Source organism: Megachile rotundata, chromosome 3, assembly GCF_050947335.1.
Source record: "Megachile rotundata isolate GNS110a chromosome 3, iyMegRotu1, whole genome shotgun sequence".
In the NCBI taxonomy this organism is placed as follows: domain Eukaryota; kingdom Metazoa; phylum Arthropoda; class Insecta; order Hymenoptera; family Megachilidae; genus Megachile; species Megachile rotundata.
In genome coordinates, this window is record NC_134985.1 from 2786159 (window position 1) to 2858247 (window position 72089).

Genomic DNA, 72089 nt, shown 5'->3' on the forward strand with positions numbered 1-72089 from the left:
TATTCTTTTGGTATGCACACGGTTGTGTTCATTATAAGACATTTCATAAGTATCCTTTATGTCCTATTTTTAAGTAGTTCGGATGAAACAATCATAGTTTCTATTATACAGTGGTAGTACAAATAATACGCTCATAATAGACACCTCATGATTATACCCTAGAAGTCTTTTATCAGATGTCAGTAAGTAAAAAGCTTTGCAATTATAAATTATAAAATTAAATGTGTAATAAATCTCTTATTTTCGTATATCACAAATGTTGTTTCACAATATTAATTTCGTATTCACAACTCGTGTAACTCCTTGAAAGAGATGCTAGAGGACGTGATGCAGAACAAAATTTCGCTTTTTAAAAATGGGGTTCGAAGCTTCGTTTTTGAATTTTCAAGCAAAAACACGAACCAAATACAGCGCGGGATTACGCGCGCCGAGAAGCGGGAGCGACAGCTTCGAGCCTGGCGACGGAGTGTGAGCGCGATCAAGTGCCTTTTCCTCGCGATAATCTAAACGTCTAATAACAAGTCTTCACATCGAAACTCAGTTAAATAACGAACAGAACAATTACAAGTAATGCTCGCTTATTCATTTTTTGTGAACACGCGATAAATAAATTTGAATCAGACTCACTTATTGTTTAAAAATAATCTCGTTCCAGTAAGATTGCATTTTCGCGACTTCATCGATCCTAATCCTTCGTAAAAAGACATACTGCACAATATCTAATTGTTAGGTGAGCGTTGAAAACCTTCCCTAATAAACAAAGGAAACTCGCGAATAGCGCGTGAACTTATGTAACGGTAGTGGGACGAACTGGCGAGTAGGTCATGAGCCGTGAGAGAATAAAGACGCATTATTTGTTACACGTGTTCTCTGATTATTTATTATACGGCACAAAGTTAACAACTGGCGACGAGGATCGGATTTTTCGGTTCGGAAGTTAGTGTTCTTCAAGTACAACTAAGATTCAGTAAAAGTGAGAAAAAAAAATAAAGAAAAGAACGATTAATTCGCACGTGCTCGCGGCGTAATTACGATATCAACGTACAATGGCGTTTAACAGAACAAGTACGAGTGCACAAGGATTGCTCCCCGGTACAGAGCAAGTGATCTCTGGAACATTTAAAATCGAGTTTTATGATCCAGCGAGTTATAAGTGGTCTACGTGGTTCCAAAGGCTAGAAGGAACATTTACGGTATTCCAAATACAAGACGATCAAAGGAAATTGACGTACCTATTGCAAAACATTGGAATGGACAATTACGCAAAGTTAGTTTGTTTAATGAACAACTAAAACCCGTACGAATCTACGCACACACAGGTATGTGCTAAATTGAAAGCTTTTTACGACCGAGAACCGTTAGAAACGGCGGAAGCCTTCACCTTCCAAAGTTACAAACAAAAGGAAGGGGAATCTATTTCGGATTATGCCGCTCAATTGCAAAAATTAAGTGTAAATTGCAGTTTTGGGAATTTTCTACAAAATGCGTTACGTAATCAGTTCGTTTTCGGCCTGCGTGATTCAAATGTTCAAATGAGGTTACTAGAAACGCAACGGTTGACCTTCGAGAAGGCAGTCAACATAGCACAAACAATGGAATTAGCGGGTCTCAGCACCTCACGAATTCGTGATTTACCGTCAGCCGAAATAGACCTGATACGTACGTCAACAAACCGAAAAAAAAATACTAATCCTACAAATATTCAGCGGTCGAACCGGCCGGACGCACAACACAGGAGAGTTCAACATAAAGGAAAAGGCCCACCGCAGGAAAATACACGAAAATTACCTGTAACATGTTTTCGTTGCGGAAGGGGACATCTTGCTACAGCATGCACATTGGACCGCCACATTACATGCAACAGTTGCGGCAAGCGAGGACACCTACAGAAAGTCTGCCTCGGTGCCCCAAAACAGATGAATACACTGGAGACAATACTGAATCTGCACAGCGTTTATGGGGACATGAGACGAGAGAAATTGACAGCCGAATTACAAGTGGACGGAAGAAGAATCAAATTCGAGGTGGGCAGCGGCGCCGCGGTCACCTTGATCAGCGCGAGTCAAGCGAAAAGACTCTACCCTAACAAGGAAACATATCGAACCGCGACATACCGATTTTAATGAAACTTATGTGAAAGATAGTTCTCAACAAAATATTTGACACGTATTTTTTTTTATCGGCAATCGTTCACATTGAAGGGGTGAAAATAGCCCTCGAAGTTGGGGGTTGAAAGCATGTTTTTGGGAATATCTCCGGAACAAAAGAAGATAATTGAATTCTTTTTTTTGTAAATTGTTCGTCTTTAGATAGGAAATTTTTGTGCGTAAAAAAATTTCAATAAACTTTATTTGTTTAAATAATATTTAAAAAATTCATCATTTTTATTTAAATTTTTGCACTAAATGTTGATCTACTTTTTTGCAACTTCGTGTACGTAAACTATCGACAAAAATAGAGGATACGTGTTTTTGGAATTTGTTGTTTGTTGCAATGTTTATTAGATATATAATTTAACATCACCTCCTGTGAAGAGGGGCAATCATCATTTTTATTAAAAATATCATTATTTTTACAATCTTTTACATTATTTTAGCGATTTTATACCTCTTCATATGCCGTTAATTGATTTCTGAACAATTATTGTAAGCGTCACAATTACGTTAAATAAAAATATTGTAATAGATCAGCATCCACTCCCGACATTCGATGAGCTGGTGTTGAGTATGTCGGGTATAAGATATTTTTCAAAAATCGATTTAAAGAATACGTATTTGCAGCTACAGGTTGTGCCGGAGGATCAATATTTGCTCACGATTTCGACTCATTACGGCCTGTTCAAGGTGACGCGCTTAATGTGCGGCATTGCGTCTGCCGCAGCGATTTGGCAACGCACGATTGAGACTATCTTGCAGGGAATCGAGAATTTGTCGATATTTTTGGACGACATTAAGATTGCAAGTAAGACTAGGGAAAGTCACGTGAGTAAACTCGAGGAAGTCTTCAAAAGATTACATGACGCAAACGTAAAAATCAATTTAGAAAAATGCGAATTTTTTAAATCTCATATACAGTACTGCGGTTATATTATCGATGCAAACGGTATACATAAAGATCCTGCTAAGATGGACGCGATCGTAAAAATGCCTAAACCTAAAAATGTTTCAGAAGTACGTGCCTTCGTGGGATTCGTTAACTACTACGGACGTTTCATAAAAAATTTGAGTACGATTTTGTATCCCTTGAATAACCTACTGAAGAAAACTGTAGAATTCCGCTGGACAAAGGACTGTGATCGGGCGTTTACACGCGCAATTCAAGAATTTAAAGATAATAAAATCGTAGCGCATTACGATCCAAAATTACCCCTCATGCTGGCAGCAGATGCAAGTCAGTACGGGGTGGGAGCAGTACTTTCACACAAATTACCGGACGGTACAGAAAAAATTATCCAATGTGCTTCGCAAACTTTCTGTGATACGCAACGTAAATATGCCCAAATAGATAAAGAGGCATACGCGATAATTTACGGAATAAAAAAATTTCCCCAGTATTTATACGGTGCAAAATTTACACTGGTGACTGATCACCGTCCTTTGACTCAAATACTAGCACTTAGCAAAAGTTTACCAACGTTTACGACACTGCGTATGCAGCATTACGCGCTGTTTTTGGGAGCTTACAATTACGAAATACAGTACAAGAAATCCATTGAGCATGCGAACGTAGATGGGCTATCCAGATTGCCACTACATGAAAAATCCAGCGAACATGACGTTATAGATATACTACATTTAGATACGATACATACATTGCCAGTTACAACTAAAGAAATCGCCGCAAGTACACAAAAAGATGCTACTCTGCATGAATTACTCAATACAGTTATATCAGGTACACCGAACAAGAAATTCGAAAATATAAGTATTCAAGAATTTTCAATACACAATAACGTTCTACTACGTAATGATAGAGTTGTTATTCCTAACGAATTGCGTACTAAAATATTAAAGGAATTGCATTCCGGGCACCTTGGGGCTACTAAAATGAAAAGTTTGACTAGGAAATTAATGTGGTGGCAGCATATGGATAGAGACATCGAGAATTGGGCGAAATCATGTACAGTTTGTAATATGCATAGGAACGACCCACCAAAGGTTTCCAACCACATCTGGGAGGAACCTTCGAAACCATTCGATAGGGTACACGCAGATTTTGCAAGTCCTTTCCTAGGAAAAAATTTCCTAATCCTAGTGGACGCATTTTAACTACGTGCAGTACGATTAAAATTTGCCGAGAAATATTCAGTGAGTTTGGGTTTTCTAAAGTATTCGTTACAGATAACGGTAGAACTTTTATTGGAAACGAATTCAAGCAATTTTTGAAGGAAATAGGATGCACACATAAATTAACTGCACCCTACCATCCAGCCACAAACGGCCAGGCAGAAAGAATGGTGCAGACAATAAAAATGGGATTAAAGAAATTACACACAGAAAGTAACAATATTCACACCAACTTACAAACATTATTGTTACAATATAGAACATTCGAACATGCGCTCACAGGAAAGTCCTCTGCGGAACTTACGTTCGGTCGAAAAATTAATTGTACACTAGACCTAGTCCATCCTAAGTACTTTGCGGATAATGAACGTACCCGACAAAATGAGTGTTCGAGAGAATTTCAGCGAGGAGAGAGAGTGAGCGCGCGAAACTACATAGGTAGTAAAAAATGGGTATTCGGTAGAATTGTAAGTCGTTTAGGTTTGTTACATTATAGTATAGAGTTAGATAATAAAAAAACCATCAAACGCCATGTGAATCAAATACGAAGAATCGCCGATACATCCCCAATGCCACTGACGGCAATTTTTACACAATATCGTCCTCCACCTCCAAGTATAGACGATACACAGGAATCTACGGCGCGCAACGATGTTCCGACGACAGTTGAAGAGCGGGTACAAGCTCAAGCTCTAGAAACCGAGACATCACGCAATTGCGAAACTTCGCCAGGAACCACTCGACGCGAGCTGCCTTTCCGAGATAGAAGACCGCCGATTTGTTTTGGCCAACCTTACTGTCATTAAACATCTATGTACCCAAATTAATATGTATTCGAATCGTTTACCAGGGGGAGTGTTAGGTGAGCGTCGAAAACCTGCCCTAATAAACAAAGGAAACTCGCGAATAGCACGCGAAGTTAGGTAACGGTGGTGGGACGAACTGGCGAGTAGGCCATGAGCCGTGAGAGAATAAAAACGCATTACAGTACTGATTCGTAACAAGCAACAGTTTTGTGATTCGTAACAAGCAAATTTCTATCCCCTCTTCTTTGTTTGAAGTCGGCCGCTGAGTGAGAGATCCGAGAAAGAGTGAGAGGTCCGCGAAACCGAAGAAGTCATAAATTTTCACGGTCGACCGAACAGTTTAGTGGAAAGAGGACAGAACATATACAGGGTGTTCGGCTACTGGTGGGCATAATTTCAGGGGGTGGTAGCTGGGGTGATTCTGAACAACTTTTTCCTTTACCAAAATGCTGGCTAAAGCTTAGTTTTTGAATTATTAATGAAAAACACTGACCAATCAGAGCGCGAGAATAGCGCGCGCTCAGATGCGAGAGCGACGGATGCAAGCGTGACGGTTGACCCTGGTCGTGAACAAACAAATCGCGCGATATCGGTAACATAGTTACCATCATCGGTAATATGTCAGCCGGTAAGTAGTTATAAAATTCGTAACTATTAATAAGTATAAATTTATTAACGAAACTAATTGTATGGATTAAGCGAAAATAAAGGTAAAGATAAAGCGCAGTTTTTTTAGGTAATTAAAAAAAATGACTATTTGTTTAACGACATAAAATTAAAGAATACTTGGACGCTTACCTCATGAGTGAATTTACGATGCGAAAATTCTTCATTAATTTTGAAGTATATCGTCGTATGACAAGAAACCTATTTACTCGCTAAAATCCACAAGAGCATATCAATACCCGCTCTATGGGATTGTCAAGTAAAAAGGGTGACTGTCATATTTGATGTCTTCCGTATAATAATAGTACAATTTCCGAAATCCACACTAAACAAACACACAATCACATAAGCACCACGATTGTCCAGTCCTTAGTATCGAAACGTTAAAAATATCCACCTTTTTTACACATCAATTCGTTTACGAAAGTTCCTCGCCATGTACACATTACACATTATGCGCGATGAGTAAAGAATCAGTTATTGCAAGATGTATTATTGCGATCGCACAACACATATTACCGATAATATTTAATTTACTTTAATATTTGAAATGTGCACCATTCTCTTCTAAGCACTCTCGTTCGATTATCGACAACCAACTGACGTTTTGTACAGAATTTTAGAAACAAAAAACTGGCATTGGTATTGTCTTCCCACTATACCCCTCCTCAGGCTGATCAGGTTACATTTCTCGACGAGCGAGCTTCTTAGGTTATTGTGGAATCTTTTTCCCGTTGAGAGAGAGAGTCACTGTTTCGCTCTTCTTTTGTGATGTTTGTTTATTTTGAAACTTTATAGTAAAACGTTCTGTGCAGATACGCATCTGTGCATATTCGTTAAAAGTAATTCGTGTCATAAAAATAAATTTTTCGACTCATCAAAACAAATAAATAAATAAATTTAATATTGTCGGTAATACGAGTTGTGCGATCGCAATAATACATCTTGCAATAACTGATTCTTTACTCATCGCGCATAATGTGTAATGTGTACATGGCGAGGAACTTTCGTAAACGAATTGATGTGTAAAAAAGGTGGATATTTTTAACGTTTCGATACTAAGGACTGGACAATCGTGGTGCTTATGTGATTGTGTGTTTGTTTAGTGTGGATTTCGGAAATTGTACTATTATTATACGGAAGACATCAAATATGACAGTCACCCTTTTTACTTGACAATCCCATTGTCATACGACGTTATACTTCAAAATTAATGAAGAATTTTCGCATCGTAAATTCACTCATGAGGTAAGCGTCCAAGTATTCTTTAATTTTATGTCGTTAAACAAATAGTCATTTTTTTTAATTACCTAAAAAAACTGCGCTTTATCTTTACCTTTATTTTCGCTTAATCCATACAATTAGTTTCGTTAATAAATTTATACTTATTAATAGTTGTGAATTTTATAACTACTTACCGGCTGACATATTACCGATGATGGTAACTATGTTACCGATATCGCGCGATTTGTTTGTTCACGACCAGGGTCAACCGTCACGCTTGCATCCGTCGCTCTCGCATCTGAGCGCGCGCTATTCTCGCGCTCTGATTGGTCAGTGTTTTTCATTAATAATTCAAAAACTAAGCTTTAGCCAGCATTTTGGTAAAGGAAAAAGTTGTTCAGAATCACCCCAGCTACCACCCCCTGAAATTATGCCCACCAGTAGCTGAACACCCTGTATTAGTAACAATAGTTTTTCGCTAATAACTCAAAAACTAAAGCTTCCCCTTAATTGCGGATAAGGAAAAAGTTGTTCAGAATCGTGCCCCTGATAACATATTAAAAGGACATTAAAATCGTCCAAAGTTGATTTCGAAAATTTTCAACAATTTTTCACTAGTATCTCGAAAACTAAAGCTTTCCGCGAAATTTGTATATGAACAAAATTGTTCAGAATCATGTCCGTGATGAGATATTAAAAGCGCACTAAAATCAAGAAAAGTTTATTTCAAAAGTTGCCGTTTTTTTTGCAATAACAACACTTTGCAATTAAAAAATGAAAAATTTTTTGATAACAGTACCAATGGGGAGTCAGAACCTAGCAGATGCAAAAGGTTTCGTTCCGATCGGTGCATCCAGCTAGGCGCAATCGGCGGGCACACATAGAAAATATTAATAAAAAAAAAATATACTGATCGAATTGAGTAACCTCCTCCTTTTTCGAAGTCGGTTAAAAAATATTGAGAATTTTATGAGAGTTGTGGAAGTGTAAAAACCAAAGGGGGGAAGTGTGAGGTTGGTTTTTACAATAGGTTGGTACGAGTGGTGTATGAATGAGGTTGGTAAGAGTGTAGAGTGAGTGAAATTGGTGAGAGATATTTTTTGGGTTGGCTGAAGTGGAAAAGAAAAGGGGATGAACCGGTGTGTGAAAGATGTCCGTGGAGTGTGTCGTTTGTAAGCATTAAACTTTAAAATTCAAATTACGTTTATTAAATATATATATAAATATAAATATGCGTATAAAGTCGTCAACAACATTATTTCCCCCACAATTATTTGCGGTTTAATGGGTGAGTTACATTTAAATTTGTTAATTATTCAATTCACATTTTTATTTGTTGAATAGAAAAGTTATTCAATTTTTTAAAAATGAGAATTTATTCTTTTTCGTCATTACAATATCTAACGAAAATGATTTTCCATATTTTATCTATTATTTCTTTGCCATAACGAATAAACGTATCGAATAAATTCGATTTATTCTGATTACGTGAGTAGGGACTACTTTTCCTATTTCTTATTCGTGAATGAATGATAATTCAACAATAATCCAGACCTTTTTATTCATTATTCAATGTAACTTTCATCTAATAGCTTTCTATTATACCGACGTTATACCGACAGTATCGATACATTTGTTCACGACGACGCGCGACCGGCCTATACGCGCTCTCATTGGTCAGTATTTTTCATTAATAATTCAAAAACTAAGTTTTAACCAGCATTTTGGTAAAGGAAAAAGTTGTTCAGAATCACTCCAGCTACCACCCCCTAAAATTATCCACCAGTAGCCGAACACCCTATATAATACAATATCGGTTCTTCAATTCGGATACTTTGTAATGAGAAGGTAGAGTACCGTTTAACATACATATCTATGCTTAATTGTTCACACGTTTTCATTCGATCCGTTTACCGGTCGTGCTTATGTTGTGCAATTATTAGAAAGAGTCAGTGAAATAAATTGACAGGATATTGGCCCTGCCAAGCTGTTGGTGCTGTTATCGATGTATGAACCCGATGACACAAATATTTTTCATTAAAACTGATTTTCTCGTGGATCAATGGGTAAGTTTTATGTAAGTTGTTTCTACATTTTTAAAATTAAACGAACGCAGGAATTGATTTATATCACTTCAGCGAGTTACTGCATTAGACATTCCATTTCAGTCCTATCTCATTTTATAGATACGGTACTCATTCGTTTTGAAACGTGAATTTATTCATTTGCTTCATTAGAATAGTTGACAAAATTAATTTTCATGATTAATTTTATTCTTTATTCCTTTTCGAAGGCATTAAATAAATACAATATACGTGGTCTGGGTAAACAACAACTAATTGGTCTTTCTCCTATTTGAGAATAATGAAGAACTATATATTATTCTTAACTTTTCAGTTCATTATTCGATTTAACTTTCAGCTAATAGCGTTATATCGACGCAATATCGATAGCCTTGTATACAACCACAATCGGTCGTTGCACTGGAAGCTGTTACTCATGCTGTCGACCTCTTAGTTTATACACGTTCTCATTAGTCAGTTTCTTTGCTAGTAATTCGAAAATGAAGCCTTAACCAATATTTTGGCCAAGGAAAATATTTTTCAGAACCGTCTCGCCTACTACTTTCTTTCGGCTCTTACACTAATTCCAGGGGCACTCACAAGGGACATTACCCAATCGACACACGCCGATTTTGATGCGTTTTATTCCGTGCGGCGCGGTGGTGATTAAAACCGCGTCACGCTCATACCTGCTACACGTACAATAAATATTAAGAAATCAATTAACGGCATATGGAGAGCTATAAAATGTCAAAAATATTGTAAAAGATTGTAAAAATAATGATATTATTAATAAATATGTTGATTGCCCTTCTTCACAGGGAGTGATTTTAAATTATATATCTAATAAACATTGCTACAAATACCAAATTCTAAAAACATGTATCCTCTATTTTAGTCCATACTTTACATACACAAAGTTGCAACAAAATAGATCAACATTTAGTACCAAAATTTAAACAAAAATTATTAATTTCCAAAATATTATTTAAACGAATAAAGTTTATTAACATTTTTTTACGTACTAAAATTTTCCATTTAAAGTCCATCGATTTAAAAAAAAAAGCTTCCAATTATCTCCATTAATTCCAGAGATATTCCCAAAAGTATGATTTCAGCCCTTAACTTTGAGGGGTATTTTCACCGCTTCAGTGTGAACGATTGCCGTTAAAAAAGTATGTATCAAATATTTTTTTGCGTTCTATATCATAATCAAAGCGCATCAAAATCGACGTGTGTCGACTGGGTAATGTCCCTTGTCAATATACTGCATATTAAAAATTTGTCCGTACTGCAATTTTTTTCAAAAACGTACTCCCTAGTAAAACTTTGATTGATTTTTTATATCGTATATGTAGAATACCTTGAGAAATAATGATTACCATAAAAAAAGATTCATATGCAGCGTCAGTGGGGTATGTTTTTGTCCTAAAGGTGGCAAACGGGCGTATCAAAAATTTAGCCGCTCTTAATAAAAATTTATTTTCTCACCGGTCAAACGGCATAAACAAGATAACGCGTGGTCCAAACGTCGCAAACAAGATAAGCCAAAAACAGCAACGCAATCAAGAGATAAAGAAAGTATAAAAGGAGAAGCAGTTCGGCGCGCGTGACATTATTAATACGACATTATTAATAACCAGACGACATTATTTGGAGCTCGGGTTACGCATCACGATACACCGCGGAGTCGGATATCGAGATCGTTCTATCAATACCATTGTAACATTAATAGCTCGTACATTGTAATATTGTGTGGTTAAGAAATAAAGTTTTTTAAAACATAAACTGGGCGACTTCCGGCGTAACAATTTATATGGTGTACATCCACCGAAACACTGTATAGTTAAGAAAAGTCTGTTTGGCATATTTGCAATTAAATTTTGTATAGTTTCAAGCTTGATTCTCGCCCATGGTATTATAATGCCATATTTCAGGTGAGTAACTGTATTGTATTGACGGCAATTACTGTAGATATTATAAGAAGAATTCCCCATAAATTCTCTATTGGATTTAGATCCGGTAAACGAGATGGTCAGTCCATAATCTTTAAATTCTGATCCTTAACCTACTTCAACATTATCGTATTGGAAGGTACATTTAATGCTTGGAAAGTCAAATATATGAATATAGCAAGAATTGCTGCATTTGCCTTATTGGCATAAAATCTAGGAGAAGATCCGTCGTCTCTTTAATTGTTATAATGAAAAACAGCTATTAATACAATAATATGTTCATTCTTAATTTATCAAGACCCATACTTTAGAAACTACTTTCAAAAGATTTTAATAGCTATTTTGTACATTTTCAGTACATAATTATATTATACATATTTAATAATTTGAAATTTCACTTACGCAAATTGTAATACTTTTTCAGTAATAGGTTAAAACACTCACCGATAAATTCCTCTTTTACAAACCGTTATGGTATATTCACGTATTTTTCGTAGTTTATATCGATGAATGTATTTTGTTGAAAGAAAAAGGAAAGTCGCGCGTAAACACAAAGCTACATAAAAATTACTCGTAATTATCACTTCAGTTTGCTACAAAAAGGAACTATCCGAATTTTACAGAGAGATGTGAACAGATGAACCCAACGACATGCACCTTGTGATTTTGTATCGAAATGTGACTTCTCCGTCATGCTAGCAAGGTCCTCCGGGTCCTTTCGAAGACAATCCTGTGGTGGGGGAACTGGTGCCGATAAATTATAGTGCGAGATAGAGACGATGGAATCCATAATTAATTATTTTAATCGTGTATGTCATTTTGTTTCTTCCTTCACAGCTTTTTCCTGTTTGGCATGTTTCTCTCTTGCACGTACCTACGTCTGAATATTTCTCGACGCAAAATCAAATGTTTCTGAATTCGTTACCGAATTCCTCGTAAATTGTCTATGCCACAAAATATTGAATTCTTCGGTTCTTTTGTGAAAGTGCCTTACTGATGTCTCTGGTGCACGTAAGTTCCGCTGCTGTAACTTGGCTAGAATTTCTGCCCCCTACGGGTCTTCTGCTTGCTCTTTTATACCCCGAAAATTCGGAATTTGCCTTTTACTTTTCAAGTCCACGCAAGCTATCCCTATGATAAATGCGTACAATTTTTACATATTATTTTTAATTGATTATGTAGACATTAATTAATAAAGCAAATATTTTTATTAATTCGTTAGTAATATATTCTGACTAATATTGAATAATTTTAACAAAAAAATGATAATTTAATAATAATTTAATTCGAAATACATTCTCTGTCTTTTTCTACTTGCTGTACGCGTATCGTACAAAGACATAGGCTAGCGAAGGGCGTGATCTTTGTTTAAAATATTACGTCCGATTTGTATTTCTTTAGACTGATGAAAGAATGCATTTATTGGATTACTAATCATTTATTTTGATTCTTAATTCATCAATTCAATATATTTTAATATATAAATAATAATTATTAATAACCTAAATAGTTTATGTTTTATTGACTGATTAAATAATTCATATGGTTATTCTTTCGACACATGGCGCAATCGGTAAAAAAAGAAACAGTCAATAATAAAAGTACTGAAGAATAATCAAAATGATGAATTTACAATAAAGAAACTAAATATACATCGAGATCCCTCAGAGTTGAATCTTCTGGGATGTTACAACTTCCTCCTTATACCGTCTCTTATCCTCAAGACACATGTTTCCAGTTTTTGGGAAACGCTGAATAATGCATTTGCAGCAACGGCAGGTTTTTTCCGTTATTCCTTGAAGATGCTGTGCCTTCTTCAAATAACACATCTTCCAGTGCTTACGCCTTGCGTCACGGGTGGGTGGTCTTAATATTTCGATATAATTCCAGAGGGGGGGGGGGGGGGGATATAAAAAATTTCTTAAGCTTCCATTCTCTTTTAGAACATTTCTCGGGATGAGGAATATTGTTCAGATTATTATTGTGTATTTAATGATTGTTCATATGATTTCTTCTTTCTTTCTTTCTCTATCTATATATATGTGTGTGTGTATATTTTTACCTCGGACTTAAGTTTACTTATTAAAATTAGAAAAATATATTATTAAATTTTTTTTCTTTATAAATATATACGTTTGTAGGATTGGATCAGACGAAGTTGTCGAAATAAAAGGCCCGTAACACTTTGGTTTTTAAAGATATTCAATATACAGTAAAGACTGGATAACTGCAACAAAATCGGGACCCAAGCGTTGCAGTTATCGAGTCGACGTGTCGATTCTTTGTTTACATTTGTGTAACGACTCTGGAACCTAGGTTCAGATAGTTACTAGCGCTAGGAAGGTAAAGAGCAGCTTTTACCAACTGAACGACTCGTTGTGGAAAATAACTAAAGATTGTGGGATTCGTGTGGTGTGCGGTTAAGGAGTGAAATCCACAGGTCAATGTCTTTCAACAATTCGGTTTATTCAAACAAAATACTGAAGATAATGAATTTAACAAATAACAAGTAATAAATAACAACAAAATATGAAAAGTATACTAGTTTGATCAAAAGGAACTAAACAGAGTTTGATATAATAATAACAGAAATAATAGAACTTGGTAAATTAAACAGTACGTAATAGATAATTGTAAATTTAACTAAATCTGATTTTGGACAAAGCTAACTTCGCTTTTATGTATTTAACTGAATTCGGTATTCTATATTATTTGGTTCTCGTCCTAAACGCTGTCGCAATTACAAAAGTTAACTTGATCAATACGTTTATAATTTATATAATGAATATTCTTTACGGAATTATTAATATTAGCGCGTTATAGTCTACCGCAGCGAGGAACACGACCTAAGTGTGATTCTCTACGTGTACCTAAATACTCTTTCGCAAAGTTAGATAGATTAACAATTTTATCTGATATCTAACGCGGTGTAGTCGACTACTGAGATTACGCTGATGACAGAACAATATTCTTTTACTAATTCAAGTTCAAAATTTGTTTGAATCTAAATGAATTACTTACTCGGAACAGTTACTCTTTTAATCTGACTCGACAACTGATTGTCCATGACCCTTTTTGTCAAAACGAACACTGACAGCCAAAACCAGATCGCTTAATTGGGGAGCCTGTTGTTCACTGGCTACTAGAACGACCTAACGATACAGGAAAAGGGTGAACAGTGTAAGTTCAACAGGGTAGCAAATCAATTGATTCTAATTATAAAATTGTGATTACTGAACTGCCACCCAAAAGACACGGGCTTCAGAGACCAAGCCGCTCAAATGGGGAGCCTGCGTTAGCTAGCTACGAAACGATCCAGAGCGAGCTCCGAGAATCTGATAGCGCGTTAGCAATCCGATGTAAAATCAAATGTGAGTAGCTGAGAGCTATCGTTTCGATATCTTAGCCTTTCTTGGCGCCAAGTATAGCACTCTCCTAGCGGAGTTTCAGATACGAGACCGTTTGAATGGGGAGCCTGCGTTAGCTAGCTACTAGAACGACCCACGATCAAGTATGCAAATGGCGTATACCCGCTTTACCAGTCAAGTATTAAGAATCGTTGCGGCTCTTGACAGCGAAAACTGTTCCGGTTATACTTATCCAGGAGACTTCTAGCTTGCTCGACTTCGAAAACTGTTCTGCGATTTTGGCGAGTTTCGCTCGGCCTTTTATACTCGCCAGCCTGGCAAATTCTCGGAAAACCCCCATAATGTCGAAATATAATATTGTCGTATAAATTCGTAATTAGACATTAATTGTGCAAACGAACGATTTAATTACATTATTAATATCGCATTCTACATAATGGTTTATATTCCTGATATAAAAATAGTAATTAAATAGTGTTTTAATGAAAATTGTATTTTCTATCTCCTTCTATACACTGCGCACGACTTCTATACGAATCGGAGCTAAGTGTATAAGCATACGATGCTTCTAGAATATTCCATTGAATAATATTATAATTTACAATATATACTGCAATAAACTAACATCTGACTCTAGTTCCGGATAACATAATACAATTAGTACGCTCGATATGTATTGACTAATTTGTTTAACTGATAGTTTTTAATAACTAATAACGTCCTAATTGTAAAATATATTCCTATCCTTCTCTAAGTAACGCAAGAATTCCAGGAAATTCGAAGCGAGCATCGCGGCACGTAAACACATAGCATTGCGGAATTTTCCTTACAAAACCATACATTTATTCGAATAGTTATAAAATAATACATTAATTTTGTTTTAAATAAATTAACTTAACATGATTGTCTTTGTAAACTAAACATAAAATAATTATAAAATAATTATTGAAAATTAAAAATATAAATATATATATACAGGGTGTCCCGCAATTAGTGTAGGACCCGAAAAGGGGTGGTAGGTGGGGCGATTCTGAACAACTTTTTCCTTTGCCAAAATATTGGTTGAGGCTCCATTTTCGAGTTATTAGCAAAAAACACTGACCAATGAGAGCGCGAATAGACCGGGTGCGCGAAAGCGTGAGCAAAAGCTTCGAATATGACGGCCGATCGTCATCGTGAACAAATGTATCGATACTGTCGGTATAACGTCGGTATAACGTCGGAATAACGTCGGTATAATAGAAAGCTGTTAGATGAAAGTTACGTTGAATAATGAATAAAAAAATCTGGATTATTGTTGAATTATCATTTATTCATGAATAAGAAATAACAAAATTAGTCTCTACTCACGTAATCAAAGTAAATCGAATTTATTCGATACGTTTATTCGTTATGGCAAAGAAATAATGTATAAAATATGGAAAATTATTTTCGTTCGATATTGTGATGATGAAAAAGAACAAATTCTCATTTTTTAAAAATTAAATAACTTTTCTATTCAACAAATAAAAATTTGAATTGAATAATTAATAAATTTAAATGTAACTCACCCATCGAACCGCAAATAATCACGATGAAAATGCATCTCTGTCACTAGGCCAATCCACCGATCCCTACTGTTCTCATAAATAATAGAAACTGAAAAAGCTCTCAAGAAACTTCACTGTCACCTATCACTGTCACCCTTCATTATTAGTTTTCATTATCACTTTTTTCTGTAATTTTCCCTAATTTTCACTAATTTTCACTGTGAGTTCAACACATAAATACGACGAATGAAAACACATAAACAAATATTCATAAATAATTTAAACTATATTATCTTGAAAGCAAGAAAACAGAATTTTTGATTAAAAACAACGATACATTTTATTTCAACACGTATCTTTCGACAATAAACGATGACTGTCGATCGACGCCGCAGTCGTTCAACAGATCATCGTTGCATGGCAACCGTTCGCGACGTATGCCTCGCGATCGAGAACGAAACCGCGATCCGTGGCCAGTCTAACAATGTCTTCTAATAAAATACAATATAATATCGATTCCTCAATTCGGATTTCTTATAATGAGAATATAGCGTATCGTTAAACATCATATCTATGAATGATCGTTCACGCGTTTTCATTCGGTCCGTTTACCGGTCGTGCTTATGTTGTGCAATTATTAGAAAGAGACAGTGAAATAAATTGAGAGTTCATTGACCCTGCCAGGATATCAGCTGTTGATGCTCTGATCGGTGGATCTACCCGGTGACACAAATATTTTTTATCGAAGCTAGTTTTTTCATGAATCAATGGGTAAGTTTTATTTAAGTTGTTTCCGTATTTTTAAAATTATACGTACGCAGCAATTGATTTATTTCACTTCAATGAGGTACTGCATTAGATATTTTATTCCAATTTTATCCCATTTCATAGGGAAGGTACACATTCGTTTTGAAACGTGAATTTATTCGTTTGCTTCATTAGAATAATCGACAGAATGAATTTTCGTGAATTTATTCTTTTTCCTTTTTGAAGGCGTAAAATAAATACAAGATACTTGGTCTGGGTAAACAACAACTAATTGGTTTATCTCCCATTCACGAATTACGAAGAATTTAATATTATTCTTAACTTCTTAATTCATTATTCGATTTAATTTTCACCTAATAGCTTCCTGTTATACCGACGTTATACCGACATTATACCGACGTGGTATCAATACGTTTGTTCACGACGACGATCGGCCGTCATATTCGAAGCTGTCGCTCACGCTTTCGCGCGCCCGGTCTATGCACGCTCTCATTGGTCAGTGTTTTTTGCTAATAACTTGAAAATGGAGCCTCAACTAATATTTTGGCAAAGGAAAAAGTTGTTCAGAATCGCCCCACCTACCACCCCTTTTCGGGTCCTACACTAATTGCGGGACACCCTGTATATATATATACCGACCGTTCAACTAAATACATAAGATAATTGATAATAATCTAGCGTCGGTAACAGTCTATTACTGTCGGTAACAAAACTATTGGTAAGTGATTGTTCTGAACTGTTACGTACGCCAATGATTTTTTACTCCTCGAAGATGAATATTCAGAAATAGCCTGAGACCACCGCGAAGCGAGAGTCTAGTCTTGCCTAGGTTTTCCAGTTACCAGGGTTTCCTTATTAGGCTTCGCTCGAGAACATCTAACGTCTTCGGACCAACGCGATGAAAATTCGTTAGACGAAAACGTCGCGTTGATTCGTTCCCACCGTCTCCACCACTACTCGTTTTCTACCCATTTTTGAGTATAAAAAGGGTTGTGGAGAAGACGCCTAGGACCCATTTAATTCGTGAACGTCGTCTAATACGGAACCTCTGTCCGTGGACCCAGTAGATTATTAAACGTCGTCTAATACGGAACCTCTGTCCGTGGACCCAGTTAATTCTCGAACGTGGACTAACGAGGAACCTTTGTCAGAGTTTAGTTAGAGTCTTTCACGTTGAATTAAAACTAAGTCACTTTTGAGCAAGATCGGGTTAGAGTCCCCTTCGAGCAACATTGATAACCATACAGTACGTATAGTTTACTGTTAGGCATTTTTTCTAAAGTATTTTCGGGTCCCCGTTTCGCTTGTTTTTCGTTAAAACTGGGCAGGATTAGATTCTCGCTTTGTCGGAGTCGAAACATATTAAACTCAAGTAAAATCAAGTCAAGAACATTTCTTGTAAAAATCACCTTAACCGGCAAATACACATAACCATTTGTAATTCCGGTTTTGGGAAAAGAATATATTTTCAACTTTTATCTTTAAACTTAATTATTGCCTTTGTCAATTTATAACCAAAGTCCTAACAAACCCACCAGTCGGTATATCTTAACCGCTCGAGGTATACTGGCATATCTTTGTTACGAGCACAACTACTAACATTTCCTGTGACACCCGGCGTTAGCCATACGTCGGCTAGTTCACATATCATTTTCCTGGGGCACCCGGCGTTAGCCATACGTCGGTACATCCCCGCGTCTTGACCAATCCTGTGACCCCCGGCGTTAGCCATACGTCGGCTAGTTCACGATAACCAACCTCCTGGGGCACCCGGCGTTAGCCATACGTCGGCTCATCCCCGCGTCTATTTTCCTTTGGCGCTCAGGTTAAGTAACAAACCTAAGTTAGCCTAGTAACACTACCTTGACCAAAATACAGCCCCCAGCCACGCGGCTGTGACCCCTCCGGCTCGTAACAGAACATAAGACTGCCATGTTGGAATAACTCTTCCCGGGACGTTACACATTTTCGAGGAAAACGCTGGCTAGTAAATCGCTGAACACCCTGTATATATACATTAACGTTTCGATATTAAGAACTGGACAATCGTGATGCTTGTGTGATTATGTGTTTGTTTACTGTGGGTTCCGAAAATTGTACTATTATTATACGGAAAACATCAAATATGACAGTCATCCTTTTTACTTGACAATCCCATTGAGCGGGTATTGATATGCTCTTGTCGATTTTAGCGAGTAAATAGGTTTCTTGTCATACGACGATATACTTCAAAATTAATGAAGAATTTTCGCATCGTAAATTCACTCATGAGATAAGCGTCCAAGTATTCTTTAATTTTATGTTGTTAAACAAATAGTCATTTTTTTTAATTATCTAAAAAAACTGCGCTTTATCTTTACCTTTATTTTCGCTTAATCCATACTATTAGTTTCGTTAATAAATTTATACTTATTAATAGTTGTGAATTTTATAATTACTTACCGGCTGACATATTACCGATGATGGTAACTATGTTACCGATATCGCGCGATTTGTTTGTTCACGACCAGGGTCAACCGTCACGCTTGCACCCGTCGCTCACGCATCTGAGCGCGCGCTATTCTCTCGCTCTGATTGGTCAGTGTTTTTCATTAATAATTCAAAAACTAAGCTTTAACCAGCATTTTGGTAAAGGAAAAAGTTGTTCAGAATTACCCCAGCTACCACCCCCTAAAATTATGCCCACCAGTAGCCGAACACCTTGTATATTGTTTTCTCACTCTGATGCATAGCGATTCTGTCGTTCATTCATTTAATTCTACATTGATTCGTAATAAGCCACTCGCTCGGATCTGGCCAGTTGCTTGTTACGAATCCGGTACATTATATTGTTTTCTCATTCTGATACATAGCGATTCTGTCGTAATATGACATTTTTTTTTAAATCTAATGGTTGACAGTGAACAATAATTTGAGGTACATTTTTATCTATAATTTTAATTAATTTTTTTAACAAAAATAAAAAAAAGTTGAAGGAAAAATTATGTAAGTATAATACACTATATACAATATATAATACTATATGAACTATGTACAATGAAATGGTCATAAAACTAGCTGCTCGTTCAACCATAATTTTTTCCGAATTGCTTTATTGTCGCAGTAATGGCGATGACCTACTATTTTTTGACATCAATATTTCTTAAACTGCTATGTAGATATATGTTTATATTCACATAATTGTAAAAAGATAAGGCAAAGTGTGACAAATTAGGAATTGCAACGTATTCGATTCATCTGATTCTACATCGATTCGAAATAAGCCACTCGTAATAAGCCACTGGCTTGGGTTTGGGCAGTTGCTTGTTACGAATCCGGTATATTTTTCCATTCATGAAATTTTACTACTATTAAAAAGGGAAAGCATGCTATGTTCTGTCCTTGTCTAAAGAATAACATCGCCGCGCGATCGATTACTTTATAGTATACCGCTACACCCAACCCCCTGTTTTTTCTACGCCGTCACCGTCATCGCGCTCGGGAACAAAGGCAAGCCGAAAATATACCTGATTCGTAACAAGCAACTCGCCAGACCCGAGCGAGTTGCTTATTACGAATCAGTACTGTATTTGTCACACGTGTTCTCTGATTATTTATTATACGGCACAAAGTTAACACTAATGTTACATTCTGGTCAGAGAACTCATTTCACTTCGCTGTCACTTCTAATTGGAATTTTTAACTATATTATTCTGTAACCACTGTACACTAATCTGCTAATAAAACAACCACAGATAAAGAACGCGAATGAATACGCGTAAACGATTATTCATAAATAGTTCCACCTACTTTTTATTGTCTCTTTGAAGTTGAACACTCATCGATCTGTCCTAAACTGCGGAATAGGGTGGCCCTTAGTTATAGAGCTCGATTTCTTTTTTCGATTTTCTCGTCGTCTCACCCCCCTAAAATTTTGACACTTGATGAAAAAATGATAACGTCAAAGTTTCAGCATGATTGGATAACAGGAACCCGTGCCGCAATCAAGTTGAAATTTTGAAACTTGTACGATTTCAGGTTATCATCGAATATGTTAGTGACCTTTTATTTTAAAAGTTTCGGTGAATATTTTATAATGAAAATATAATTTTTTACACGTGTAATACTAGCATTTACATACAATTACAACACATAAATATTTACATATTTACATACAATACATTTACACACAAATGTAACGTAGCTTTTAAGTTACCGCAGAATGTGGCGGTTGGGCAACTCAGAGCTGCATATAATTCGTACAAAATTTGATAAATTTTTCAATAATCTCGATTATATTAGCACTTATAAACCAATTTTTTAAAAATATTTATAAGCAAAATATTCTTTAATGGAATTTCAGTTGTCTTATAAATTAGCTTATTATTAAATTGTACGTAGCGTTTAATATACAGGGTGTCCCACAACTCGTGTAGGTCCCTGAAATGGGGGGTAGCTGACGTGATTCTAAGCAAGATTACCCTTTGCAAAAATCGGGTTTGAAGCGTAGTTTTTGAGTTATTAACGAAAAACACTGACCAATCAGAGCGCCGGGATTCTGGTATAGCACGTACCAGCAGCCGTTTTACAAAACAACGTTCGGAGCCGTAAAACAGTCCATTTCTCGTACCGACTGCTTTGTATTTTCGTGCTATCTGGCCAGGTATTGACGAACGGTATGTGACCAGTGGACAGAAAACCGTGTGTGTTAGGAATCGCTATTATCGACTACATAGCTCCGATCGGCCGTCGTGGCGCTATGTAGATCACTGAACCCCCTCTCCTCTTGGTTTTAGCTATAAAGCGAGCGGCGAGAACGGAATTGTAACTACCTTTGTAGCAGAGCTAAATATAAGCAAAAATATTAAAAGGGAGCGAGTCTTGAGTTCAATAAAAATCATTCTGGTGTCTGAAGTTCCAATTCCTTTATTCACGGGAGAAGAACAAGAAATAATTTCTGCCTCAATATATACACGGTTCGCCTACGACCAAGAAACACACGGTTCGCCTACAACCATCACCGGCGTCAATTACATCATTCTCTTTTTACCATCAAAAAACAGTGTGCAATACCAAAATGTTTAATGTCTAGTAAAAAGGGTCATTGAAAGTAATTAGCTTTTCGTTAGTTCACCTTCGCACAATTTATTGCACGGTCAAGCCTAAACGGGACAATAGGCAATCCAGGTGAATTCGAGTCTCGCAGCTATCAGCTGTCGTATAATTGATTGTTTCGAAAAACACGTGCGGACGTTCAGAAATGGCAATCAGACTCGGGAAGTCGTTCAAACAATATGCACACTTTTGTTAAAATATCTAGCCATAGGGTGGGAAAAGGCAGAGTGGTTTTTGGAAAGAAAACTATGTTTGACCCATGAGCTTTTTCGTGAGAGCTGCCGGACAGTAACCATCGAAATGTCTCTGGAAAGGACTAACGCAGAATTTTATATTTTTTATATTTTTACGTCGAGTGCAAGAGGAACGCGAGGTAGTCGAAAAAAAAAAATCGGAAGTCGGAAAATAAGGACCAACCTACTGCGAAATGCAACGCGAAGAACATCTTCGACGGAGAATTTAGTCGAAATTTAGACGTCCCTTGCAAAAAGGACGTTTGACACTCTAACAAAAACGAGAGTATGCCTTTCTTTAAAAAAAGACGAGAACCGTTTTTTAACCGACTTCGAAAAAGGAGGAGGTTACTCAATTCGATCAGTATATTTTTTTTTATTTTTTTTTTTTTTTTTTTTTTTTTTATTATTATTTTTATTTTCTATGTGTGCCCGCCTATTACGCCTAGCTGGATGCACCGATCGGAACGAAACCTTTTGCATCTGGTAGGTTCTGACTCCCCATTGGTACCATTATCAAAAAATTTTTCATTTTTCAGTTGCAAAGTGTTGTTATTGCAAAAAAACCGGCAACTTTTGAAATAAACTTTTCTCGATTTTAGTGCGCTTTTAATATCTTATCACGGACATGATTCTGAACAATTTTGTTCATATAAAAATTTCGCGGAAAGCTTTAGTTTTCGAGATATTAGCGAAAAATTGTTGAAAAGTTTTGAAATCAACTTTGGACGATTTTAATGTCCTTTTAATATGTTATCAGGGGCACGATTCTGAACAACTTTTTCCTTATCCACAATTAAGGGGAAGCTTTAGTTTTCGAGTTATTAGCGAAAAACTATTGTTACTAATCTATTGAATTCTACGTATGCCTCCGTGTCTCTGGTGGTGTATGAGTCAACATGCAGTCGCCGATTTTCTACTGTTTCTACAAACACGTCTTGCCGGCCGATAAAAAGTGTGAAATAAAATAATTTTTAGAAAAAAAAATACGCCGACTTCGAAACGCACTAAAAAGTATAAAATAATTTCTATTTCCTAATGAAGTAATTTCTATTTCATTCAATCATACAATTACGTAACAGATATGAATGAAACCTATTTACTCGTTAGGTATTATATTAAATACATTTCAACCTTTTCGGAGGCGGCGCAAAATTAAATAACATATTCAAAATAATCTTTTAATTTTTCGCCGCCTCCGAAAAGGTTGAAATGTATTTAATATAATACCTAACGAGTAAATAGGTTTCATTCATATCTGTTACGTAATTGTATGATTGAATGAAATAGAAATTACTTCATTAGGAAATAGAAATTATTTTATACTTTTTAGTGCATTTCGAAGTCGGCGTATTTTTTTTTCTAAAAATTATTTTATTGCCTTTTAGAAAGGGAAAGGGACAACGGTTTTCTCGGATACCTATGTAGCGACCGTTCAGCGAGCAAAACGTAGCGGTTCAATTGTTTTATGATTCTTTGACCCGACGAACCGAACGACCGAAGATGTTGTCCAGAACTCTCGCTTCCTCTAGCCTCGAAACATTTGGAGTCACAACCGGCTGTTTAGGAGAGTACGTTGGAAGCGAAACATTAAAGAGAAAAATCATAGAAATTATTTTCGGATAATCGTTCACGCGTCTCTGCTTATTTATCCATCGTTATTATGTTAGGAAATTAGTGAAAACTCGCAAAAAAATATTACAGTGAAAAGAGATAATGAAAAATGATAGTGAAAAATGATAGTGAAGTAAAGTTGCGCATTATTTTTACGAATAGTTACGATCGATAGAACGAGCTAGTTACAAGAATCCATACTCAATGGAGCAGGATTATTTTTAAACAATCGATGAGTCTTATTCTAATGGTTTATAAGTTTTATATAAATCTAAAGTTATAGAAATTTCATTTTTTCGACTTCTGCTAATTACACGTAACTAATTCTCTTTCTTATTCTTGACAAACGAATAAATGAACATTATTTGCAAATGTTCTGTTCATTAATTAACTAAGATTTATCATGAAGGCTTTTTATTAAACGTTTACACTGTTCCGGCGCATTGGTACTTGATCATGATCGTGCTCAGCTGCTAGGCTCGAACCTTTTGCTCTTGTTTCTGGACGCGCGTAATCCTCGTGCTCTGATTGGTCCGTGTTTTTGCCTAATAAGCAAAATTAATCAAACTCTTTTTAATGTTTTAATGTTTAATTAATGAAACCCTGCTTTTGCAAAAAGAAATCTTATTCAGAATCATGTTAGATACCCCTCCCTCCATTTAAGGGACCTACACTAATTGTAAGTCGATTCTTCAGAATATTGTACACGAAAAGAGTATTGAGGTACAATCTTAAAAAAGTCAACAGTTCATGACATATTTTAAACTGAATATTCAATTAATTCAATAACTGTATATTCTATTCAGAATATTTCGAACACAGATTTAAGATATCTCATAAGCTGTTGATTTTTTAAACGACGAATCCCAATATTTTTTTTTCGCAAAATGTCCCATAAAATCGAATTATACAGAAAACAGTGTGCATATTTGCTTAAAAAAAGTACAAACACACTTTTTTCAAATTTTTTGTTTACACAAATTTCAATGTTTTAGAAAATTTTACATGGATAAATACTAACTGTGGCGGTTTCACTCCCACGCTCATCGCCACTAGACGGCACATAGAATCGAGACCTAGACTTTCTCGCTAGTACTCAAAGATCCTATTCATATAATAGTTCCTGTCCATCCCTTCCTTACATTCCCGCGTCTAAGGCAAGGGCCTGCTAGGACGCGTTACTGATAAGTCCACTAGCAGGCCCCGGACGAAACGTTCTCCATCTCCTTTACTTTCTCTAGCTCCCTATTATAGCTACCTGAACCGCCAAACTAACATACAGTAACAAAATAAAAACAACAATTCTTGAAATCTTTCAAACTTTTATATGAACCATCCCACTTTCTTAATAATTTTCTCTGATTTTTTTTAAGCTTATACCCTTATATTTTTGTATATGCAGAATGTTGTAAAAAATAGACTTAATATACATAAATGCGGTGTATAGTTTCTTTTGAAAAAACATATTTGGTCTTTAAGCCACGTATAGAAATAACGATCATAGAAAAAACGTTTCTATCGTTACATGTATCCTATGAAGTAGTATAATTTTATTTAGAGAAGATTGCACCTGCAATAACAAATAAAGTAAATATTTAGATGAAACCATTTAACTACTGATGCGATCGTTGCAGTATCGGATAATATGCAATTATATGTGGAAAAAAACTATGGTTTCTTTAACAGTCTGTATAATTGCGCAATTTGTATTATCTCTGATCCATATACTGTATTTTTAATTTTATCCCGCGTATGAAAATATTATAATATACATAATATTATTTAGCAAATATTTAAGTGTTCTTAATCATCACTCCACAATTATATAATATGAATTAGTTTTAATCGTTAACGCATTTAAAGTAAATTTACATGTTTTATTAAATTTATTTAATAGTGAGTGTAACGTATTCGTCGGGCGTAGCAGAAATTCTCACTAATTGTAAAGTCGAAGAAGAACAGATTAAGAAGCGCTAAGAAATATACAGAAAAGAAGTATGAAACGATCGTACTGATAGAAAAATGAGCCAGGAAGGCGATGTAAAAGGGTTGTCGGAAGCGGCAGGTGGGATTTCAGGTGTGGGGGTTGGAAGAAGGTGTAAGCGCTAGGAAAAAGGGCGATCATGTGGTGTACGGAGGGGGAGTAGGAAAATGCTGTCAGCTGACGCGCGGATCAAGAGGGAGGTTCAGCGGAACACGATAGGGAACCGTGGCTCAGTTTGCTTTCGTTCGTTTCCACGGAAGATACGTCAGTTTATTCGCGTAGTGTAGTTTTAAAGAACGTTGATCGTTTGGTGTTTCGTGTCATTCGTAACCGATTATTTTTGTAAATTGAAGCGAAACAATTTACGCTTCAATTTACGCTTTGCACGTACGTGCAATGGTCGTAAATTGATCTATATCTTAGATGTTATCGTGGTACAAATGCAGATCAATTGGTGACGGAGAAGCGAATGTATTTTGCTAGGAGTAAAGTATCAAGTGTAACATCCCGGGAAGAGTTTTTTTTTAAAGTGGCAGTCCTATGTTCAATTTCATTACCCGCTGATAGAAATAGTTTAGTTACCGACGATAATAGACTATTACCGACAGTACATTATATACCAATTACCTTATGTATTCAGTTCAGCGGTCGGTAACCAATACATATATATTTATTTTATTTTCAATAATTATTTTATATTTTCAATTTAGAAAGGATAATGTAATTTACAAAGACAATCAAGTTAAGTTAGAACAATTAAAAACAAAATTAATGTATTATTTTATAGTCATTCGAATAAATGTATAATTCTATATGGAAAATTCCGTAATGCTATGTGCCTACGTGCCGCGAAGCTAGCCCCGAATTTCCTGGAATTCTCGCGTAGTCTTAGAGAAGGATAGAAATACATTTTACAATTGCGATATTATTAATTATTAAAAACTATTAGTTAAACAAATCAATCAATACAGATCGAGCGTACTAATATTATGTTATTCGGAACTGAAGTCAAACGTTAGTTTATTGCACTGAATATTGTAAATTATAATATTATTCAATGGAATGTTCTAGAAGCATCCTATGCTTATACATCTAGCTCCGAACCGTATAGAAGTCGTGCGTAGTACATAGAAAAGGATAGAAAATGCAATTTCATTAAAACACTATTAAATTACTATTTTTATATCAAGAATATAAATCATTATGTAGAATGCTATATTAATAATGTAATTAAACCGTTCGTTTGTACAATTAATGTCTAATTACGAATTTATAAGACAATATTATATTTCGACGTTATGGGGATTTTCCGAGAAATTGCCAGACTGGCGAGTATAAAAGGCCGAGCGAAACTCGCCTAAATCGCAGAACAGTTTTCGAAGTCGAGCGAACTAGAAGTCTACAGATAAGTATAACCGGAACAGTTTTCGCTGTGAAGAGCCGCAACGATTCTTAATACTTGACTGGTAAAGCGGGTATACGCCATTTGGATACTTGGTCGTGGGTCGTTCTAGTAGCCAGTGAACAACAGGCTCCCCATTCAAACGGTCTCGTATCTGAAACTCCTTTAGGAGAGTGCTATACTTAGCGCCAAGAAAGGCTAAGATATCGAAACGATAGCTCTCAGCTACTCAAATTTGATTTTTCGTCGGATTGCTAACGCGCCGTCAGATTCTCGGAGTTCGCTCTGGGTAGTTTCGTAGCCAGCTAACGCAGGCTCCCCATTTGAGCGGCTTGGTCTCTGAAGCCCGTGTCTTTTGGGTGGCAGTTCAGCAATTACGATTTTATGTTAGAATCAATTGATTTGCTACCCTGTTGAACTTATACTGTTCACCCTTTTCCTGTATCGTTGGGTCGTTCTAGTAGCCAGTGAACAACAGGCTCCCCAATTAAGCGATCTGGTTTTGGCTGTCAGTGTTCGTTTTGACAAAAAGGGTCATGGACAATTAGTTGTCGAGACAAATTAAGAAAGAGTAACTGTTCCGAGTAAAGTTCATTAGAATCAAACAAATCTTGGAATTTTGAATTAGTAAAAGAATATTGTTCTGTCATCAGCGTAATTTCCGTAGTCGACTACACCGCGTTAGATATCAGATAAAATCATTAATCTGTCTAACTTTGCGAAAGCGTATTTAGGTACACTTAGAGAATCACACTTAGGTCGTGTTCCTCGCCGCGGTAGACTATCACGCGCTAGTATTAATAATTTCGTAAAAGATTTTTCATTATATAAATTATAAACGTATTAATCAATATAAACTTTGTAATTGCGATAGCGTTCGAGACGAGAACTGAATAATATAGAGTATCGAATTCAATTAATTATATAAAAGCGAAGTTAGCTTTATCCGAAAACAGACTTAGGTACGATCTAATATAAAGTATTACCTAGCGAGAGTCATTTAGTTAGATTCATAATTATCTATTACGTATTGCTCAATTTGCCAAGTTCTGTTATTTCTATTATTAATATTATGTCAAATCTATTCTAGTTTCTTTAATCAAACCAGTATACTTTTCATATTTTGTTATTTGTTACTTGTTATTTGTTAAATTCATCATCTTCGTTATTTTATTGAATAAACCCTTATTGTTGAAAGATATTGACCTGTGGATTTCACTCCTTAACCGCATACCACACGAATCCCACAATCTTTAGATTTAGTTATTTTCCAAAACGAGTCGTTTAATTGGTAAAAGCCGCTCTTTACCTTCTTAGCGCTAGTAACTATCTGAACTTAGGTTCCAGAGTCGTTACACGTTTTAATAACAGAAAAAATAAATTTTTTGGTGACAGCGGTGGGATACGCAGGAATAGGTCATTGAACGTAGCTGCAGATACGTGTCACTGATCTCCTGTGTGGTAAGAGAACTTTTCTCTGCGGAGGTCAAGATCATTCATATCTAGAATAAAGCATAGACGATTGAAAAGTATATACGTAGAGAGAAAAATATAAAAAAAAATATATATAATAAATAATACATATATATTAATTAATTATAATAGAATAGATTATGTCACTCAAAATGGATAACGAATTAGAAGCTCAGGAAGGAAGTTTAGGAATTCAGTCAGAGAGCATTACTCTCCCCGTTCCTCAGATTAGTATACGGGATGCTGCAGATATTGTGCCTGCATTTGACGGTCATAATATTCCGTTGTATCAATTTACGAAGAATTGTCTAAATGCGAAGAGTATTATTTCACCTCACGCCGAATACGGTTTAGTTCAATTAATTAAAAATAAATTATTCGGGCAAGCATCTAGGGTCATTTCCAGTGGCGATTATAATACTATCGAAGAATTACTTACTGTCCTAAAATCACGCTTTGCACCATTATACACTTCATATCAATTATACGGCGATCTCTCTAAAATGGCGCAAATGCCAAATGAAGCAGTAGTAGATTATAGTAGCCGTGTTTCGAGCCTTTTATTACAAATAAAAAATTGTAACGAAATAGAGCAACCACAGCTAGCGCCGCAATACAACAAAACCGCCGAGACAAACGCGATTAGGACATTTCTAACAGGCTTAAGGCCAGAGATTTATGGTAGGCTACGAAGTCATGAATATATATTCTTAGATGACGCGATTAGCGCAACGATTCTCGCCGAAGCAGAATTTAGGGAAAATCAGGTTCGCTTAAAAATGGCAGAAAACTACTCTCGCGCTAGTAATTATAGGCGTCCAAATTATATATCAGGGTCTCAGCAGACTGCTAGGGTACAATGGCAGCAAAAATTCTGTCTGCACTGCCAAAGGTTAGGGCATAGAACGCAGGACTGTCGAAACATAAGTCAACCAAGAAGACCATGGACAGAAACTAACCAGAGACAACCAGGGCCACAACATACAGCCCCAAGTCCGAACAGTCAGATAGCTAGCCAAAGTATTCTTAGAAGGCCTCCAGTAGCCAAGCCTCCTCCTCCTACTTGCTCGTTTTGTAAAAATATTGGACATACGATAGAACAATGCAGGAAAAAAGCATATCAGGATAAGAAAACAGAACAGGTGCGTAGTAGAACAAATTTTATAGTACCCACTAAAGTCATTAAGAAACCTCCTAGCATCGCAGTAAAGAATAGAATTTTTCAAAACGGGTCAGCCTTGCTTATGATTGATACGGGATCTGATTTAAATCTAATTAAAGAATCATCATTAACACACCCTACTCAGATTTATACCGATGTCTGTTTGCAATTAAGTGGCATTACTAAAGGAAAAATTTCTACAACAGGGTACATCAAAATGAAGATATTAAACCACGAAACGATATTACACATTGCCGAAAATTTGCCAATAGAACAAGACGGAATTCTTGGAAATGAATTTTTTCAAAACACCGAAGCAGTCATTAATTATCCAAAATCCATTGTAATTACCAAAGACTTCACAATACCATTTGAAGATCCAATAATTCATATAAAACCTAGGGAAAGAGACGTGATTCCAATTAGAGTTTTAAATACTAATGTCAGCACCGGATACGTTCCAAAATTAAACATAAATTCAAATTTACATCTCGGTAACGCTATTGTCACTAACAGAAACGGAGTAGCATTCATTTACGCAATTAACGTTTCCTCTGAGGAAATTAAAATTCCTATGCCAGAAATAGAACCTTACCTTCACCAGATACACCTAGGGTACAAAAATTATTTAACCTATTACGATTAGACCATTTAAATTCTGAAGAAAAATCTAGTGTTGAAAATTTAATTAGGGAACATGCAGACAGATTTAATTTGCCGGGAGAAGATTTAGAAGCAACAAATAAAGTACACCACCGGATCATTACTACCGATGACGTACCAATTAACGTTAAACAATATCGATACCCACAATGCCATAAAGAAGAAATTAATAGGCAAATTGACGACCTTCTCCAAAAGGGTATAATAGAACAATCAACCTCACCTTACAATTCACCCCTATGGATTGTACCTAAAAAAGAAGATTCGCAAGGTAAAAAGAAGTGGAGACTAGTAATAGACTTCAGGAAATTAAACGAGAAAACAATTGGAGATGCATATCCTCTTCCTAACATCACCGACATTCTTGACCAATTAGGAAGCGCGAAATATTTTTCAATTTTTGATTTAAAGTCAGGATTTCATCAAATTCCTATGCATCCTGACGATAAAAGTAAAACTGCATTTTCAACCCCTTATGGCTATTACGAATTTAATAGAATGCCGTTCGGACTGAAGAACGCACCGGCCACATTTCAACGACTAATGGACAATGTACTATCCGGACTTCAAGGAATAGAAATATTCGTATACCTAGACGATATAGTAATCTATGCCAGTTCACTGAGGGAACACGAAATCAAGTTCCATAAATTAATGGAGAAACTCAGAGATGCCAACTTGAGCCTGCAGCCTGATAAGCGTGAGTTTTTGAAGAAAGAAGTGACATACTTGGGCCATATTATTGATGAAAACGGAGTAAAACCAGACCCCAAGAAAATAGAGGCAGTAGAGAAATTTCCAGTACCAGAAACAGTCAAAAATGTAAGGCAGTTCTTAGGACTCTGCGGGTACTATAGGAGATAAATTAAGGATTTCTCGAAGATAGCCAAACCATTGTCGGACTTGACGAAAAAGGAGCGGAAGTTCGAGTGGACACATCTCCAGCAAGAAGCCTTTACTATCCTTAGGGAAAGTTTGTGTAAAGAGCCAATCCTAACGCATCCGGATTTCAACAAACCATTTAACATTACCACAGATGCGTCAGGCATAGCAGTTGGAGCCATCCTCAGCCAGGGTGAAATTGGAAAGGACCAGCCTATCGCATACGCTTCAAGAGTTCTTAACCCTGCTGAAACACGGTACTCAACTACGGAGCGAGAATTACTTGCCATAGTCTATGCAGTACATCATTTCCGCCCATACATCTACGGAAGGAAATTCTTCCTCATCACGGATCACAAACCTTTGGTCTGGTTGAACAGTGTCGCTGATCCAACATCGAGGTTACTACGATGGCGAATAAAAATGAGTGAGTACGACTACGAAATCAAATACAAAGCTGGAAGTTTGAACGCTAACACGGACGCACTATCCCGTAATCCCGTTCAGACGAAAGTATTACCAGTCAATTCTAAAAGGCCTCGATCAACAACTACAAGCACAGACACTAAGAGGGAAATCAAAAAGAAGAAAGAGTGGCATCAATATAAAACTCGTCCGCGAGATTCAGCTACGTCTAGCTCAAGAGAAGTTAAGAAGAAAAAGGAATATCATCAATATAAAACTCGACCACGAGATTCAGCTACGTCTAGCTCCAGAGAAATTAAAAGAAGAAAAGAATGGCATCAGTATGAAACCCGACCACGGGAATCAACGACCAGTTCACGAGAGGTTAAAAGAAAGAAGGAATTTCATCAATACCCTACGCGTCCATTAGAAGACATAAATGCTGACCAATTACCAAATAAACGAAGAAGAAGAATAAAGCAAGAGGAAACCTCTGATGAATCGAATTATTACGATACGGACGATTCAGATGACGAAATTAGTAGCCAAAAAGGAAATGAAGACTTTAAAATGGAAGTACAAGCAGAAATACATCCACCACCTTCGGAATTTAAAGTAAAAACTCCGCCACCATTAATATTGAGGAAAAACGATCCTATAGTAATTGGGGATGAAATAGAAGAGATAGATGAAGATACCATAATTCCCAAACACCTATTCAAAGATCCTCCTAAAATTAATGCCGACTCTTCCTCTTCAGAATCCCAAAAAGAAGAAACTCCTCCTCCTTATAAACCTGAAATATTAAACAAATCCGGTCCAGTAACTCCAATTAAAATCAAAAAGGAAGGTGGAGAACTTACTGTTAGTAAAGCAAGAAAACCAAAAATAACAGAAGAAATAGTGAGTTCCATAGCTGAAGTTAAAGATCATCTTTGGACTAGAAAGGGACCAGTAGCAGTATTCTGGAATTCTCAGGGAAGTCCTTTAGATCCTGAATCAGAGTTGTTCATTAAAAGAAGAAAGATCAGACCAGCACCTAGGAAGGAAATTACACAAATTAAATTAAAGAAACAATGGTTATTTGGCATAACAGTTACGTCAAAAAGGGAATTACCACAAATTCTTAGGAAACTTGCGTTGCTCCTTAAGAAATATAAAATTAGTGACCTTAGTTTACCGAATGATAAATATCTTAGGAAATTAATATACATAATCTTTGCTGACATACCAATTCGAATCACAATTTGTACTGGGGACATTAAGACTCCGTCATTCGAAGAGAGAATTCCCATTATCCAGGAAAATCATACTACACCCACTGGGGGACATAAGGGAATTAGAAAGACTTACCACCGCGTTAGAGACAACTACTATTGGAAAAATATGAAAAAGGACATAGCTGATTTTATTAAAACTTGTATTGACTGCCAAAGGAATAAGTTGGTACGCGTTAAGAATAAAGAGCCAATGGTTATTACAGATACCCCATTGGACGCATTCGACAAAGTTTCTTTAGACATATTAGGACCGTTACCTTTAACTTCAAAAGGGCACAGCTACATATTAACAATCCAAGACAATTTAACTAAGTATTCCGTAGCAGCACCCATTGTCTCGATAACTGCAGAAGATGTAGCCAGAGCATTTACTGAACACTTCATTTGTAAATTTGGTTGCCCCAAAGCAATCTTGACAGACCAGGGGACATGCTTTATGAGTTCCTTGATGAAAAAGCTGGCAAAAATATTTCACATTCAAACGTACAGAACTTCATCCTTCCATCCTCAGTCAAACGGTTCCCTAGAAAGAAGTCATCAAATCTTAATAGAATATTTAAAACATTTCCTCACGCAAGAGAAACAATGGGATGATTGGTTACCACAGGCAATGTTCTCATATAACACGAGTATACACGAAGGAACTAAATTTACGCCCCACGAATTGGTATACGGAAGAAAAGCGCGGCAGCCATCAAACTTTCCAATTGAAGAAGCAATGTGTACATACCCAGATTACGTGGATAATCTCATCACAAAATTACATAATTTCCGAACCACTGCGCGAAATAATTTAAAATTGTCGAAACATCGTCAGAAATACTACTATGATAAAAAGATTCGACCCATACAATACGAAACAAATGAAGACGTATTTCTTCTTAATCCACCACGGAAAAATAAATTAGAGAAAGAATACTCTGGTCCATACAAAATTACAAGGACCATAGAACCAAATAATGTAGAATTGCAAGTCGGTGGGAGAAACAAAAGGCGAATTGTTCATAAGGATCGCATTAAGAGGGCCCACCTACCAATGAGGGATCGAGAATCGATAGAGAGATGAGCGTGCGCGCAAACAAGGGTAGAATAATTTAAATTTACCGCGCTTCGTAATTTTGCAATCGCGAATTTTCTAATACATAAGAACTAGCAACTAAGGGTGTGGCAAAATTGCGGAAACGAAGCGTGTAGCGTTAGAACACAAAAGCAATCGAAAACGTGGCGTCACGGGGAATAGTCGTGCATTTTATCAAGAAGAATTCTTTCGATAATCCAAGGAAAATGGATCAAAAGCGCCGGTGTGAAAACATATTGAACGCAATGTGCGTCAGGGATAAAGAATTAGCATTTAACTGTAAATACAGCCAAGAACTGGGACGTATATGTCTAAATTGTATTATATCAGCACATCCCGAAGCCAAAGAACAATGGTGGAACTCAGGCAAGAATCAAGCTTCCATTATTTCTTTAACAAAATTAATACAATCTAATATAATATATATATTTACGTGTATGTACATATAGGCACCCATCATTTCATTAAACGAGAGGCTGTCCTAAGGAAAAGCGTATGCATAAAGTGCAAGATACAGCTCGCGGAATTGAAACCAGCAATTGCTTGCACCACGTGCTACAAAAAAATCTTCTACATGGAGGACGAAGACGACGAGCCATTCAATGCCGGCGTCCTAATGAACGCTGAGGATTCATACCCAATAGTGGAATTGCGAAGCGTATCATTACAAAATGGAAAATTACACTACGAATAATTAATTTGTTTTTTTTAAATATGTAAAAATATAAAGGAAGAGGAAGTTTTATTTGTTAAAAGGAAAAGAAAGTTTTGTTAATATTTTGTTTTTGAATAAATTTTGTTTGTTATCTTTGATAAATAGCGGTGTATAAAATTATTACCCGTACAATTAATTAGTAAAGCGGAAAAGAAAAAGAAAAAAAAGGAAAGGAAAGAAACATACAATATACATATACTAAACACGCGTTATTACTATATATATTCTACCATACTTCTACAATTAACGACGCCATATTAGTATTGTCGAAATGTCACGAAGGGCAGGCAAGAAAGTTTTGTTGAGAAATCTTAAAGCTAAAATGAAGAAGAATTTAAGCCAGGTAATTCAAAAACATATAAAATACATACATATAGAACTAAATAGAGCAAAATTATCGTATAATTTAGGAGGAGTCCACTAATAAGTGGAAACTGATCGAAATCGATATACCCGATCCCCCGTTCAAAGAATACAAACAAATAGACAATCTTCAAGACCCAAGGCGAAAATACTGGAAATCGCTATGGTTGTTCGGGCGAGGAGCTGTATCACCGAGGAACAACGAGGATAATTGCCGATGTACGAGATGCATAATCTCCAAATTCGTAAACCAAAAGTCTCTTGAGGACAAGAGACCTACATAAGGGGGAAGGTGTAACATCCCGGGAAGAGTTTTTTTAAAGTGGCAGTCCTATGTTCAATTTCATTACCCGCTGATAGAAATAGTTTAGTTACCGACGATAATAGACTATTACCGACAGTACATTATATACCAATTACCTTATGTATTCAGTTCAGCGGTCGGTAACCGATACATATATATTTATTTTATTTTCAATAATTATTTTATATTTTCAATTTAGAAAGGATAATGTAATTTACAAAGACAATCAAGTTAAGTTAGAACAATTAAAAACAAAATTAATGTATTATTTTATAGTCATTCGAATAAATGTATAATTCTATATGGAAAATTCCGTAATGCTATGTGCCTACGTGCCGCGAAGCTAGCCCCGAATTTCCTGGAATTCTCGCGTAGTCTTAGAGAAGGACAGAAATACATTTTACAATTGCGATATTATTAATTATTAAAAACTATTAGTTAAACAAATCAATCAATACAGATCGAGCGTACTAATATTATGTTATTCGGAACTGAAGTCAAACGTTAGTTTATTGCACTGAATATTGTAAATTATAATATTATTCAATGGAATGTTCTAGAAGCATCCTATGCTTATACATCTAGCTCCGAACCGTATAGAAGTCGTGCGTAGTACATAGAAAAGGATAGAAAATGCAATTTCATTAAAACACTATTAAATTACTATTTTTATATCAAGAATATAAATCATTATGTAGAATGCTATATTAATAATGTAATTAAACCGTTCGTTTGTACAATTAATGTCTAATTACGAATTTATAAGACAATATTATATTTCGACGTTATGGGGATTTTCCGAGAAATTGCCAGACTGGCGAGTATAAAAGGCCGAGCGAAACTCGCCTAAATCGCAGAACAGTTTTCGAAGTCGAGCGAACTAGAAGTCTACAGATAAGTATAACCGGAACAGTTTTCGCTGTGAAGAGCCGCAACGATTCTTAATACTTGACTGGTAAAGCGGGTATACGCCATTTGGATACTTGGTCGTGGGTCGTTCTAGTAGCCAGTGAACAACAGGCTCCCCATTCAAACGGTCTCGTATCTGAAACTCCTTTAGGAGAGTGCTATACTTAGCGCCAAGAAAGGCTAAGATATCGAAACGATAGCTCTCAGCTACTCAAATTTGATTTTTCGTCGGATTGCTAACGCGCCGTCAGATTCTCGGAGTTCGCTCTGGGTAGTTTCGTAGCCAGCTAACGCAGGCTCCCCATTTGAGCGGCTTGGTCTCTGAAGCCCGTGTCTTTTGGGTGGCAGTTCAGCAATTACGATTTTATGTTAGAATCAATTGATTTGCTACCCTGTTGAACTTATACTGTTCACCCTTTTCCTGTATCGTTGGGTCGTTCTAGTAGCCAGTGAACAACAGGCTCCCCAATTAAGCGATCTGGTTTTGGCTGTCAGTGTTCGTTTTGACAAAAAGGGTCATGGACAATTAGTTGTCGAGACAAATTAAGAAAGAGTAACTGTTCCGAGTAAAGTTCATTAGAATCAAACAAATCTTGGAATTTTGAATTAGTAAAAGAATATTGTTCTGTCATCAGCGTAATTTCCGTAGTCGACTACACCGCGTTAGATATCAGATAAAATCATTAATCTGTCTAACTTTGCGAAAGCGTATTTAGGTACACTTAGAGAATCACACTTAGGTCGTGTTCCTCGCTGCGGTAGACTATAACGCGCTAATATTATTAATTTCATAAAAGAATAATTCATTATATATACTACAAACGTACTAATCAAGATAAACTTTGTAATTGCGATAGCGTTCGAAACCGAGAATCAAATCCTATAGAAAACCGAATTCAGTTAATTATATAAAAGCGAAGTTAGCTTCATCCGAAATCAGATTTAGGTACGATATAATATAAAGAATTAACTAACGGGAATCAGATTTAGTTAGATTCACAATTACCTAATACGTATTGTTTAATTTGCCAAGTTCTATTATTTCTATTATTAATATTATATAAAAATCTATTTAGTTTCTTTTGATCAAACCAGTATACTTTTCATATTTTGTTGTTATTTGTTATTTGTTATTTGTTAAATTCATCATCTACATTATTTTATTGAATAAACCTTATTGTTGAAAGATATTGACCTGTGGATTTCACTCCTTAACCGCACACCACACGAATCCCACAATCTTTATATTTAGTTATTTTCTAAAACGAGTCGTTCAGTTGGTAAAAGCCGCTCTTTACCTTACTAGCGCTAGTAACTATCTGAATCTAGGTTCCAGAGTCGTTACAATCATGTAGTAACTTGAAACTTCTTGTCATTCACAGAACCATAAGAAAACGCCTTGACAAAACTACTCGTACATTAATCATTTATGTTGATAAATACAACAATTACAATGGCATCAGGATATTCTGATCAATGTAACCATTACATTAGTAGATGTTGTGTTAGTTCAGTCAGAAGTAATCGTGGCTAGTACACTTTCACGCTAATATTTTCAATATGAGGAAAAATGCAATGAAACAACGTTGGGAGAAAGAAATATTGTTGTACGGTTACATAAAGAAAGTAAATTATATAGAAATATATTATACAGGGTGTTCGGCTACTGGTGGGCATAATTTCAGGGGGTGGTAGCTGGGGTGATTCTGAACAACTTTTTCCTTTACCAAAATGCTGGTTAAAGCTTAGTTTTTGAATTATTAATGGAAAACACTGACCAATCAGAGCGCGAGAATAGCGCGCGCTCAGATGCGAGAGCGACGGATGCAAGCGTGACGGTTGACCCTGGTCGTGAACAAACAAATCGCGCGATATCGGTAACATAGTTACCATCATCGGTAATATGTCAGCCGGTAAGTAGTTATAAAATTCATAACTATTAATAAGTATAAATTTATTAACGAAACTAATTGTATGGATTAAGCGAAAATAAAGGTAAAGATAAAGCGCAGTTTTTTTAGGTAATTAAAAAAAATGACTATTTGTTTAACGACATAAAATTAAAGAATACTTGGACGCTTACCTCATGAGTGAATTTACGATGCGAAAATTCTTCATTAATTTTGAAGTATATCGTCGTATGACAAGAAACCTATTTACTCGCTAAAATCCACAAGAGCATATCAATACCCGCTCTATGGGATTGTCAAGTAAAAAGGGTGACTGTCATATTTGATGTCTTCCGTATAATAATAGTACAATTTCCGAAATCCACACTAAACAAACACACAATCACATAAGCACCACGATTGTCCAGCCCTTAGTATCGAAACGTTAAAAATATCCACCTTTTTTACACATCAATTCGTTTACGAAAGTTCCTCGCCATGTACACATTACACATTATGCGCGATGAGTAAAGAATCAGTTATTGCAAGATGTATTATTGCGATCGCACAACACATATTACCGATAATATTTAATTTACTTTAATATTTGAAATGTGCACCATTCTCTTCTAAGCAACTGACGTTTTGTACAGAATTTTAGAAACAAAAAACTGGCATTGGTATTGTCTTCCCACTATACCCCTCCTCAGGCTGATCAGGTTACATTTCTCGACGAGCGAGCTTCTTAGGTTATTGTGGAATCTTTTTCCCGTTGAGAGAGAGAGTCACTGTTTCGCTCTTCTTTTGTGATGTTTGTTTATTTTGAAACTTTATAGTAAAACGTTCTGTGCAAATACGCATCTGTGCATATTCGTTAAAAGTAATTCGTGTCATAAAAATAAATTTTTCGACTCATCAAAACAAATAAATAAATAAATTTAATATTGTCGGTAATACGAGTTGTGCGATCGCAATAATACATCTTGCAATAACTGATTCTTTACTCATCGCGCATAATGTGTAATGTGTACATGGCGAGGAACTTTCGTAAACGAATTGATGTGTAAAAAAGGTGGATATTTTTAACGTTTCGATACTAAGGACTGGACAATCGTGGTGCTTATGTGATTGTGTGTTTGTTTAGTGTGGATTTCGGAAATTGTACTATTATTATACAGAAGACATCAAATATGATAGTCACCCTTTTTACTTGACAATCCCATTGTCATACGACGTTATACTTCAAAATTAATGAAGAATTTTCGCATCGTAAATTCACTCATGAGGTAAGCGTCCAAGTATTCTTTAATTTTATGTCGTTAAACAAATAGTCATTTTTTTTAATTACCTAAAAAAACTGCGCTTTATCTTTACCTTTATTTTCGCTTAATCCATACAATTAGTTTCGTTAATAAATTTATACTTATTAATAGTTATGAATTTTATAACTACTTACCGGCTGACATATTACCGATGATGGTAACTATGTTACCGATATCGCGCGATTTGTTTGTTCACGACCAGGGTCAACCGTCACGCTTGCATCCGTCGCTCTCGCATCTGAGCGCGCGCTATTCTCGCGCTCTGATTGGTCAGTGTTTTCCATTAATAATTCAAAAACTAAGCTTTAACCAGCATTTTGGTAAAGGAAAAAGTTGTTCAGAATCACCCCAGCTACCACCCCTTGAAATTATGCCCACCAGTAGCCGAACACCCTGTATAATAGCAGAAGTCGTTCCATTGTGCATCCGCCAGTCTACCCCTTACAAGGACACACAAATACAATTAGAAGATACGGCGGGACACTACGTTTGCCGAGACTACGTATAAGCCGGGAAGTCGTATCACGCATAATGTACAATTAAACAATCTTAGTCGTTGTCTACAACTGTGGAATTATTGCTGATGCTTTACTATCGACAATTAAGGGGGGAGACCAGTATGACGCCATAAAAAAATCGATTTTTTTTTTATCATCTTAAAAAATTCTCCCTTCTTTCCTACGTATAATGCCGAAAACCGGGTTTAAAAATTCGAAAAACTCTCGTCGCTAGACCTGTTTCCGTATCGCACATAGCAGTATCCCGCGTATGCACATAGTATAACTTTAATCTCGTTTTTCTCGGAACACCATTTTTAGACCTTGCAACCAGCCTACAGCCTAAACGGAGGTTCAGATCACCTTGAAATTTTTTGTGGTAGTATTTCAAATCAATGGCTATCGGCCTAACCTAAAACATCCCAGAAAACAAATCTAATTTTGGAGAAAAAGAATAAAATGTTGGAAAAATTTGCGTAATTACGTGTTTCGCCACTTTGATAATTTTTATATGCTATTGGGTTGAATAATCAAATCAGGTCGGAGGTTAGGCCGAAAACAGCATCGATTTCCTTTACTTACAATTTTATTTTGTACATTTCTGACGATTCGTTTGATCTGTACCCTGGTTACAGTGAAGAAGTGCGCCGAAGTGTAGACCATCTATCTTTTTTTGTTTTTAACTATACTGCCCTTATTTGTACTGATTTTTTTTTAAATATTTAAATAAAGGTCCATTTTAACCAAATTCATCAAAAGATTTGATTTTTCTTAAGCGACAAAACTCTGACGATCTTTCAAAGATAGGCCCGTTTTAGGTTGCGTCATACTGGTCTCCCCCCTTAACTCACAATCTACAGTTACTCGTCATCTCCTTCTATCCAGCGAAATAGAAAATGAAATGAGTTTAATTATTTCTTTTATAATAATCAGAAATCACTTGAGCACGATTACTACGCTCTACACGCCCAATATAAAAATTTCTATAATCGTGTTCTAGCAGCGTCACAGCTCGGTTTGAGGTAACGAGGATAAGGTAGACGGTTTGACTAAATTACCAGGTAGGACCTTCCGTTTGCTTACCAGTTTTCGCTTAACGGAATTGAAGAAGTGTTGGTTCGTTTCCATAAGTAGAGTGTCGAATTTGATCCTTGCGTCAGGATTACAAGCAAATAGACAATCCTTAAGATCCGAGGCGAGAATATTGGAAAACGCTATGGCTGTTTGGATGGGGTGCGGTATCACCAAGAAACAGCAAGGAGGATTGCCGCTGTGCAAAGTGTATCATCAACTGATTTGCAAAACAGCAGTCTCTTCAGGACAAGAGACTTTCATAAGGGGGAGGGTGTAACATCCCTGGAGAAATTTTTTGCTTTTCGTCTCCGTCTTGGCAGTCTCACTTTCAGTTCATTATCAGGAAATATTAGTTTAGTTATCGACCGCATTTTTCTATTTACCGATAGTAACATTATATATCAATTATCATAGGAATCTAGTTTAACCGTCGGTAACATATATATGTCTATTTTAATTTGTAATTATTTTATTATATTATGTAATTTTGAATTAAAATAAGTTATATATTCTACAAAATCAATCAAATGTTAAGTTAGTCCATTAAAAACAAGATTTGTATATTATTTTGTTTATTCGAATAAATGTATTTTATGAATTAATTTCTTAATAAATGAATTTCCTAGTATTGTCGCGCAATCTTAGAAAAAGATAGATCTATATTTTCCAATTACAACATTATTAGATATTATAACTATTAGTTAACCAAATCAATTAATACATATAAAGCTTACTAGTATTATGTTAACCAGAATCAAAGTCAAATATTATTTTATTGCAAAATATACTGTTCCGAAATAACAATAATGAACCTAGGCACTTCTAAGACTTGTTACGTCGCTGCGTACACGTGTTAATCCCTCCCGGACGGGATTAGTCCTACCGCCATCGGCCGGATAAAGGTTCAATTTGATTACCGTTTGATTTTAAAATTCATTATCCGTGTGAACCTTGTGCGAATTCACAGCGTGAGCAATATTCTCCAAAGTTTCAACCAATTTCTATAGCGTTTTTTTCAACCTAGTTTCTTATTATCGTTATCGTCGTCCAGTGTCCATCGTGAGTGTCAATCGTTTATTGTCTGAGCGAGGCAAAGCCGAGCGAAGACTATACTTCGACTCATGTAATGCACTTTTCTCGAGAACCATCATAGATAGAGCCTGGAAACTTCACACATTTCAAGATCTAAATAAAAGCAACTTTAAGTTCAATATTGAGCAAAATCGGATAAAAATTAAAGGAGTTAGACTTAATTTTAACCCAGAACGAGGTCCTTTCACTAGAAATAGCAGATCTCTGGTCTTTTCTCCTTGGTGAGCGTCTCATTAGACTATTTGAGGTCCTGAGAAGGTCGAAAGGACCAGTTTAATTAGTTAGGCGAATATCTTTAGTATCCCGGCATTTTCTTCAGAGGAATTAAGGAAGTGGCGCGTTAATCTTTTTGGCCTAGCATAGGTTCTGAAGGCAATATTCGAGATACTTTTCCGAAAATTTAGAGACGACTTAGGAGTCTGGTTTCAAACAACTTTTTAATCGGGTTAGCTCTCTTGGAGGACATACTCAGGTACAGTATTCTCTCCGTAAATGTTAAAAAGATCTCTACCGTAAATGTTAAAATTGTATCCCCACTACTGGGAGGATCCCCCTCGAAATCAGTCAAGAATGAAACACGATCGGTCGCCGAAACGACGAGGATCGAATATCGGTGAGACACATAATAATGCAAGTAAAGGAAAAGATTGTAACTTTCTTATTTCTTACTATTTTTTCATGAAACTTTTACTGTTGTATTTGTCTAGGTTTCCTGATTAAAATGACACCAAACATGATATAATTACGTTAACAATTGCGTGTGTAACAAGTCATTAAAGTTTTTAACATAAAAGAGGACGGCGAATGGAAAAGAAAGAGAAGCAGAAGGTTGACGCGTTCGGCTAACATGAAAGACTCGTGCGTCTTCTGTCTTTTAAATTCAAAAATGAAAATTCTTTATTTTTAGGGTTTCATCAATAAAGCTTCGATTATCGTATTCGTCTCGTTTTTCTGATTAAAATGGTACCAAACACGGTATTGAGTGTAGAAATGCAAAAACCATAAATTTAGTTTAATCGTTGGCATTATTTTCATAGTTTGTGTTGTTTTAATTATTTGTTATAAGAAGAAAAGCCATTTCAGTTTATTATGCATTTATGCACATTTTTGCGTATTGTTAAGTTCAAAAGACATGTAAAGAAGCAAATGAAAAACCTGAGAGAAAGGTTGAATATTGGTAAATTCGCGTTTAATTGGCAACCTGGACGGTGATCTCTTTGCGTGCACAGGGACGCTTTTGCGAACCTGGGGCCGTTCAGACCGTGGCTAGGGGGGACGTTTTTCGACGGATCCCTGAGGCCTCCATCGACCCCGATTTGGACGATGCTTTGCATCTGGTGAGGGTCCGCGGACGGAAAAATTACATGGGTAATTTTAATTCCGAGACGTTCAGGCTGGTCCTAAGAGCAAAGCCGCCAGGTATTCGCAATTGTATAGGCCGGAGTGGGGGAAGGGCCACGTGATAGCGCGGGACTCGGGCCGCTACGGCTTATCTATTCCGAGCATTCTTTCGATGACCGTCCTTTCGCTCGGTTCGTTCGTTCGCTCCTCGATACAAATCGTTACTTCGCTATAGATTATTGTTAATAAATAAAGATACGCTTTGAGTTGCCTTAAATATCACATTCGAAACTGATTTGCAATTATGTTTTTTTGTATACGAATTGTAAATTATTCAATTTGTTTTGCCAATAAATATTAATTAATTAATTCCTTGCCTTCGTTATTTGTTTTTGTTATATATATCCCTAACACACGGTATAATTAAAATCATAATTACTTGTATAGCAATCCTTTAATAGGAATTCACACCTCTACCGTAAATATTACATCCCAAACTTTTATGACTTGTTACATAAGTAATTACGATCGTAATCATATCGTGTTTGGTGTCATTTTAATCAGAAAAACGAGACAAATACGATGGTAAAAGTTCCATTGACGAAAAACCATAAATAAAGAATTTTAGTTTTTAAATTTAAAAGACAGAACACGCACGAGTCTTTCATGTTTGCCGAACGCTCGAAACTCTATCCCTCCTTGTCTTTTGTATCGCTGTCTCTTTCTACATTCGGCACACTACAAGGAATGTAGGACCTCTACCGTAAATGTTACATTCGAGACCGGCAAAAGTAACATTTACGGAGAGAATACTATAATGAAATTTGTGGCCGCACACGTGTCTATGAGTGTGCGACGGGGAATATGTTGTCCGTTGTTATCTAAAATGAAAATTTGAGCTGTAACGAGTAACTCATTATTATGGTGTTTACTATGAATGTGTTGTGCGTATTTGTTCCCATTAATGTCTCGGGTAACGCGAGTCAATTGCTTGTCGTCGCTACTTGCTCGTCCGGAGGCACCGATTTTGTAGCCGGTGCGCTATTCCCGGGTTGTACCTGTTTCGGCTGATGTAATAACTTGTTTTGTGGCTGATGGCAAATACGACATGATCCCTTTTTGCACAAATCGGGAATGCGCTCATGTCGTAAGCAATTTTGATAAAGGGATGTTTTTTTCACGGCATCTAACCTTAAATTCACTGATAACGCATGGAATTTTTCGCATCTCCAGATTCCATGTGCCCCCTGACACAGTGGACATTTTATCGGAACTATATTAGCTGAAGAAGCCGCGGATGTAACTGTAGTCGCGGAAACGTTGTTGCTTCTCGTGTTTTGATCTTGCGTACGAACGTTATTTGTAGTGACGAAGGCCTGAGCATGTGTCGTATTTTTGTTGTATGAAGGTTTCGTGAATGATACGCGATTTTGACTTGAACTGTGACTTGATGTTGATTGTATCGTTGCCGCGCAATTAGTTCTTTTGTCGAAAAAATCCAATAAATGATTATACGATGGCATCTGTTTATGTTTTAACGAAACCTCCCAGTGCCATGCGGTGTCAGCACTTATTTTTGAACGTATTATGGATATCAAAATGCAATCCCAAAATCTTATGTCTACTTGTAAATTTTTTAAAGACCGTAGGTTTTGGCGGACAGTGTCTACTAGTTCTCCTAATGCTGTCGAGGTGTCTTTTGCCAATTTTGGAAGCGTTAAAATTCCGTCACAATATTTTAACAGAATTCGCCACTTGCAATCGAACTTCTCCTTCAAAAGTTCTATTGCATCTATGTAATTAGCATCTGTAGTGCTAAGACACTGGATGCACGCGGCGCGGCGGTCCTTCCCGTTAATGTCGATCTTAAATATTGTAGTTTCTGAACGGATGTTACATCTGTGTTTTGATCTATCATAGAAGAGAAGCTGTCAAAGTAAGAGGCCCATTCTTCTATTTTCCTGTCGAATGTTGGCAACCTCATTTCGGGCAATTTAATGGCCATAGGGGCCGAAACAGAAGGCGCGGTCGAATCCGTCGTATTGCGCCGCGACGGAACGGTTACATGTTCTCCTTCTATCAGGCGGTTAGCTCTTGAGATCGCTGCTACGTATTGATTATATATCTCGAACCTACGCGCGGCTTCCGATTCGTCAGCAGTCTCTAATTCTAGTTGAATTTCGTCGAACCGATCCCACACGTCTTTGAGAATGTTTAAGTGGGTTCGCAAGAGGCCGAGGTCGCGATTTTTTGGCATTGTGGATGAAATGTACGAAAGGAATTGGCAAACTAACGAGTCTACCTTTGCGATGCGTCCATTTCACAGTGGTTGATGTCCGCTGCGACGTCATTGTACAGGTGCTCCTTGGTGAAGTTGCCGTGCTGTCAAGGCCCTGATCGCTGCTGTATCGGCGTCAGTGGCAGCTTCTTCAGGATGCACCGTCAGTCGAGGATGAGTGATGTCACTTCTGTAACCCTCTGGCTGCTGTTGTTATTGTTGACGCAGTTGGTTGTCGTTGTAAATGTAATAGCGGCGTGTCGAATGTATACTTCGTTATGAATAAACGAATAGTGTTCCGATGAAAACTTGTCACATCCACAAGCACAAGAGTTTTAAATGTTTTATACACCTTTGAGCACTGTTCACTTGCAAAGGCTTTTAAAGTCTATTTCACATAATCCGGCACGAAGAACCAGAAAATGTTACGCGTACGATCTTAAATTACCGAAAATCATAAAAAATTTCGAACGCGTGACTCTACGGCGTTTTATGGCGATAGAGTTGATTGGTTGTTAAGGATTATAATACTGTTAACTTTTAAATAACAATTTAATGTACAAAACACTTAAACTAAAGAACAAAAATGTTTGTGTTGTAATGTGTTACCGGATTCGTGAATGTTAAAAAAGTGAAACTGTTAAAATTGCAAAGTCCGTGTAATGTAAAAATGTTTGTAAGTATAACTGAACTGTTTCGAACGTTCTTTACTGTATGAATGAATTTTGAAGAGAGATCTTTACTGTACGGAAGATTTTTTGAGAGACTTCCTTCAGGACTTGTCTCGAAGAAGGAAAACTGAGAAAAGTGGAAAAATGGGGTGACTGTCCTGATTAGTTCTCCTGTTTGCCAATGTTACGTCTCGGATGGTACCTTTGCTGATATGAATATGAAGGTCCGGAATCGCTCTTGAATTGACAATCTTTTAGACCACGCGGTACGTGCGCCCGTCGTATGTCAGGGATCCCAGGGTGTACAAGTATGACACAGTATTTACCCGAAGCTTCCTCCTTAACTTTTACAATAGATTTGAGGTGATGTACGTGAAATGAATAATACTATGTGTGTGGCGAAATACTTTATTACTGACAATGGCGCGATGCGATGACTTTGATGGACGGGACTCGAATGTCTCACGAAAAACATTTTCACAAGGAAGAGAAAACTCTCGTTTTTTGGGGAGTCCTGAGTGGAAAAGGTCGAGGATCTCTTAGACCCGCCGAACCAGCGCAAAACTATTTACAACTTAATGACTCTATTGACTCGACGGGTCAAAAGGTCTCTGACAAAATCCAGACCTCGCTTTCCACCCGGAACTTTCCCTGTCGCCACAGATTTCTCGTCTCGGATCCTTAAGTAGTAGATCCTTCGCTGTGATCTTCTTCACAGGTATATCAATAGGTAATAACTGATATTTAACTTCGCGGATAACTTGTCGCGGAGTAGGGACTAGACAGGGTAGGTATAGGGTGCGTAGGATCTTACGTATTGGGAACCAAGACCTCCTCGTCTTTGTCTCTCCATGAGCTGACTGAAAATGCAGAGGAATCAAATACATCATATGCGCACCTAGGGGTATGAGGACCTAGGAGTAAAGGAATGTGAAACTTATGCTATCTTATTTATGACGCACGCGGGACTGTGTCTTATAACTAATTATGTCAGATATATATATCATTACATATTCCCTTTATTAATTATTCGCTACCATGACATGAGCCAGGATGATATTTATCATAAAAACACTGATACAGGGCATACAACATTTAGTGATATTTTTATGCTCAACCTATTCCTCAATTCCCACAAATAAAAGAATATGTAGTTTCTATTTAAAAAATAAAAATAACTGTTTATTAGTGCAGATTTTATAAATGCTATGCTTAAAATTAAAGTAGGTATAAATTGAAAGAAGAAAAAATTAATGTCTACTAAAACGAGTTTCGATCCACCAACCCACCGATCACCAGTCTTTGACGTTACGCCTTGAGCCATTCAGTTACTTCAACACTCGTTAACGCGAATCCTTTATGAACGAATAAGACAATTTTCTCGGAAAATCTTGAGAGGCGCGCGCTACTTGCGTTTTTGATTTTTTTAACTACGGCGCACCTCAACGAAAAATCTGAAAAAATTAGAGAATAAGAGTAGTACTAATATCTAACTACCACATTAATATAAAAGTAGTGCTCCGACATCTTCACTAAAAAATCGCATTTTTTCGGATTTTTTTTTCGGTTTTTGATTTTTCACGACTACAATTTGCGATCAAAAAATCTGAAAAAATTCTGTAATATGCGCTATCTGGACCTCAATATTTTAGAATTTTTTCAGAATTTTTGTACGAAATTAAATAGGCAAAAAGGGCCAAAAACCGGAATTTCGTTTTTTCCCTTTTACTACCCCCACGGATGAGATAGGGGGTTGAAACTTGGTGTGAGATGTTTTTTTTTTGTATATGCTACCGACTGACGAATTGGGTTTCTAATTCGACTCAAGGGCACATTTGACTACCTTATCCGGCTATACCCTTTATTAAAATAGGACTCACCCATTGTTTGAAAATAATCCTTCAATGAAAGCGTTGGGGGGGTCCTGAGTCGTCCCGTCGATCATGACCTGCCGTAACATCGGCACCATTTACCACAGCTGATAGCAGTCACTCAGCATTCATTCATTTTCCAGCAAATCTTTTCAGCTGTTTCCTTCACGCTGCGGTTCGCGTTTGCAAAGAGAGGATTCATTCACGGTTCACGAATTAATCTATCGAAACAACCCATTTTTTAATAAACGATAAACATTATCCAAATTGTATCGCGTTTGGCCTCATATTAATCGGAGAAACGTCACCAATATGTTTAAAAGATTTTATGACACGCTTCTGCCCAAACGGTGAAGCGGCACTACTATTCGCGACCATTCTCGTGAGGAACGCGAAACACAACTGCTGAACAGAATATGCAGGCATTTTTCTAAAACGGTTGAATGTTCTTGACGCGGCGGCGAGCCGTGTCATTTTTATAACGAACGTTTCTGGAAAAATACTACACAATTAAATATCGAGGACACGATATTCACCGATGTATGGCTCCGAAAGGAGCAGATTGTTATGGTCCGTTCTTATTTGGCGCCGAAAGGGGCCGATTATTTAAAATTTTATTAATTGAACCAATTCATTTCTCCGATTGAAAAATGAGTGGCCCCAAAAGAGGCCAATTACGTTGTATGGCGTTTTTGACCGAACATTTCTGTAACATTTCTCGAACATTCGAACATTTCTGCAAAAATATTACACAATTGAATATCGCCGAACTGAAGATCGTTACAGAAACATCCTACAAATGCTATGTTATACCAACGATCATTTTTTCGAGATCTGCCGAAAAGTGAACACGTTTTTCGCAATGTCTTTCGAGCGCACGAACGTGGAATGCTTTAAGCCTAGGATCCCGCAGTAACTGAGCATGTATACTAACACGTGGCGACGCGTGTACATATAGGCGAATTCGGGAGAGAGGTCCGATTTCGTACTTTTCGTCTCACATCTCGAAAATTGCGTAAATTCACTTTCTGAGGATAGCTTTAGCACCGGTAGATATGCCCAATATCGGGCTGCTATCGATTTTACGCCAACAAACATTACATTTTGAATGAAACGAAAAATTCTTCGGACGTCAACGTGAGACAGACAATCAAGATGGCTGCTAATAGACACGTTGCGCCGTATTTTCCGTTTTACGTAAAATTTAGGCATTTGTTCACCGAAAGCGATAGCAGCCCGATATTACTGTTATGGTACGATGTCGGCTTGGTCCATTTTTTGTCAATTCATCGCTTCTAGAAGACATGAGAAGTAAAATACGATTTCGTGCACTTGCGCCTGTCAACGGTGTTCCGCCATACAATTATAGTTGCACGATTTTCCACTTGGAGCGCTTGTAGTATTTTTCGTGAGTTTTCCTGGTTTCGCTCAAGTTACCTCCAACGTCGAGGAAAACACGAAACTGTCGGTAACTGCATACAGTTTTCTGGACTAGGTATGACACTGCGCATTCCACTGCGCACGTCACGTATTCAATTCAATTTTCCACTTTTAACTTTTCCGGGCTGTATTAACAGAAATGATCTTCGACCATTCGCTTCCGCAACAGTAATGAACTGACTCGCGCGAACAATTATTCATCTCCACGCACGCTGACGCATTCTCACCCGGGATTATTCTTATCAGGCATTCCTCGAACTCGAACACCCAACGCGACATTCGAACCGATCATCTAAACATCCTCTCGCAAACGCAACTCAATATCTCATTTCATACGCACCGAAATTCTTACAGCTAGACTAAATAAAAGTTAATACCATATAGTGTATATACCAAAGCAAAATAAAATCTCAATTTCATCAGTATCGTCGGATCTTATTTCTCAGAGAGAAAAAGAAGTGCGATCTCGGTTACCAGGAATCGAACCCGAAACCTCAAAAATCGTAGTCGCCAACTCTATGCATTTACCCATACAATTTCTTGGAAATTTGTTTTCTAACAGTCGAAATGGAGGAATCACATTGCACCGAATTTATATAACAGAAAATAATATAATATAATTATATATATAATAGTATATGCAATAGTATTATTTAATATAATACTGGAACTATTGTGGGTCATATCACCTAACTCAACTGATATTAAAAATATTACAAAAACAAAAATTAAAAACATAACATGTAAAGTAAATGTTTTCCCCCAAACTACTCTAGCGGGGGGATTCGATCCCACGTCTAGAAAACATCCACCGATTACGGGGCAAGAATCCTATCGCTTTCGCTAATAATGCTATTGTAGCATCATTTTACGTTTCCGAATATAACCAGATATGACGTAAAATTAATAAATGCGGTTTTTCATTTTTTACAACTACAGTTTGCAATATAAAAATCTAAAAAAATTCTATAATATGCGCTATATGAATCTCAATGTTTTAGAATTTTTTCAGAATTTTGATACGAGATTAAATAGGAAAAATAGACCAAAAACCAAAATTTGGTTTTTCCCTTTTTACTGCCCCCATGGTTGAGGTAGGTGGTTGAAATTTGGTATAAAATGTCTTTTTCTTTTATATGCTATCGATTGCCGCATTGGATATTTCATTTGGCTCAAGTGCATTTTTGATCATCCCCTCCCTTTGCTCGAGTTGCGCTCGCTAGGATTAGGAAAATTGGCTCGAGCCCGTATTCCTACAAGTTGCTTGACGTCTAAAAATAGATTGATAGATATGGCAACAGCGTAACAATCCGGCAACGATGCCTTCGGGTCGATGCCTTCGGGTCGATGCCTTCGGGTCGATGCCTTCGGGTTGATGCCTTTTTCTGCCAAAAGTTGGTGGGTAATAGGAGTAGGAAGAGGTGGGTAATAGAGTTTAGATATATTTCTAGATCTAGTCGATAGAAGACGCAACGTGAGTTGTCTACTTTATTTCCAGTTTTCTCTGCTCATAGACATTGTTTCTTCGATCGGTTCGGAGGTAAACAAAATCGAGGTCCTGCCCTTAATATGATATTTTTGTACGGCCAATGTAACGGGGACGCGGTGCTTGCCGCCGAACGTTACGCGGAACAGTATCGTAGTGCGAATCCTCTCACTCCGAACTGTTTTCGCAGGTTTAGTGAATAGATTGTATTCGATCGGCTCGTTCCATCCTGTATGATTTGATACAGGACGTTCGTATCGGCTTCCTATGGTACGAACGGACGAGGTGCTGGAACAGTTTGAAGACGACGGAACACTAAGCATTCGTGACGTCAGCCGTCGACTGGGGTAAGTAATGTGAAAAATATTGAAACATTTTATTAAAATATAAAAACATTTATTAATAGATGTCCGTTTTTTCTTTGACCATGAGTCGCTCCACGAAACGCCGCTCTCTTCAGGGAAACGACATGCACCCGTACAAATATGTACGGGTGCAAGATTTCAAGCCAGAAGATTTTCCTCGCCGAGTGGAGTTTACAAGGTGGATTTTGGGGGAAATCGAGCGAAATCCGTCGTTCCTCTCATGCGTTTTGTGGACAGACGAAGCTCTCTTCATAAGAGAAGGGTGCTTTAATGCCCATAATTCGCATATGTGGGACGTACAGAATCCGATTGTGATTCGCCCACGCGGGAAATTTTGTTATTGGGCTGTACATTGTGCCAAACAGATTGGACAGCCCTTCATATACAATTTTTGTGGAACATGTTCTTCCAACTCTTTTGGAAGAAATTCCATTAGAGATTCGGAGGAATATGTTCTAGCAGCATGATGGTACGCCTACCCATTATGCCGCTGATATTCAGATCGTACTTAGACGAAGCCTTCCAAGACAGGTGGATTGGCCGCGAAGGCGCAATTGGGTGCCCCCCCCCCCCCCCCTTCCCTGAGCAAGAAGAAATTTCTTATCCTCTAACTACATCTTGTCGTATCTATATATCCTAGGCTACTCGTTATTGCGTAAGTTTCCGATAAGAACATTTCGCGAAGTTTCCATCCCCCCGCCCCGTTTTTTTACCTATTGCTAAGATTTACTTCGTCTCGGCTGTTGCCCTTCCTTGCCTATATTGCGCTTTAGCTCGCGTTGTCCTATTTATATTTATAATTTCTGTACGATAAGATAAGATAAAATAAATTAAATAAAATTTAATATTTATAAGGTTTATTTCTCTTGCTGCGCATTCGCCTCTACCACTCCGTTCCGCGATCATTTCGTAGTTCGAATTTTCCGCGCGCCGCTTTTCATCGCATTTTCGCGTTGTTTCCCCCTCCCTTGTCCTCTTACCCTTTGCGTTATCGCTGTTTAACCGATTTTCCCCGCATTTCCTATTACGCCCCAGTCTCCTTCCACAACGCTTCATGAGCCCATTGCTCTTGGTCATAATTTTCCTCTCTTTCTCCAGGTATTTTCACTCGGTTCCCAGTTCGCCCCCTAATGGTGCTGTGACCAGTTTATTGTCTAAGTGAGCATTTATGGCCTTTGCCGCTCCGCCGCTCCCGAGCTTTCGCTCATATCGGCAGGTGTTGGAGTCATAGACCCACCACCGCACAAGAGTCGGAGCCCAGTCCAATCCGCGGGTTCCGAAGACATCACCTGACTCCGTTGCCTGCTGTAAGGAATTTTTCTCTAGGCCCCCGGCTTCTCTGAGACTGGCTTTGAGACACCAGCCTCCCGAGTCCTGAGGTCGGGTGCTGTGACCAGGCTGACATCTGAGTTCTTTGCTCCAACACCTTTCGATTGAGAGGTCTGTCCGAACCCTCGAATCGTTTTTTGTAGCGTTGCCCGCCGTTTGTTGCTGCTTCCATTTGTTGCCGCCGCAAAAGCGCCAGCCGGAAGTTGCCAGCAACACTCCATTTCCTTCCGGATCGGAGCTTAAGCCGCTTCGCTATTCGAAACTCTCTTTGAGCTTGAATTTTCTAATTATTTCTCCTCCCTTTCTCCTGTCAATTCTACTCGGTTCCCGGATCGCCCCCTGATGGTGCTATGACCAGGCTGACACCGGTTTCCCCCCTTGCAGGTTTGAGTCGTTCGTTCGGTCGTGTCTAAGTTTCTCCGCCCCTTCCACTCCTGCTCTTCCTCTTCTCCCCCTCGTTGTCTTCTCGCTTCTTCCTCTCCTCTTCACAGCACTTCACTGCACTCCTATAACACTTTCCCAATACTACACCGTATTTATTGCCTGTTGTTAATTATTATTATTCATTATTTGTTTATTAATCTATTAATCACTTCACTATTTATTAATTAATTAATTTAATTTATTAGCTAATTATTAAATAATTAATTAATTAATATTATTATTATTAATCTCGCGCACTTCATTAATTAATTCCTTTCTTCACTTCGTTCCGTGTCGCCTCGCCTCTTCCTCTTCTCCTTTTCACTGTCTTCTTGCTTCAACCTCTCCGCTTGCCATTTGAAAAGTGCGCCCTGCGCGCCCTTTAGGGCCACTCTCCATGCGCCTGCAGCGACCCTTCCTCGGCCATGTTGGATATTGCGAACCGGCCTTTTCGCTCTGCGCTTTCCCTCGCGCGGAGATGCCCACGTGTTCGTTCGATACATCCAAGTTTACTCGATCAATCTGTTCATCGTCAAATCACAAAAAGAAAAACTCAAAGGCTAACTACCGCGTGCATTCAATATGCGTCATTCGCCTTTCCCCCGCACTCTAATTCCCTTCTGACATTTAAATTATTTAATTTATTTAATTTTGCGACTTTCTCTCACAACTTGGACATATCGCACATTCACGCAAGTCCTTCTTCGAGGGCATATTTTGCCCTTAAATTGCACTAATTTCGCTCGCGATATATTAATATAATCATGTTTAAGTCGCGCACTTATTTATTTTATTCCGCGGTCTGCCAGAACACTCTTTTCCTCGCTCTCGACTTCTCATGGGTTTGCACCCCATGCTTTCCCTCGCGTCGCGTGGAGGTTGCCATTACCGAAATTTCGTTTTTATTTATAACTTCACTATTCCTCTTCCGATTTTCACAAAATTTTCACCGCTCACTTCCTCCGCGGTTTCCCCTCACTTCACAACATTATTTACCACACTTTTACCATTTTTTCCCACCAAAACGGGATTTTGACGCGGAGCGACCCCCGAACACGTGTGCTCGCCACGACAGCCAGTCGTGCCCTTTTAGTCGTTGTCCAGTCTGCACGCCGAAAACACCGATTTCCGTTGCAGCAATTTTTGTACCTTTGTATATAGTTTAGTTTATTAAGAATAGCATAAGTAATTGTAGGGGGGCAATAACCGGGGACGATCATATGTTCGAGCGCGTCTTGAAAAAACACCGCGTTACGGCCGTTCGAACGAGTGCCGTTAAGTAGTACGGGTGCGATAGTGCGTGTGCGACGGTGCGAGTGAGATAGTACGAATGCGAAGTATGGATGCGAACAAACAAAGGAAACATCGGCGAGCGAAAGAGAGAGCGAATGTGGATTGCGAGCGTTGTCAAGGGTGTGAAAGTCAAAGCGAGTCAGTTTTTGAAAAAGAGCGATTGCGAGCGTAGTGAAACAGCGATACTGTGATTTTGAAAATTTTGTGCGTTATTAGAATATAGTAACTAGTTTTACTCCACCTAACAATTTATTTTTCTACCGTCCCGCACTCCGTTCCTACATAATTATATTAATAAATTAGTTTTAAATAGAAATCGCGTTTTCTATCCACGCAACCATTTCACTTAATTGATATTATCATATCAAACGTAAGATGGAAAGTTGAAATTAACAAATAAATTCACCGTATTCTGAAACATTTTTACTAAAGTTTGTCAATACAGAACAGTAATAACTCAATTTGTAGTAGCTACTGTTATAATTACTATGCAGTAAATAACAAGGAATCTACATTTTTTGCAGTTAATATATCTGCGTTTTATTTTTGGTATTATTTTTAGTGTATTATATCTGATAAATAGTTTGTGCTACGTTTTTGAACTATGAAATGAACAGAAACACATACATTTTATGTTTCCACTTATTTTATCATTGCATAATCTTTATTTACCGAAACATTCGTAATGTCCTAAACTGGATTGCTGTTCTTCTTTTAATTTTTGAAGATTTTCATTAGTTTTCATGACGCAATGGATTTTCTTATGTTTCATGAGACAAATTATCATTTTCAGGACCTCTGAACTTAATAAGTCGCGACATCTTTATTTACAGGTATTAGAAATTAGAATTATTCACTATAAAGATTTTTTGTTCTTGTTTGCTTTTTCTTATGAGAAAAGTTTTGCTTTTCGTTCTGAAAAATCATTCTTTTACAACGTAAAACGGAAATAAAATTATGTCTTATTTACAATAGAAACGAAAGTATTACGTGCTAATTGCATTTATTCCCATAATGTAAAAAAAAAGTGGAAATAAATTCACTTGATAGTTTTGGCTTTTCCAAAATCAAATGAATAATACACACAAATCTTCTATAAAAGAAGTATAAACATAAGGTATAAAGCAACCTAAAATTAAAATATAAAAAATGGACGAAGATTCGGGCTTCCAAACACAGAATAGCAACAATTTCCATTTTCTAATTGATATAACGATGTTTTGTATATAAGTGTTTCTATTTAATCTGTTTAATAAAATCTCAATTAAAAACGTTCATTGAAATTGCGTTATGAAAAACGATACATAAAGTTATCAATTTTCTGTAAGCAAACTGTAAAAATAGAAACGGTGTTTACGAATTTTAAAGCACTAGCTACAATATTCTTGCTGTTCACTCTTTTCTTTTGCATAAATAACGACTCTGTAGAGGCGGCTACGTTAGGTAAAGGAATAGGAGTGGAATGAATAAATCTACATACTTTCAGTATTAAGGAACAGCGAGTTCTCTTTGCTTCCTCGTTGAGAACAGAGTCTTTGAGGATAAATAAAATTCGCATGCAAAATTCCAGCAAGGTTGAAAGCGTGTTGAAAGTAGCTGTTATCGAAACGGCAATATATTTTAAAAGTGTATGGTCTGCACTTGAAATAAATGGTAAAGTTACGAAATATGTACATTTGCTTTAAAGATGATAAAAACAACTGTAAGTATACGCGTGAAAACTCTTCAATAGCGGTCTGATTTTTCCGCATCGAGGATGATAGACAATTCTTTCCACGTTTTTTGCTTTTTGGACTTACCGTTGGGACCGTAGACCTTCGGCTATCGGTTTTGGCAGGTAGAGTCAAATATACGGCACTTGCTGCAACAATAAGACCGTTTTTATGACTTACTACTCAAATCGTGACGTCTCTGCTAAAAATCATTAAATTTCCAAGCGTTATATCTCGAAAACTAATAAAAATCGAGTAAATACATTAAATGTTAATGAATTCGTCTTGAAAAGCACAATCACCTGATCGAAGAAAAAATATATAGTTCCATTTAAAAAACAAAACTTCACCATCATATCTTTTACGTCCATAATATTAAAAAAATTTTGTTTACGCCAAAACATAGAGTCCCTTTTATCTTGCAATTTCCATGTAAACACTTTTTCGTGTTATTAATAATTCATGAAATATCGCGCAGTCACTTAGACGTGGACACCCTGTATGTTTCGAAATTCCACGTAGTGACATTATTTTTCTTGCACTATTACGTGATACAACCGAAGAAAAAAGTAATAGTATTTGCAATAACAGTTAGCTAACTAAAAGTAAACTTATAATTTTAACAAGCAGTATATTTTATAACAATTGAATTGATCGAACTTCGACAATTTTGTGTTTGAGTAAAATCTTAAGACGTTAAAACAAATTCCTAGAAGTATGTAACTTTATACGTATTGTCATTTTATTGGGCTATGAAAATACTACGTCGTAAAATTCCGATGTATCAAATGAACAGCACTAATGCATTTAAATAATATTTCATTTTCAATAGTATATCGAACGTACATTATGTTAAAGAATATTCAAAGGTAAAAGTAATTTAGTAACAATCTACATATATCCGGATCGTTCATTACAAGATTTAATTTAAATTGACTAAATAAATGTTTGCATTGTATTCATAATTTGCGAAAATAATAGACTGCCCATAAATAAGCGAAAGAAATATTATGATTAGGGTTGAAATTCAATATCACAGGAAAAGCCAAATAGAATTCGTTAATAAGAAATTATATTGATTTAACGGACTGATAAATAAATAAATTTTTAACATAAATTTCTAGTGATCAGTAGAAAATAGGAGTATAGGTCTTAATTTACTTTGCGAGAATTTTGTTATGATTCGTTCTAAAAACGTAAAATATATTTTATAGTTACATACTTATTACATAGAAATATTAAACTTTTGGTAAATTTCTAAAATATATCATTTTTACTTATTTCAGCGAGCTTTCTATACAATTTGAAAATGTTTTGAATCAGAAACGCTGGAAAGATAAAACTTTCCAGCCATAAGGATTGTTGCGATTTAAGATTCTGGAGGTTAAGAGCATTCCACAGAAAATCATTTGGAAACCTGGATACGTAGGAATAGAATAAAAGTAGACATTCAACGTGGGTCAAGGGAGAAAAGGCAAAACGTGACCTTAAGATTTCCTTCTGGATAAAATTGAGCGAGATTTCTGGGAACATAACGCTGGTGGAAAAAGTAATACGATTCAGTGTCGACCACAATAGGATTATCTATTGATCCGTGATCTGAAATATCAGGAACAATTTTGTGCATCTGCAGAATAGACGTATCGAAACGGTTTGTATTGAGCATATTGACAAAGCAGAAGAAAAGATGTGAATATTCAAGTTCTAAACATCTGAAAATTCCGTTCTATTTTTTAGAATAACTATGTAACATGCCTAGAAACCAATCCCTGAAACAGTATTGATCAATTTCTATTACGTAGTTGATAATATTTATGGTTATTATTCTGTTGTTGTCCATGCTTCTGTTGAGAGTAGCACTTTGCGAATTTATCAATCCTCGGTTACGTACATTTTTTTATGCACGTAATACCGACAAAAGTTTTTTGAATTGACTCATCAATATAGCAAATATTATACTGTAATAAATTTAAAATATGAACTTACTTACAGAATATGTTCTATAAATATATTTATTCTATATAACTACGTTCATTATGCACAATTCGGTTAAGTTCAAGAAAATGGGGTACCCTCCGATTTAACTGATTTATAAATCAAAAAAAAGCCCTTGACTTGACGATTTCAACGGTGGTCATCCTACCCCTCTGCCCCCTAGAAGCCAAAAACTGAAACGGTCCAAAAAGTGATTTTTCCACATATCTCAGCGAGTTTATCATTTCCATCCCTTTTTTTATACGTTAGGCGAATCTAACCGTAAAAAAACGAACCTAACCTAACCTAACCTACCTAACCTAACCTACCTTTTTTTTTTTTTTGGCCGATACTTCACCACCAGGTTGGTGTTCCCAGGTCCAGGTGCGGGACTACGCCTTAGCAGCTTTTTCTCTGCACCTGACATGGGTGAACGGCGGGGGAGTAAGGTTAGGGACAAACACACACGGACAGTCCAAAACTCACACCTTGGGGGGGCAACCCACCATCAAGGTGTCTGCCGTCATCACATGGAAACCAGTCTTCAATCATAAGGGGAAACATATGTGATAATATATATACACATACACACATACACATATCACAACACTACCATATACCATATACTACGCCATTTTATGCCATTTAACTATATATTCCAATATACACCAAAACGTTATGAAGCAGCGCAACCCTCAGTGCATATTCGGGCAAGCCCGCGGTGTTTCCGACCCTGGAGTCAAGCCATGCATTGCATAATGACACCCGGGGGGGGGGGGGGGGGGCAGTATAGGTGTACCCAAATGGGAAAAGTGGTAGTTAGTGTGTCCAGAAAGATAAAATAATCATAATCAAAGGTAAGTAAAAGTTAAGTTGATCATTTAGAATAAGAACGCTAAGAAAGTGGAAATTGGTAAGACGAGAATAAGAAGACGTATATATATGTGAAGTGGGAGTCGTGTACCCCCACTCCAGAAAATAGGCGAGCCGTGTGAACAGCGCGGTGTTCGGACACGCGCGTAAACAGAAGAATGCATAAGTGTGTTATTAAAAATAATTAAGAGATTTATAAAGCAGAAATTGGTGAAACCGTTTGCGGGGTTTTAGAACCCTAGAATAAACCCTCGACCTGTGGAACGACAGTTTTTCTTCGGCTTCTCCAGGTGGGAATTGAACCATGTGCCGTATAGGTTATTCGTAATTGTAATTGTTTCATTGTTTGTCCAAACGTTAATTGTATTTTTCAAAATTATAATATTAAACTCCAGATTTTGGAAGAAATACCGGAGTCTTACGATTCTTCAGAGAGAGAGAGAGAGAAAACAAAACAAACCTACTGACCAAATACCTTGCATATATACTACAGGTTTAAAAGTCATCACGGTAAAAGAAGATTATTATCCACAATTATCACAGGGTAAGAAGGTCCTATTGCATTCAATTCTTAGAAGCCGAGATTCCTATCGTGCTCCTCCTTTTTAGCTAGAATTTTCTTAACCATACTTTTAACAGAATCCCAGTTGTCTTTGTCTTTCAATAATGTAGTCCTAAAAGTACTAATCCTTTCTTCCACAGTTCTCGTAAACACACAATTGTGATCTTCCCTGATTTCATTCCAGTACTGGCAGAAAAATAACGTATGCGCCGGAGTATCACTCGTGCACTCGCAATAATTGCATTTTGCCGATGACCTTCTACCTATCTTATTTAGGAACTGGTTAAAGGTTCCATGGCCTGTAAGTGCTTGTGTCAGATAATAATCTACCTCACCATGTTTTCTTTTAAGCCAGACCTCAACGTCAGGGATGATCAGCTTGGTCCATGCCGCCACCTCCGTACCATCGTGCCACCTCAGCTTCCAATAACTGAACATCTTATCCTTCTCCTCTTTCTTAATCTCATTAATTTCTCTGGTTGTTATGTTCTTATCTATCTCTATTTTTTCTTTAATTTTCATGTAGGTTTTAGCTCTACACTCCGCTTGCAGGTCCAGTGGAGGGAGACCCGAAATAACTCCAGCCCCAGGGCCGGATGCGCATCGGTACGCGCTGGCAACTAGCTGTGAGCACCTACGATAAATCTGATTAAAGATCCTTTCATTTTTTTTCTTTTTCAGGGCTCTTATCCATACTGGTGCCGCGTATAGGGCGACTGAAAAAACAACGGCTGCATACAAAGTTCTTTTCTTCTGTCGAGGGCCTTTAATGTTCGGCATCAACCTGGACAAGCTCATAAAGTATTTATCAGTTCTCTCTAATACTCTTGTAAAGTGTGCCGTGAAATTCCTTTTGTTATCAAAAACCACACCCAGATATTTAAGTGTACTCTTAGGTTCAATTATACAATTACTGACCTTGATTGGAGGCAAGTCCTGCCTAGTGGTGTTCACGCCATATATTATGGCTTCCGTTTTTTCGGGGGCAATTTCCAGACCTAATTTTTTAATTTTTTTAATAATAGCCACGATTTCTTCATTTAAGAGTTTAACTAGCTTGTCCAGATTTTTCCCGACTGTCATTAGTAATAAATCGTCAGCGTAGCAGACTACTTGTAAGCCTCTACTTGAGCAGTGTTTAAGAATACCGTCAAAAACTATTACCCACAGTAGAGGGCCCAGAACGGAACCCTGGGGGACGCCTCTACTGATATCAAATACAAAATCCCCTTCAGATGTTGTAAGAGTTCCAGTTCTCTGATGTAAATATGTTTTGATTATACATATCAGGTACTCCGGCACTCTCAGTTTGTAAGCGGCTTTAATTATGGCTTGCCAGGAAACCGAATTAAAAGCATTCTCGATGTCGAAGGTTATCATGATGATCTTGTTCCTTTTAGAAACCTCAGTATCTACAAGTGTCTGTACCTTTAGCAGCGCATCAACAGTCGATCGGCCTTTTCTAAAACCGTATTGGCCAGTATGCAAGAACCCTCCGGTCTCCAGGTGGTCCTCGATTCTATTAACTAAGATCCTTTCAAAAAATTTCCCTATATCGTTCAGTAAGCATATTGGTCTGAATTTCTTATTTTCTACTCCCTCTTTTTGTCCCGGTTTGGGGATCAGTGCCACTCTCGATAGCTTCCATGCTGTTGGAAAAGCCATTTCGTGCATAATTCTAGAAAATAGTATGGTTAATACCTTTGCATTAACTTTACCGAATATGCTTACTATTTCGCCGAAAATACAGTCGACGCCGGGGGCCTTACCCCTTTTAATTCTTTTTACAGCAACAGCTATCTCCTGCTCAGTGACTGCAAGTTCCTTTGACTACCTATTTCTTATCAATATTTTGTCTTCCAGGTCGTCTTGTGGTATGCTATCTCCATTGGGGAACAGGCCTTTAATGATGATCTTGCCTTCTTGTAGAGTAATTAGCGGATTTTTCTTCTTCCATTTATTCAGTACAATCCTATATGCACGTCCCCAGATGTCCTCGTTTAGTAGTCTTAGGAGTTTATCCCACGCTTCATTTTTCTTTCTTTTAATAATATTTTTCAGTTTTTTCTTGCAGTCCTTGTATTCGGTAACTGCCGTATTATATTCCTCGAATCTTCTTTCTCTGACTTTCTTCAACCGTTTCATTTTTCGTTTTAACTTATTGCAGAGGGCCCATTGTTCCTTGGTCTCCCTGTCCCACCAGTAGGCACTCCTCTGACCGGTGTTCTTTTTCCTCTTACCTAAGTACTTCTTACACGCTTTTTCTAACATTGTCATAACTGAATTCAAGTCTATATCACTAGTATTCTCTAGTAGAGCTCTACCTGCGTTTATAAAGTAATAGATAATTTTATTCCTTTTAGGGCCCACGTTGCCTCGAGAGAAGCCGGTCAAGCTACTGTGCTTTGTGTGCTCAGCTTTCGGACAAGTAAGTGTAAACATAATGTTATTATGGTAACTCATGTTCTCCTTTTCTTCGACAGCCCACATTTTGACATCAGAAGCAGCAGCACGAAAGGCGAAGGTAACGTCCACATATGAATTACCGAGGTGAGAACTGAAAGTAGGTATGATCCCGTCATTCAGGCAGACAAACTGTTCTTCTATAAGCCACTCAAAAATCAATTTACCCCTTTTACAGGCTTTTTTGGATCCCCATAATCTGTTATGTGCATTAATGTCACCGGCTAATATGACCTTATTACACTGCGTATTTTCTCTTTTCCTCAGCTGAGACATAATTTCATTCCAGAAGATTAAAAATGAATCTATCTTCTTATTCGGTGAAAAATACATGGCGATGAAGAGCATGTCATTGACATCCACCATCACGTATCCAGCGCCCTCCCCGGCGCCTTTAATCTTTAATACGAAATTATTAATGATAATTAAGGCTTTCCGATCACTACTCCAGTAGCCTATAAGACCATCGATACGCACTGGTGGTTCACTAACCAAGCAAACATCAATATTTTCCTCCTTACATTTCTGTACCATCATATCCAGCGCCACCCTTGAATTGTTCAGGTTTATTTGTAAACATTTAATGTCAACGTTACCACAATTATATTTATTAATATTATACATAACTAAATAAAACAGAACTATTAAAATTAATTTAAATAAAGATTTTATATACAACTACTTTTGGTATTGTTACTATTACTTACTGATATGTAATCAATTTATAGTATCCTCTTCCTTGCTACTTTCCAGTATCTTATCATCCACCAACTGGAGTGCCCTTCTTGCCTTGTCTATCTCTACAGTAATATCATCTAGTGTGTTTATTTCTATCTGTATACTTGCCTCCTCTCTCCGTGTCCCCTCCTTTCCCTCTTCTTCCTTTCCTATGTTCCGATCTGATATCTTCCTTAATTCCTTTTTATCTAACCTCCTTCGGCATTCTGTGGTTCCATGTCCTATACCTCCACATCTCCAACAGCGTATCAATAGTTTAGAGTATCTCGACACGTTTCCTATCGACCAACCTACCTTCAACCGCTTTTTGTTAATCAATAGATCTGCAAGCTTTATTGGTATTTTTAACAGCGCGGTTTGATGCATGCCGACTTCCTTGTATAGCCTGACCACCTCATATGGCTCTTCTTATATCTACTTTCTCTGCTTCAGGATCTAACCCCCTTATTTTAACCCCTTCTCTAGGCTCCACCCTCCTTACTATTCCTTTATCCCCTATTCTGTCTTCTACATGTTTTAGCCAGTCCTCAAACCCCTTTCCTTCCTCTACTTCCATCAATATTCCTCCAGATCTTGTTTCTTTTATCCCTTTAATCTCTATGTCCTTGGGTGACCCCAGACACTTCTTAATTTCTCCTAGTTTTGTTAGTACTTTCCCTTCCTTACACTTTATGAAAACCGCTTGGTTCCTATGTTTTTTTATTCTAACTGTCTTCCTTTCCTTTTCTCCGCCTTCGTTCTGTGTTTGAATCATCCTATCCTTTCCTTTATTCCTTATCTGCAAATGTGTTTCCTCCGCTTCTCTTCCCTCATATTCGCCTCTTACCACCTGGCTCCACGTCGGCGTTGATTGCCCTTGAATTTCCGTTTGTGTAGCTGCGTTCCTAACTGTTCTACCCCTAAACTTCCACGTTGACCTACCCGCATGGTCTTGCAAAAGCTCCATTTCCTTAGTCTTTTGCTTCCCTTTATTTATACCGTCGCTGTTACTCCAGTAGTTCCTATCATTGTCCTTCCTTATGTCTAAATCCTTGTTCGGGGAATTTGTTCGATAGAGAAATCTCGAATTCAAATTGTCTGCCCGAAATGAAAATTTGCCGGTCTGCACGAACGAAGCTACTCGTTATTCGTTTGTAAGGGTTGGAAGACTGAAAGAGTGTATTTTAAAGAGAGATTTAAATGTATTTAAAGAATATAAGTTCACAAAAAGACTGTTGACGTTTACTCGCTCGCTTCTATTTACGTACTAGACTCGATCGCGATTACCCCTCCCTTTATACTGGTCTTCCAGGAACTCTCCAGAACTTTGGCGTTACTCGAAATTTCACGATGTCTCGCGGCTGCCCTCCCGCTCCGCACCACTCTCCCCGAGGCTTACGAGGCGGGAAGTACACAAACGGAAGGGAAGCTCGTCGAGACATCGTTCGTCAAATTTAAAAACAAAACACAAACGTTCTGGGAATTTCTGGAGCGATCCTTGACCGTTTCTTGAACAATCCTCCTGCATTCGTCTTATCTCGTTAGAAATAGGGCTAGTGTCGTCCCTCCTGTCAGCGTCTTCAATCCTTTTATTTTTCATTGGACAGTCCTTTTCAAGGTGCCCAGGTTTTCTACATCCGTAACACAAGTTGTTTTTGTTGTAACATGATTCAATCAGGTGAAAACGGGCGCCACACCTGAAACAACGTCTATTGTCCGTATACAATTTGGCTGGGCATTTCGACCATCCAAGTTTAATCCAGCCTTGCTCTAGTATCGTATCTGCCTTGTCCATCGGTAATTCTATACATGCAATATTATTTCCATTATTTCCCTTTTTCAGGAATACTAGGGGGCGGTGCCCCCTGGCCGCTTCGCGGCCCAACCCCCCGAGGCGCTTCGCGCCTATTTCGTGCGAATACGTTTCTAAAATGACATGGTGAGTGGACCTTGGACTGTGGAGTAGAGGGGGTAGCGATTCGCGTGACAGCGTTACGCGTTACGCGTTACGTTACGATTTTATATTATAGAGTATGATAATCCTCGCTTCACTCTCATCATGAGCTTGTAAAATGTCCTCTACTAAGTCTTTTTCCACCATATCTGGATCTACTCTAGTCACCAATATTTTCCGTCTTTTCCCTAAGATCTTTTCACATTTAAATCCAGCCTTTCTAGCCTTGTCGTAAAATTCCAATACGTCCTGTTCCCTTTTCTAAGTAAAATAACAAATCCTCTTTCCCTCTGGTTTTTTTAATCCAGTTTACAGCACACCCTCCGATTTCTATTCTGCCTTTGATTTCTTTTAACGTCTCCTGCGCGGTTTTGTTTTGTAGGCTGACCACCTTAACCATTCCTATGTACTTATCCTGCCCTTCCTTTTTCGTATCTAACCTGTCTCCCTTCGTATCCTTATCTTCCTCCTCTGTTATCATATTGACATCCCTTCCCCCCCTACTTTTTCTTCCTATCTCCGTCCTAAGTCTCTTCCTATACTCTCCAGCATCTCTATAGGTTTGTTCATTCTGAGCCCTCCTTTTTGCCGGCTGTGGGGACGGTCTCGTTAGTACACAGGATTCCTCGGATGAGGAACTCAAACCTCTTCTTGGTTTTTTACGTTTTCTCACCATAATGAAACTGTCCTCCTCCTCTTCGTTCCTTTCATCTGTGTGGCCTTCCAAATTTTTATCCTTATTTTTCTCTCTGCTACTATTTAAGTTCCCTGTCTTCCATTCCATTATCCTATTAGTTCCTATCCTAACTTTTTGCATTATATCTCTTAGGAGTCCACTGCTAAATCTACGGCTGGACATTAACATATTAATAACCACATTCATGTCTCTAATCCATGCCTGTAGGACCATATCCATTTCCTCAACGTCTAAGTTTGCCTCCGCTTTTATCAGTGATACAATTATAGTCCTAACCATTTCGTTTGCTTCTAATTTTATATTGCGTCGCAGATTTCCGCTACTATTAAAGCTTGTAACTACCTCCTTGCTTAAGTCCACAATTGTACCTGCAATATTTAAAATTCCCTTAGCTTTTATCGCGTTCAAGGTTGCTGTATTATATTGCATGTGTTCGTCTTTCTTTGTCCGCTCGTTGAACTTCTCATTTTGCCCGTTCTCGTCGTTCTTCTGTGTTATCGTCTCTTCCTCCACCTCTGTGTTCCCGTCTGACCTTAATTTGTCCCTTTTACTTATACCTACGTACAGTATTGCCTCGAAACAAGCAACAGTTTCGAGCCTCGAAATTAGCAAATTTTTATCCCCACTTCTTTGATTGAAGTCCGCCGCCGAGTGAGAGATCCGAGAAGGAGTGAGAGGTCCGCGAAACCGAAGAAGTCATAAATTTTCACGGTCGACTGAACAGTATAGGGGAAAGAGGACAGAACATATGTATAGTTTTCTCACTCTGATGCATAGCGATTCTGTCGTATTATGAAAAGTATATTCTCCGAAATTATATTATATCAATGTTTTTTTTTTTTTTAAATCTAATGGTTGACAATGATCAATAAGTTCAGGTATATTTTTACCTATAATTTTAATTAATTTATATAACAGAAATTTAAAAAAAATGGAGGACAAATTATTTAAGTTTAATAAATGTATTGTTTTCTCACTCTAACACATAGCGATTTTGGAGTATTACGAAAAATATATTTTGTGAAATTATAGTGCTGGTTTGTTTTTTTTTAATTGTAATGGCTAGTTAATAATTTTAATAAATCTATTTAACAATCAAACGAAACATTATTTAAGTGTAATGCAATATATAGAATATACAATATAATAATACTATATGAATTATACATATACAATACGCAATAGTATACACAATATATACAATATAATAAATATACAAGAAAATCTTCGGTTCACAGGAAGGCGGTTTGGCAGGAAAGACGCACCAGTACAATGAATCTGTAAAAAAAAGGATATAATTAATTTTCATGTTCAAAGATCTCTTCTTTAAATAGGTTGGGATTTAAATTAATTTTATTTTCATTTTACTTCATTTTTAGCTGACAAATTCTAATTTTACCTTGCCAATATTAATCGTCCTTTATTTGTGGCGGTTCGTTTTCTAAAATTTTCTTTATAGTTTGCCCCATCATTATTGTTGCCTGATTATTGTTTGCAAATTCTTCAATAATGCTTAGCATTAGTTCTAATTTTTTTTTTTCTCTCGATTGCAGAATTGTCTTCATTTTTTATTTGTACGGTGTCTTGTTCTTTTTCTTCATCTTCTTCCTCTTCTTCTTCCTCTTCTTCTTCCTCTCCTCTTTCCTCGTATATACCTTCGTCCGCATCATTTTTATTAATGTCTTCGCTTTGCGCCAAAGCTTGTAAGATTTGCCTGCAGTCGTCGTAGCTAGTATTTTCGCCTGTTATGGATTGGATCATCTCACTCACAGAAGAGTGAATAGAAATATTTAAAGTATCTGGAATTGTTTCCTCCTCGTCCTTGCTATCTCTTGGTATAATTTTACTCCAGCTATTGTATATATTTGTTGCGGTAATATCCATCCAGGATTTGTTGACTAGATCTATACAATCTTTTATATTAAACGATTTGTAAAATTCTTCCATTCCCTTTTCGTATTGCAAAATACGTCGTAAAATTTGATGTCGGTACAATGTCTTGAACTTAGCAATAACACCCTGGTCCATTGGTTGAATAAGAGATGTGGTATTGGGAGGTAGGTACATAACTTCGAACATTTCCTCTGGTTCGATGTCTTTGTGACTGGAGCAATTGTCAACTAGTAATATCACTTTTCCTACTACTCCATTTTCTAACTGATATTGCCTGACACTGGGCTTAAAGTGGTTGTGATACCAATTCTTAAAAATTTCACCATTCATCCACGCCTGTTTTTGTGCTGTATATAAGACTGGTAGTTCATTTGCATTTTTTAATGCTCGCGGACTTTTATATTTATGGATAAATATAGGAGGCAGTTTATGTGTTCCGTTCGCATTGGCGCACAATCCAATGGACACTCTATCTTTCTTCAGCTTTTTCCCTGCCAATTTTCCTTCCTCAGAACAAATCAAACTCTTTGATGGAACTGCCTTCCATAGCAGTCCCGTTTCATCCATGTTGTATATTGTGCACAAGTCAATATTATCTTCCTTCACTCGCTTCGCAAAGTTTTTTGTGAATTCTTGTGCACTTTCACTATCGGCACTTGCTTGCTCGCCATGTGCCCGTGCCAGTCTAATGTCATACCGATTCTTGAAGTTGTGCAACCAGCCCCTGCTTCCGGCAAAGGACGTGGATCCGTGCTCCTGGAACAATTCGTTCGCCTTTTCTTGCAACAGCAAATCCGTTAGCGGATTTCCTATAGCACGTTGTTCCAGAAACCACGTATACAATCTGTTCTCTAAGTCTTCGTTTGAAGACGTCCTACGATTTTTATGATGTCCTCTCCGAATTGCGAAATGTTTCAGCTGTCCATATTCTCGACGAATCCGATAGATAACGTCTCGCGAAACTGCATATTTATTGCACAATATTTGCACCGACACTCCTTGCTCTAACTCTTCCACAATTTTAATTTTTTTGCTCACAGGCAGAAAAACTTTTTTCTTATTTTGCTTTTCTGCCATAATTACAACAATACTTAAAATATTATTATTATCACGAAGGACAAAAAAAAATATTCTAAGTTCGACTGTTATAACACACTTGATTATAGATCGCGTAGGAGTGATTGTAGGCTGTTGAAGGCTGTTCGTAAGATGGTTTAAGACTGTTTCCTTCAGGACTAGTTCCTGAGGAGGAAAGCTCGGAAAACGGGATGGTTGTCCTGATTGGTGTCTTGTTTTGCCAATCGAGACGTTTTTAAACGACAATATCCAACCCCGTGTGCCCTTAGCACTGTCCACGCGGAGTTAGGTGTGTCGCGTGGAGGTGGTAAAGGAGACAGTGGGCCCCAGGCAGGACTTCCTTGGGTTGTCCACAAGGGTGACCTGGCTAATGTCTCCTAGGTCCTGTCCTATGACTTTCCGGAAATTCACATTTATGGCATTGGCAATTAACTGTTGAGACCGTCAAAAAAACTTGGACATACAAATCGTAAATTTAAAAATATAAAAGGACTCTCAAATAAGCCCTAGTATTTGCGTGCCATAAACGCGCTAGCAACGAGCAGGCCACATGTTATTCCTGTGTACAAATTGCTAGCTCCCTTCGTGACCGTGACGAACCCCATCGTAAATCTAATGTTTTATTTCCAAAGATATTTGTTAAAAAAGAAACTTGAATTTATGCTGCTAAACAAATACTTATAACAGTTATAACTGCGTAGTCAATTGCTCTCAACAAGACGACGTGCTTTCGAGAAAACGAAGTGACGAAGTGAATGCTCTAAGAATTTCATATTCCATTTTATTTATTATTTTATATTCCCTGCCTCCTTTCTATATCTCCTAGCAACTATGCCGATTTTTCGAGAAAGATCGGGAAAAACTACTGTGGCGAAACATTAACGCATGCGATTAAAAAAAATCAAAAGAATAATAAAAATATTCGGTCCATTACATATGTAGCTCAAATATCTTTGTTATTTCAACAAAACTAGTATTGATGTATTAGTTATTAAAAATAACTAACACAATAATAACGCAACACATACATATGTAGCTGTATGCTGATATTAACATAATTGTAAAAAAATAAGTGTGACTAGTTAGGAATTGGAGCGTGATCCATTCATTTGATTCTACATTGATTCGTAACAAGCAACTCGCTCGGGATCGGTCAGTTGCTAATTTCGAGGCTCGAAACTGTTGCCTGTTTCAAGGCAATACTGTACATGTTCCATTCACGAAATTTTACTACTATTAAAAAGGGAAAGCATGCTATGTTCTGTCCTTGTCTAAAGAATAACATCGCTGCTCGACCGATGACTTTATAGTTTACCGCTACCGTCGGCGCGCTCGGGAACAAAGGCAAGCCGAATAGCATACCACCCTCGAAATAAGCAACTGGCCGGTCCCAAGCGTGTTGCTTGTTTCGAGGCAATACTGTATTCACATTCATGACCGGTCCCCTCCTTCTCTTTTCCAGCCATTGTATCATCTCCTCTTCCTGTTTGTCTTACTCCATTTCCTTCTTCTTCCCGTGGTGTCCATCCCTCCTCACGTAACCGCATGACCTCTTCGTTACCTACGCTGCCTACCTGCATAGCGCCTCGTCCTGTCTCTTGTACAAGGCTACTTACTTGTTCCGTTTCCTGTGTTTCCTCATCCATAATATCCTTCCTCTTCATCTCTTTCCTCTTTTCGTTAAGTTGATGCATTTGTTTAGATTTATAAAATTCCATTCAAATCCCACGCACGGGTCGGAAAAAGCGGTCCGCCGTGCCAGAGCCGTCATACCACGGTAAGCCTAATACAACCGGGGGGCGGCCAGTCCCCGGAGGTCGGCATGCTAGGGACTAGTGCTCCCACTAGCCACGCACCCACGCAGGGGCCCAAAGGGCCCGAGGAGGATGCGCGCCCTCTTCACCGCAGCCAAAGTTTGGGGCTAGGGATTTTTTATAGAGGTTATCATCCTCGCGGTCCGACCAACAAAGGTAGGACCCCCGTCCCTGCGAAGCATGACCACAGGCTTACGGTCTACTACGAGCTCGGGTGCCCTGGGATCGCTAGGTCCCATACCGTAGGAGTCCTCAGGCATCCTACGGCCCCTGGGGAAAACCTAACCTACCTTTTTTTTTTTTTTACGAGGGGAAATCTTCATAGACACCCCCACTCCTCGGGGGAGGAGCGGGGGTAGTGTGAGATTCCTACTCACTAAAACCCCTCGGTGGTTCCCACCCCGTCGGTATGGACGGCCGAAGCGACTAGGGTCTACTCTCATCCTCGGCCGTCCCCGCTGGCGCTTAGGCGCCGCGCCTCGAAATCATTCAGAAATGATTCCCACCCCTGTGCCTAATGCACCCAGTCGGCCACGTAACCACGCCGCAACCGAATCGCCCCCGGCCGCTTTCAGTGGGACTCCGAGCCCCCGCTCGAAGCCCCTGCGGCCCTGACAGACACCTGCCGTGGATGCTGGTTAGGTGTCTGCCAGACAACTCCCCAAAGAGTATAGCCTGAAGGGCTACACCCTTTTGTCCTCCTGTCGAGGACGGCCGCGACTGGCCTTTTCTTTCGCCGGCTTGACTGGGCGCCTTGGTTTTGGGGCGCACCCGCGCGCCCCCAGTCGGTGGTTCGCCGGCCTGCCCAGGTCGCGGCAGAGCGGGCACTGGCTGTTCTCTGCTGGACACTGCTTCGCAGTGTGTCCTTCTTCGCCGCATTTATAACACATGTGCGACCTGTCCTGCTCCTGGTCGCACATGGCGGCTGCGTGCCCCTTATGTAGGCACTTATAGCAGTGCATAGCACGCTGGGGCAGCACCACTATCCTCGCCGTGGTCCAACCGACGCGGACCTTTCCCACTTCCTCGATCTTCTTTCCTGTTTCCAGGCTGCACTTGAACCAAAGTGTTCTCAGTGCCCTGGGCGTCCGCTTGATGTCGCCCACACGGATTTCGTCGGGTGGGCACTTCCCGATCTCGGCCAGAGCCTTTTGTACCTCTTCACTCGTCGCCGCATCGTCCAGCCCAAGGACGCGCATCTCCACGGTCCTAGTGGGCTGGTGGAACTTGACGTCCGCGTCCTCGAACGCCGGCTTCAGTCGACGGAGGAGTTCCTTCACCTTTTCCTGTCCCCCGGGGACTGGGACTCCCAGTATCATCCCCCCGGTGGCCGACTTCTTAACCTTGAATTCGGTTATCCCCATCTGTTGGATTTCGGTGGAGGGGACCGTCTCCACCGCTTTCCGCACGGCCTCGGAATAGGTCATCTTCCCACCCTTCGGTATAGTTAGGGTGAGAGCTGCCATCTGTGGCGCCTTCGGCACTTGCACCTTCTTGGGTGCTACTTTTCCCTTCTGCGGCTTCTTCGGATTGGGCCGACTGGTCGCCGCTGCGGTCGGCGCAGATACACCTGCCGCACCCGTCCCCTTTGGGGATCTTATCAATAACGTCGCGAGTGCGACTCAGTCGCCCGATTGCCGGTGCCGGTGTATGCACCTCACGACCGGGATCGAGACGATGGACTGCAGTTGTCCCGCCCCCTTTTTCTTCTGCTCCTTGTCCAACGTCTTCTCCCTTGATTGGCCGGTTTTTGAGT

At 37.8% G+C, this 72089-nt stretch overlaps 3 protein-coding genes and 2 long non-coding RNA genes across 7 annotated transcripts; 2 read left to right on the top strand and 3 right to left on the bottom strand.

The window, feature by feature from the left end:
• The first annotated feature begins 10596 nt into the window (after positions 1-10596).
• On the top strand, positions 10597-12214 carry LOC143264067 (uncharacterized). The gene is made up of 2 exons (XR_013037537.1): positions 10597-10982; positions 11624-12214. It is a non-coding gene; the product is annotated as an uncharacterized LOC143264067 (long non-coding RNA).
• A 15731-nt stretch (positions 12215-27945) lies between these two features.
• Positions 27946-33598, bottom strand: LOC143264082 (uncharacterized). Of its 3 annotated transcripts, none has more exons than XR_013037569.1 (7): positions 33460-33598; positions 33115-33380; positions 32809-32898; positions 32695-32723; positions 32441-32616; positions 32276-32373; positions 27946-28494 (listed from the first exon to the last, which is right to left on the bottom strand). It is a non-coding gene; the product is annotated as an uncharacterized LOC143264082 (long non-coding RNA). The 3 variants fall into 3 exon arrangements; XR_013037570.1 differs by having other exon boundaries at positions 32809-32950; XR_013037571.1 differs by lacking the exons at positions 32695-32723; positions 32809-32898.
• On the top strand, positions 31564-34689 carry LOC143264081 (uncharacterized). The gene is made up of 2 exons (XM_076529567.1): positions 31564-34301; positions 34385-34689. The coding sequence occupies exon 1, from the start codon at positions 31596-31598 to the stop codon at positions 33921-33923; it is 2328 nt and encodes a 775-aa protein (XP_076385682.1). The 5' UTR covers positions 31564-31595; the 3' UTR covers positions 33924-34301; positions 34385-34689.
• A 9735-nt stretch (positions 34690-44424) lies between these two features.
• LOC143264084 (uncharacterized) lies at positions 44425-45446 on the bottom strand. Its single transcript, XM_076529569.1, has 2 exons — positions 45339-45446; positions 44425-45288 (listed from the first exon to the last, which is right to left on the bottom strand). The coding sequence occupies exons 1-2, from the start codon at positions 45444-45446 to the stop codon at positions 44425-44427; spliced, it is 972 nt and encodes a 323-aa protein (XP_076385684.1).
• Positions 45447-61548: 16102 nt separating this feature from the next.
• On the bottom strand, positions 61549-62715 carry LOC143264086 (uncharacterized). The gene has a single exon (XM_076529579.1). It carries the CDS (start codon positions 62713-62715, stop codon positions 61549-61551), a length of 1167 nt encoding a protein of 388 aa, XP_076385694.1.
• Between the last annotated feature and the right edge of the window lie 9374 nt (positions 62716-72089).

Coding starts and splice junctions, on each gene's coding strand:
- LOC143264086 (XM_076529579.1), bottom strand. CDS start 62,715: ATGGTACAGAAATGTAAGGAGGAAAATATTGATGTTTGCTTGGTTAGT.
- LOC143264084 (XM_076529569.1), bottom strand. CDS start 45,446: ATGGCCATTAAATTGCCCGAAATGAGGTTGCCAACATTCGACAGGAAA. Junction 45,289..45,338: donor TGATAGATCAAAACACAGAT/GTAACATCCGTT, acceptor ATTAACGGGAAG/GACCGCCGCGCCGCGTGCAT.
- LOC143264081 (XM_076529567.1), top strand. CDS start 31,596: ATGAGTGAGTACGACTACGAAATCAAATACAAAGCTGGAAGTTTGAAC.